This window comes from Dipodomys merriami, unplaced genomic scaffold, assembly GCF_024711535.1.
Source record: "Dipodomys merriami isolate MVZ:Mamm:240054 unplaced genomic scaffold, mDipMer1.0.p SCAF_10, whole genome shotgun sequence".
NCBI lineage: Eukaryota > Metazoa > Chordata > Mammalia > Rodentia > Heteromyidae > Dipodomys > Dipodomys merriami.
In genome coordinates, this window is record NW_027202271.1 from 30,934,079 (window position 1) to 31,006,167 (window position 72,089).

General features: G+C 36.6%; 1 protein-coding gene across 2 annotated transcripts; it reads right to left on the bottom strand.

The window, feature by feature from the left end:
- Positions 1-3,718: 3,718 nt before the first annotated feature.
- On the bottom strand, positions 3,719-39,814 carry Tspan8 (tetraspanin 8). Of its 2 annotated transcripts, none has more exons than XM_069988672.1 (9): positions 39,796-39,814; positions 36,089-36,236; positions 26,262-26,324; positions 19,714-19,851; positions 19,067-19,141; positions 18,860-18,967; positions 14,009-14,143; positions 9,388-9,471; positions 3,719-5,144 (listed from the first exon to the last, which is right to left on the bottom strand). In XM_069988672.1, exons 2-9 carry the CDS (start codon positions 36,146-36,148, stop codon positions 5,091-5,093), a joined length of 717 nt encoding a protein of 238 aa, XP_069844773.1. In that variant the 5' UTR covers positions 36,149-36,236; positions 39,796-39,814; the 3' UTR covers positions 3,719-5,090. The 2 variants fall into 2 exon arrangements, with proteins under 2 accessions (XP_069844773.1, XP_069844772.1); XM_069988671.1 differs by lacking the exon at positions 39,796-39,814 and adding an exon at positions 36,342-36,453.
- Between the last annotated feature and the right edge of the window lie 32,275 nt (positions 39,815-72,089).

Consider the following 72,089-nt stretch of genomic DNA (forward strand, 5'->3'; position numbering starts at 1 on the left):
CCCAGAGCTTGAGTATAGAAGGGTAATGGCATGAGCAGGGAAGGGTGGACTTGGTTCTTAGGAAGGGCCTTGTAGTGTACAGAGCATCATTGAAGTCTCTGTAGGCTTGGAAGAATGGTATAACAAGATATCTGTATTTTAAATGGCTTACTGCTAAGGTCCCATGTAAAATAGATTTGAAGATGCAAAAAAAAAATGTAGAAAAGTCCATTAAGAGATTATTGCCATGATCCTATTTGAAGAGAGATTATAAAATGTGAGATAGATTCATAGTGTCAGAAAAATGGAGAAGTAGGCAGCTTTTGAGGAGTATTTGCCAAGCTTTAACATAAACTCTATACTTAAACCAGAACAATTATACAATCTTAAACATCAGGAAGACCATTCTTACAGTTCTCTGAATTTGAAGAATGTTTCTCTCTTTATTGAATTGTCAATTTGAGGAATTTTTTTCTTTTGTTCTTGCTATGGTTCTATAGTCAAACTGAACACTTTCTTTTAACATTCTGGTTTGAGCTTGGAAGCATGAAGGGAAAAGAGTGAACACATTCTAAAGTCTGAATTTAATACCCTTCAGGAATAAAAAACTTCCCTCAAAAATCATTTTCAATAGTAAAAATAAGATTAATATATATAAACTATCATAAGAAAATGAATATGCTTTTTTATGTTTTTTCAATTTATTTTTTATTGTGAGAATAGAGAGGGGTTACAATTACATGGGCAAGATAATGAGTACATTTCTTTCTTTTTTTGGGGGGGTGTCCGGTCATGGGGCCTGAACTCTGGCCTGGGCACTGTCCCTCAGCTCTTCAGCTCAAGGCTAGCGCTCTACCACTTGAGCCACAGCGCCACTTCCGGCTTTTTTCCTTTTTGCTTATGTGGTGCTGAGGAATCGAACCCAGGGTCTCAGGCATGCAAGGCAAGTGTTCTACCACTGAGCCACCTTCCCTGCCCATGAGTACATTTCTTATCAAGCATAATTGCCTCCTCTTTCTTTGTTTCCCCTTCCCACCCAGAAAATGAATATTCTTGTTTTAAAATACCTCCAACCTGAACAGAAACACATTTCAGAAGTATTTTCAAGTGGTGGAGGAAACTTAAATACTTTCACAATACAATTTCTCACTGAAAGATGAGGAAACTCAAAGTAAATGACTTGTGAGGATCATAAGCTCAGCCAGTTGCCAGGACTGGTTGATGACAACTTCTGCCCCTACGCTAGCTCATTTTCCATAGTCATATGTGTGCCACTGTCTCCTGGTAAATTTGTTTTAAAAAATTATTATTTATGTGTGATTCTCTAAACAGAGGCTCTCAACCACAGCACAATTAAATTTGGAAATGGGTAATTCTTGTGTACTGTAGCATGGCTGGATTCCTTAGCCTCTGCCCACCAGATGTTTATAACATCTCTCCTTCACTAGTTGTGATAACCAAAATGCTCTCCAGACATTGACAAATATCCCCTTAAGGGAAAATGGCCTCCAGTTAAGAACAACTGCTTCTGTCTTTCTGAAATGCCATGAGCTTTAGTCAAAAGAGAAAAAAAAATCCAAGCAACTTTATGTAATTCCTTAGGAAAATTCCAAGTCCTCATTATAGTTACACTTTTTTGCCATTTTATGCCCTTTTCCCCAAAAGTTTGGTACCTGTGTGTCTGTTCTTGGTTCTCTAATTACTATGACACTTTTATTCCTGTCTGCTCTGATCCAGTTCTTTTCCTTCCCAGCTCCCCTCTGTATCAGTGGAAACTTTATCCTAGGCTCTATTGTTTTTGGCATCTATGTGGGTTCATCCAATGGAGGTCTGGCAGGAAGGGAGAGGCCAGGGCACTTCTCTCTCTTTTCTCTTCTAATAATAGCTGCTGAGTCATCCTCATTTCATTTCCTAGACAATTCCCTCCACTGCGGTCCATGCCATGTTTCCACTTTCTACCAGGTGGCCCTGCAACTCGGGGTCTGATAACATTATTTCTGCCCTTACAAGGAGGGTAGCAACTTCCCACCATTGTGGGTCTCTGATTTATCTCCCATTCACATTTCGTTTCTTACTTTCTCCATCATCCTCGTAACCAACTGCTAGGTTCTTTCTATAATCCCAATGTTGAAGCTAACTCTCATTATGGAGGAAGTCTAGCAATTAATGTTATGTAATATGGTAGAATGGAACCTTGAGCTGATAGGATTGCTGTCCTCACAGGGGGATGTAACCAGAGGGCATGCTCTCCACTCCTCACCCATACAAGGATACAGGAAAGAGATGTTTAAAGGCCAGAAAGAGACATCTGACTAGGAACTGAATCAGTCATCCCTTTGGTCTTGCAATTATCAGCTTCCAGGAAAGAAATGCCATTTTACCAGGTATGTTTTGTTATGGACGCTCACATTAGCTAATACAGCAGTTCCTTCTGTTATATTTGCACTGCTTGAAATGACTAGATGGTTTCTGTTTTCCTGCTAACCCAGCCTGGACAAGGTTTTTGTATTTGTAATATTTATTGAACTCCTATGTGTAGCTGACATTACACACTTTTGTGTGTGATTATTTTCTTACTATTTTTTTTCAGCTACATTGTAAAGTAAGATGGGCTGATAAGCCATAAGTAAGTACATTAGACTAATCACAACACTTTAATAGCTGTATACTCTGATGATAGTTAATCTTTCTAGGCCTAGGTCTGAAAATAGTACTCACTTAATAGAGTGTTTCTGGATTAAATGAATTATAATCTAAAATGCATATAGCATATTCTGGTGTATAGGAAACCCTTAGTAAATCTATTATTTTTAATCACAAACTACTGAGTACAATTCATGGTGTACTGGGGTTATAAACATAAGAAGAGGCAAGGAGCTTCAGAATACTAGCAAACAAACACATTATCAGTTCATTATAATAAAATAGGACATGTTTACAGATTGGTATATCATGTAGAAGCCAGCACAATGAAGAGTCAAGGGTTGGGGAGGCATTTGTTGAGGTCAGATTCCAAACTCTGCCAATTACTAACCATCTAGTAACTGAGCAAGTTACCTAACTTTCCTAATCCTCTGTGTTCTCACTTGAAATATGAGGATAACAATATTACCTATTTCATAAGAATATGACTGGAAGAAATGAGATGATAATACTGTTTCTCATATAGCTCCTGGAAGACTACATATGATCACAGAAGGATATTTTTTTTATCATTGTTAAGGAAGCACAAAATTGAGGTAACTAACCGTACAGGGAGGGAAAGGGAAAAAACAAATTGTTTAAATAGGGATACATATTGACCCATTGCAACAATGAGATGTACAAGTCGTTATGTTGAAAAACTAACTTTACAATTTAGGTGGGGGGTAGGGGTAAGGGGGGGTGTAGCTGAGGAGGTGGGAAGGAAAGGATGGTAGGGGAACAACAAAGGAGGGGCAACAATGCTGGATAAGAAATGTACTCATTACCTTTCTCATGTAACTGTAACCCCTCTGTACAGTATTTTCACAATAAAAAACTTAATTCAAAAAAATTCTCACTGCTTGGCCATTTCTGATCTAATTGACAGTAATGACCTTCATTGGTATTTTTTCTCTATTTTCAGAAGATGGGATTGAGTTTTTCATACCTTTCCATTATAAACATAAATTCTTACAGCTACGTTATAGAATCTATGAAAATTATATGTACCGTTCCACCTCTGCCTGTGTCCACAAATACATTTAAAGAGAGGGACATGAGGAGATGTTGATAGCAATTTTATTCAAATTAGTGCAATCAAATGCCCATCAACAAAAGAATAGATAAATACATGTGTTCATACACAATGGCTATGAGAATTAACTATACTACATGCAACAAAATAGATGAATCACACAGACCAAATGCTAAGCAAAAAGAATCTAGAGTGCTTATTTTATTACTTCATTTAGAGAAGGTTTAAGAGCAGACAAAATAAATCTATGGCCATAAGAGATAGAAAAGTGCATGATTCAGTGACGAAACTGGTCCTTCCAGTGTATGTGTTTATCAACCAGTATACAAAAATAAAAACAAAACCCCCAAACAACAACAAAAAAAAACCACTTGATTTTATAGTATTTCCCAATTCCTATGGCACAAATACACTCACCATTGTGGATCCCAAGCTAGCAATGTGACATTACTGAACATAGATTTGAGAAGATACACATATACAATCTGATCTGGTAAATTGACATGAGTCAGCAATAGCATATCACTAGGGAATGGCACAAAGGCACATTTTCCTGTAGTTAGGGATAGCTTGAGTCATTATTCAGATAAAACTCACACAGGCCTATGAACATACACAAATTCATTTACTTTTCTACATGTATATGATGCTTCACTAAAAGAAAAATTCAAAAAAATGTTTCTAAGAAATAAAATGACTGAGGGAGTAACAATATTTGACAAGAAATGTATCCATTAACTTACATAACCCCTCTGTACATCACCCAGACACTAAAATTTAAATTAAAAAAAAAGAAATAAAAACAACTGTTTTGTTGGAAGAAAAATATAGAGATACTCAAACTGTGAGGTTGGCAATTCACATAATACAATAATACAAAAGAAAGACTCTATCACAGCCAGGCTATACAAAAGAAGAGAGGAAACTCTTAAAGCTATACTTGTCACAATTGTTTCAACTGAGACAGTTCAATCTCATCACTAATGGTTGCTACACTTCATTAAGAATCATGTTTCTGAAAATCCCATATTCACTGCCTTAACTATCTATGGCTCTGTCATTTGGAGGTGAAAATTGTTCCACTGGGTGGCTCTAGATGAACAATGTAAGCACAGAGCTACCTGAAACACAGTGACCACAGACACACCAATACAGCATGCAAACTGTTATTTTTTTATTTTGAGTAAAAATACAACTTCATTTTATTTTTCTTACACCTTCAAACCTTAAATATGTTCAATATGAGCAGAAAATATCTATGGTCTAGCTAAATGAGATATTTTCACAAGACATCTGCTCTTGATATATACAGCACTTGTATATTTGAAGTTACAAAGACTGAAGCAAAATTTTAAAGAGGTTTGACTGATGATATCTTGACATGTCCACGGGTTCATTTGTTTCCAATCTGGCAATAGAGGACCATAGAAAACACCAAACCAATTATCTAGAGAATAAAATAACAGGATTAGAATGGAATTAACATGACTCCCTTTGGAGAAATTACATTCATTGTGAAAGTTCTGTAATTTCCTGAGAAAGTTCCGTACTTTTTGTCTCCAAATCAAGGTCTCTCAGTTGGCCAATTAGCCATTGCTGGTGCTACCTGAGAATATTAGATGTCACCAGAGGATCTCTCCCTTTTTCTCCAACATTCACATCTTTCTGAGAGTATCTCCCTAGAGATTGGAGGACCTAAGACTTCTGGAGACTAAATATTCTTAATGCTTCTATTTTAAAAATGCTGGAGTCATCTGCTTTCGATCATTGCATAAAAATCACGGAGTCTAGAATTTCTCTCATTGTAGTTTTAGGCATTGCCTAGAGGAGTGAAAAATGAAGTAAGTTTTTGAAAATATACTTCTAAACTAGGAGGGGAATAGCTTAAATCAGGAATTTCCTTTGAAGTAGCAAAGCACAATGGAAAAATCTGGGACATAATTTCCATCTCATTAAGTTCTTCCAAAAGTAAGAGACCCCAAAACTTGCTCTAATTGACTCTGCCGTTGGTGACCTGAATGCTGTGGCTTTGATGTAGAAAAGATAGAAAGGATTTCTGTGACTTAGAGATGGGAAATTCTCTCCCTTTCTGAAGGGAGACAGGATGGATAAGTAAAGTGCTTCCCTTCTAAACTCCTGAGTTATCTCAAACACTGCTCTAGGTTGACCCTCTGCTCATGCCTTCCTGGAATATATAATTCAAATGAGAACTGTGGCCCAATGTTTCTTCTTTCTTAAGAATGCAAAAAAGACATCAATTCTCTAAAGTATGACTTTCATTCAGAATATCCTTAAATTCAGAACTAAACTTACTCTTGCCTTAATCCCAAACCTTTCTTGCCTTAATCCCAAACCTTAAGGTTGAGGGGTAAGTGACAGAAAGGGATAAAAATGGGCAAAGTAATGAAATAAAACAACTATTGCCCTTTATTGCCTCATCCTTGAAACAGAAGCCCACCCAGTCATCAACCAACCAGACAAGCTGAAATACTGAACTAAAGAAGTTTCAAACAGTTCTTTAAACAGTTATTTACTATTAATAACACACTTTCTTGCAACCCTTTGATAAAAAGCCACGTATGGTCCAGAAAAACAGCACAAAAGCTGAGTTTCATCATTTTATAATGTATGCTAAGGCTCATGACAAATTTACTAGTTGCTATGCACAAATTTCTATATTCTGAAGCATTTTTAATGATAAAATTGAAGTAGAGCTGTGGCTCAAAGTGGTAGAGCACTAGCCTTGAGCAAAATTCAAGCCCCCTGACCAGAAAAAAAAGATAAAATTGTCTTTTTTTAAAGGTGGTCCTTATTCTGTGCTAGCAGATTATTTTTTAACATGAAGACATGTTTCTATATTTATTAATGTTGCTACTATCAAATTGTCTGCTCATTTAACAATAAGAATTCCAAAAATGTCTACACATTTATGTTTTTCTTAAAGAGCAACTTAGATTGTATAAGTTTCTTAGCATCCAATATGAAAAAGAACCTGCCAAATATGTATCTTTAATATAAAGCACTGGAATTAACTATCGGTCTACTCCATCAAAGCCTGTATACTAGATATTTAAATGTAGGACAGGTTGAGGTTTTTCTGTGAAGATGAACTGGAAATATTTTCTGAAAAGAGATAATTGTTCCTGTTTCCTTAAAAAATATTCAGGAGACTTTTTCTCTATGTGTCTTTGTATTTTCTTGAATTTGAACTAGGAAAACAGAGAAGAAAGATAGGTCTGTTATGCAATTCATCTTAATGACTTTAAGACTAAAGTACATTTTTGTGTTTATTTTGATAGACTGAATAGCAAAAGACTATTTTCAAATCTCCTGTTTGAATAAAGCATGATGGAATGTAAAATGACTTTCTTTTCCTTTCAACCCTAGAGAGAGGCAGGTTGAAGACTGAGGACCCGAGCACAAAGTTTCAAAGAGTTCTTAGAATCAGCTACTAATCATGTGTACACGTAGTCTAGAAATCACATTTGATTTAACTAGTCTAACTCAAAATGTGGTTACATTTTATGACATTGCGTATAAACTTCATACTGTAGGATGGATTTTTGAAGCATTGCTTTGTATGGTCCATTAGAAGAAGCAATAAGCTATTAAATCATGCAACAACTACACAAAGTATACCCATTTCATAAAATATTGAAATGCACTGCTCCTTTCATAATCTTAGTTTCCACTAGAAGTATTTAGATTTGGGGCAATGCTTTTGGCTATTATGAGAGACATCAATCTCCTCACACAATTATGTCCTTGTTGTTCTGGGCTCTGTTCTCAAGAAGCCTTTTGAAATCATCTAATACTTGCAGCAGTCTTAGTCAACTATCTGAATTTGGGTCACACATAAAATTGAACACTTAACATGGGATTTCTCATTGGAATCCTGCTTTCCCAAACTTGTTTTATTGTTGTTTTGGATGTCGTGATTTTTGTTTGTTTAGATTTTTTTCATGTATGTCAATACTTGGGCTTGACTTCAGAGATTTGCATGTTTGCTTGGCTTTCTCATTCACACCTAGTGCTCTACCACTTAAGCCTTATAACCAATTTTTGTTGGTTAATTGGAGATAAGAGTCTCATAGATCTGTCTGTTCAGTATCTAAATATCTGTCCCAAGTACCTTGGATTATTCTCACAAGCTATAAACACACACCATGTTTCTTTGCTTAAAAAATACCATTTCTTGCTATATAGCTCAGACTAGCCTTGTGTCACCAAACCCAAGTCCTAATAATATTTATTCACTTACTTATTTACTTATGGTGCTGGGGATCAGCACATTACCCATAATAAGCACCTGCTCTATTGCTGACCTATGTCCCCAGATTACATGCGTAATCACTTAACTTCTATGTCACCAAGATATATATGCATGTTATGTGTTTACAAAAATATGAGTGTATGTATGTGATTCTTCACTCATCTCCACGGCTATTAGCTCTTATTTTTAAAGCAGTATAAATCCAGAACACAAAAGAAAGGAAGCAAGCAAAGCAGAGAGAAAGAGAAAGAAAGAAAGAGAGAGAGAGAGAGAGAAAGAGAGAGAGGGATGGAGGGAGGGAGGGAGGAAGGAAGGAAGGAAGGAAAGAAGGAAAGAAGAAAGGAAGGGGGAGGGAGGGAGGAAAGGAGGGAGGAAGAAATAGAAAAGAAAGAAGGAAAGAAGGAAGGAAGAATGAAAGAAAAAAGGATGGAAGGAATAGGAAAGGAAGAAGGAAGAAACATAAAAGGAAAGAAGGAAGGAAGAAATAAAGAAGAAAAGAAAGAATGAATGAAAGACGAAAAGAAAGAAGATAGATAACTACAAAACACAGAATCAAGGAAAGAGACACTTGGGCTACAAAGACACAAGAGCCCAATTTGCAACTAACGCTCCCTTTCCCTAATTATTGGTTGAAAAAAAATTGCCAGCAATCTGCATTTCCATCTGAAACACAAAACGGTTTTAATATCAACTGAAATTCCTATCTGGCAATGATGTGGCTCAAGTAAGAGGCAAAAAACTTCCAGAAAACTCAGGGACACCACACAGCAGTCTCTGAGAATGAAACAAGCATTACTAAGCTGAGCTGGCCATCCTATAGAGGAATTAACCAAGGACAAATCTTACCTCAATCAAAATCTTGCTAATGTACAGAAGTAGGATTGTGAGATAATTTCAACTCACTTGGTGTCTAAATTATCTAAATTCTGAGATAATTTTTAAAGTGCTTCATTTCCTCTTCTTGGCAAATACTTTTAGGCTAAAAGTATCATTCAGGTACTAGAAAATCATGCCAAGAAAGTGTATCAGGTAAAAAAAATCCCATGTAGAATATTTTTAGCAACATCAATAATTAAAATGACAAGAGTAGTGCATAAGCATCATCAGAACTTCTCTGAACCATCAAGTGAGGTTCGAGTACTTATGGAAGGGTATCTAAGACCAAAACCTGGGCCAAAATATACTGATTTTTTTCTCAATAGAGAGGTCATTCAGTCCTGCTTATCTCATTAAACTGTAATACTTTTACTGTCTGATTCATGTTTGATTTAGGGAGATGCTAGGCCTTAAGCTGTTTGTACCGAGTGCTTCTCTAATGCACCTCGGATGCTTTGTTTTAAGTTATTTTACCATAAATATTTGTTAGAAGAATTGCTGGATAAATAGTAGAAATCAATCATGAAAAATTATACTATACCTCAATAACTGCCAGTCCAAATGCTACTCCAATAATGATGATGATATATTTTTCAACTGCATCTTTAATCAAAGAAATACATGTCTGTAAAGAAAAAATATACACAAAAGTGTTATCTTTAGGATGACATGGTCCCAAAAGAATTGTATTTATTACCTGACTTATGAAATGGTAACCTCTCTGTACAACACCTTAATAATGACAATAAAAGTATATTAAAAGTGTTACCTTTACTAAAATTCTGATCTTATATTAAAGCTTTTGTTCAATTTGGTTGATTTCTTGAGTATGACAAAAACAGACTCAACACAAAAGAATAGGCTGAGTCCTTCTACTCCTTGTTTTATCCTTGTTCTAAAAGTTCATCACCACTGTGTCTTCTCTATATAGTAAAAAAGCATCGGAGGAACTCAGCTACTTAACAGCTTAATCTAGAATCTTTAATTATAAATAATAATGTGTTTTTCACCAATATCTTACATTTAAGAAGCAAAATATTGCTTTGGTTACCTAATTACTGAAGCTATGGGTTGATCATTGTAAATACATTTCTCACCAAGATAGCTAAAACTTATCATTTCTATAATTTAAAAATATTTAAACAATAATTTAATTCTAGACCTCATGCGTGGTACATGAGGGCTCTGGATTATACAAATTACACATTTTAGAGTTGATATCACTTTGACTATGGATTTTTTCTCAGGTTTATAATCCATAGGAGAGAGGCCCTAGTTTTAGATAATTACATTCTAAATTTTCATTTTTCAAGGACTTTTCAAAACCTTTTCCTAATATTTATTGGAGTTACCTTTACCTTTAAAAGAAGTAAATCATTGTGTCTGTCATTATGTTATTACTTGGGATAGGAAAAACTATTTAGAAAGATGCTTCTCTACCAGATTTTTAAAAATTTATACAATCTAGCATGCAATTCCAATTTCAAAACATTTCAAACCAATTCAAAAGATTCCAACAATTATAAACTGCAAGGTTAATTTTTAAAATAAAACAAATACTAGCCAATATGATAGTGCTATTGTTTATAATACCACAGACTATATTACCCTGTGAGAGTCATTTATGTGTAAGAGGCTGACAAATGTGTCTACATGCTAGATAAAAATAAAAGGTCTCTGTAAGATCAAGTCTTTTCCTTCATTCCTTGATATAATGAATTTCTCATTCACATCTGAGCCAAAGTAGTAAACATTTAAGATGATCGTGTTATTTATAGTTCACTATGAGATTAATGATTTTATCTACTGTCACATTTGTTATTTTTGAGTGATTTTCTCTCCTGTTACTTTTTATCTTGGCTGAAGAGAGAGGAAAAAATGTGAATTATGACCTCTCCTAATCTTTTATTTTTTCAGACTTCTTGCAAAGAGCACTGTAGATGAAAGCACTTTATGAATTTATGGCCTTTCTTTTAGGTAACATGGCAGCTAGCAGTCTAGATTCAGCTGAATTATGTATGTATTTGCTGGGAGTAGCTTTTCTTAAGAGGTTTTTCAGATTTTATCTTGAGAAAGACACTTTTAAATTGAAACCTTAATAGGAGATTATTTGCAAATGATTTGCCAATTTCCTCATTATCCTAAGTAGAAATTACATGCCTTTGAACTATGTTTATTTCACTTCTATCTTTTGTTTTGATTAAGTTAGATAGGCATAAGGGGAGTAGGGAAGAATATAAAGTGTAAGAATAGAACTTTTCTAGTGATACTGTTTTGACAGTAAAATAACACGTCATCACTGAAGTCTAGAAAATAATTTCTAGCCCATGAGTTATTTTAAATATTAGTGATAGCAATGCTTCAGAACAGTCTTTTCAGTTCTGATAAGATCAATGACAAAGTGATTAGCAGGAAGAAATTTTCCCTCAGATGTTTTATGTATTAAACTTAGTAGCATAGCAGTTTCTAAACCAAAGCAATGCCTGACCTAAACTAATCATTAAGATTATAGAAATCAATTCATTATTGTAATAGCTTTTATGTGTCCCTCTCTAACTAAATTATAATCTCCTGAAGGATCTAGAAGTTTGTCTGATTCAAACAGGGAATGATAGAGTCAGAGTAGGCACTAAAGAATAATAGCAAATAAATGAAACACTAATGGCAGTTGTCATTTTGAGATATTTCTTCCAGGCAGAAGCCCAAATATCCAATCCTCCATAAGGACATATTCTGAGCTTCAAAGACTTCGTTAGATGGGGACTTAAGAAGTGTGTCTACATGAAGAAATGTTCAACATCCCTAGCCATAAAAGAAATGCAAATCAAAACAACATTGAGATATCACCTCACTCCAGTTAGAACAGCAAAAATCAAGAACTCTAACAACAACAGATGCTGGAGGGGATGTGGACAGAAAGGAACCTTACTTCATTGTTGGTGGGAATGTAAACTTGTTCAACCACTTTGGAAAGCAGTATGGAGGTTCCTCAAAAGACTTCACATAGATCTCCCCTATGATCCAGCAATCCCACTTTTGGGCATTTACCCAAATGTTTACAAACAAGACCACACTAAAGCTACCAGCACAACTATGTTTATTGCAGCATTATTTACCATAGCTAAGATATGGAACCAACCCAGATGCCCCTCAGTAGATGAATGGATCAAGAAAATGTGGTATATATACACAATGGAATTCTATGCCTCCATCAGAAAGAATGACATTTCCCCATTTGTTAGGAAATGGAAAGGTTTGGAAAAAATTGTATTAAGTGAAGTAAGCCAGGCCCAAAGAAGCATAGGTCCCATGGTTTCCCTTATTTGCAATATCTAGTATAGGTATGAGTCAAGCGGAAAAGGTCAGATAATGTGATGTTAGGAAAATGAACCCTTAAATATGTATTTTAATGTTTTCGTTTCTTTCATGCATGTGTTTCTAACGCATTCATAAGATTATTTCTTTGTTGCTTTGTATGTCCCTCCCCCACAGTGTAACCCCCACTTTCACTATATTTGATGTCAGTATAACATGTGGAGGAGATGGGGACAAAAAAGTCGTTTAAGGATTCAGGTGGACCTGTTGCAACAATGAGAAGTACAAAATGTCATGTCAAAACCAGCTTTACAATGTCGGTGTGGGGGGGGGAGGGGGGTATAATTGGGTGGGGGGAGGGGGGTAAAATTGGGTGGGGGGAGGGGGGAGGCGGGGAAGGGAAGTGAAGGGTAAACAAAGGAGGAGGCTGCAATGCTTGGTAAGAAATGTATGCATTATCCTGCCCATGTAATTGTAGCCCCTCTGTACAGTATGTTCTCAAATGAAATAAAATACAATTAAAAAAAAAAAAAAAGAAGTGTGTCTACTCCATCAAAACATCACCAGTAATTCACTAGATTGAAGTTGCCTAATTACTTTTCTCCATTCACTATTTTATCATCAGCCCTGTGAGTGCAGACATTGAACTCTATTCAAGGATATATCTCTAGTGGTTGAGAGAGGCCATATAAGAGGTGATCAATAAATATTTGATGAAGTAATCAAAAACAGAAATAAGAGAAGTACACATTGATATCCAGAAGTTACAAAAATGTGACATCTACAACATGTAAAAAGATAAGATTTGTCTTTTATTTATATTAACTTTAAATAGCCAAAGCTCTTTCTCTATTGCAACAAAACTGGGTAAACAGCCATATTTAACATCACCTAGACTCTAGGTCTCTGAATGGCAAGCCCTTTCTTTTCACATATATTTTATGTATTCTTTTATGATATTTTTAGTATCTTTAAGTAGTTGTACAAAGAGATTTATCATTCAACATGTCAGTTTATGAGCACAATGCATCTTGATCAATATAACTGCTTTCTTTTATCATTCTCCATATGCATCCCATCTCCATCCAACTCTCAGTATTCCTAGTTTCATAGGCTAGGCACTGAATACTATGACTACATCTTCCCCTTCGTCATCTCTTTATTTGCATATTTTCTCTCCTTGACCTCCTCCACACACATCTCAAGGACCAGCTTCTCGGTATTAATTTTGTTAGACTGTGAGTTAGTTGGTTGTTCTGAGAAGTGACAACATATTTTTGAAAGGAGAAACTTTATTAAAAAAAAAGTGAATATATTAGCTTCTAGAACTAATGTTAAAATAGAAAAAATATAGAGAAGAACGATCAAAGTCACCAAAGACAGTACAAAATAAACTTCCATGTTAATTTGTACTTGACTTTGTACTTCATATAGAAAATTATTTTCACTTATTAAAAAGGATGAACCAATGGCTCAAAGGGTGAGCAGTGATACTCACAAGATACTATGTTGGAAATGAACTTTATAACTTGAGGGGGAAGGAAGTCAGGGGAGGGGAATTGAAATGAAATGTACTTAGTACCTTTTTTATGTAACTATAACCCCTCTGTACATCATCTTTACAATAAAAAATAAAAAGTTGGGTTCACATGATAGCAAACTCAGAAGAAAGGAAGTACTTTCATTATTTAATATCTATTTATCTTTTTTAGCTGGACTTTTTTCTTCTTGAGTAATGTCTATCATGTTCATATCATGATTCCCATTTTACTTGCTGCATTTTAATTTTTTGTACATCCATTGTGAAAACAACAGAACCACGTGTTATTCTGAGATTTACTTCTCACCTGTTTGTAAACGTATTTTCCTTCATAAATTGTACAAGTATCAGTTGACGTATTTGGACATTCACATGAGGAAGAAATTTGTTGAAAATTATTTCCCCAGTCAGCAGCTCCATTGATCAAACCACAGCATTGAAGCTATTTGGTAGAAATAAGAATGGAAAGAAGGCTTAAAACATTATTAATATACTGAATTACATTCTTCTAAATGTCATTATGAAAATGTTTCATATGCTAAGACATAATGTAAATGACCTCACCCACTTCTTTGAACAGAGTAGCAATAACAAAGGAATTTTGTCACTTTAATGATGAAGAAAAAATTGGGCTCAATTGCAAAAATCTGAGAAAACTGAAAACAACAAACAAAACCTTACATGGAAAATTTAATGGCAAAAGCAAGAGCAGAGTCAGATGTATTTGTTTGGGATTTTAGCAAAGAAGTTGCCAGAGAGTTCATTAGAACTGTTGCTCAGAAGAGATAACAAGTTTTAAAGATAAAATTCCCATCCCACAGTCAGGGGTCACTTTTAGTGGAAAGAAGGAAAAGGGTTGAGAGCCATTTCACAGACCAAAAAGAAAGCTTCTGTGACCTTGCTTGGGATTGAATTTTCCTGGTTATGTTAAAAATAGCAAGTAAAACGAAGGATGGAGCGCTTAGAAAAATGTCAGGAATAAACTGAAACACTGCCAAACACTAAAGAATAGGGGAAGAGGCCTTGTTGCCATTTTTGAGGATGTAAAACAAGGAAGTGATAAGCCAAATGACTCAAGGCATGTGGCACACAATATTATTAGATGGAAGTGAGAAAAGTCATTCTCCCACATCCCACATCTTGCTCCTAAATACTCTTAAGTAGGGAAAAGACTCTTCATGCAGAAATGGTAGGAAATAATTGTGAAGAAAACAAAACCAGTACTTCAGGCCTTGATGCATTAAAATGCCAGAATACTGAAAGAACTTTAGCTTCATGGCTGAATGGTCATGTAAATTATGTTATTCAAACTTCGGGTGCCATGGTTTCTTCATCTCTAAAATACAGATAGTAACAGCTGCTAGTAGTAGAAATGAGAGACTCATGGGAAGGAAGGAAGAGTTTAACTCAGAGTCTGATTTACAGAAAGCTCTTGATAATATGCATTAGCAGCTATAATTTTGTTTTTGTTGTTCACTTGTTGTTATTCTATTATGTTTTCACATGAACATGATCTTTTCATTGTTACCCATGATTTGTGTAAAGCCACAGTTAGTATCTGTTCAACACTAGTTATAAAGTCTAGGCTAGATAACAGAATGTATTTCGAAGTTTGTACAGAATGGATTTAAACTAACAAATTCAGCTTAGGCAAATATAAAGTCTTGAGCTTTGGCCTAAAGACTGAATTTTACAAAAAACTGTTTTTAAAAAAAAACAATAAAATTCAAATAATGATATAAATCTCTCTGTCCCTCTCTCTTTCTTACTTTCTCTCTCACACACATACATAAAAATCAGTTCATTATTGTAATACATAATATACATCTTGATATAATTTACATAAAGATTGCTAAAGAGGCATAGAAACATAAAAGAGAAGTGATAGGAAAACTAAAGTTTATCAACGTATCTGTTCTCTACATTAGCAGTAGGAGAAATTAGGAAATTGCTCAAATCTGTCAAAAGATTATAACAGCTGGATGAAAAAGACTTTACATGGAGAATGTATAAAACACCTCCAAATAAATATTTATCACCAAAAATGCAAAAGGGACACATTCTAACATATGTTAACAGGGAATATGTGTGGAAATTCATTAAAATCTGAAGAGAAAACAAAACCACTCAGTATCTTCAATTTTTGTCCTGTGTCCTTGTGCTCTAGATAACCAGCATTTAGAATAAGATCCTTCCTCAAAAAAAAAAAATATATAATGGAAGGAAGGAAAGAAAGGAGGGAGGGAGAGAGGAAGGGAGGGAAGGAGGCAGGGAGGGAGGAAACAAGGAAAGAAAGGAGGAAAGTTAAGGAGGAAAGTTAAGAAAGGAGGAAAGTTGTTGCTTTGTATGTCCCTCCCCCACAGTGTAACCCCCGCTTTCACTATATTTGATGTCAGTATAACATGTGGAGGAGATGGGGACAAACAAGTCGTTTAAGGATTCAGGTGGACCTGTTGCAACAATGAGAAGTACAAAATGTCATGTCAAAACCAGCTTTACAATGTCGGTGTGGGGGGGGGTGGGAGGGGGGTATAATTGGGTGGGGGGAGGGGGGAGGCTGGGAAGGGAGGTGAAGGGTAAACAAAGGAGGAGGCTGCAATGCTTGGTAAGAAATGTATGCAATATCCTGCCCATTTAATTGTAGCCCCTCTGTACAGTATGTTCTCAAATAAAATAAAATCATATTAAAAAAAAAAAAAGAAAAAAAAGAAAAATAAATGTAAATTTATAAGGAACTTCAGGCATAGAACTAAGAACATATCAAGGGAAGAGGAGGAGGAGGAGGGGAAAGGGGAGGGGGGGGAGGGGGGGAGGAGGGGGAGGGGGAGGAGGAGGAGGGGGGAGGAGGAGGAGGAGGAGGAGGAGGAGGAGGAGGAGGAGGAGGAGGAGGAGGAGGAGGAGGAGGAGGAGGAGGAGGAGGAGGAGGAGGAGGAGGAGGAGGAGGAGGAGGAGGAGGAGGAGGAGGAATCATCATTATTTAGTATAACTCATATTTAGCAGTGAGACTTTAAATCCCAGGAACAATGTGCAGCAAATGTGACTCTGGACCTAACCCAGAACCCCAGTGATTATCTCTATTCCTTTTGTCCTAGGTCAGTTTATTGGAGAAGATAAAGGATGCTTGATACATCCTGTTTATAATCCAGGAGAGGAGGTAATCTAAGGATGCTGCTCCAGGGAAAATAGGAAGAGTTCAAAACACAGAGGAAGTTAAATGGGACTGACCCATATCAGGCTTTGGTTCTTGGAAATAATGCTTTAAGCAGAATTTCCATAAGTTGGAATCTATCCAAATAGAAACTGATGAATGTTCTGGGAAAAAATAAATAAAATGTCATCTGATAAATAGCTGAAGAAACTAAGGATGTTTCCACTTGAAAAACAAACCTTGAGGGGTCAAATGACAGCCATTTTTTAAAAGAACAAGCTGCCACATGTAAATGTATCTATAGACTTTGTGTTTCTTCAAAATCCAAAATAAGTTAGAATTAAATTGCTTAAATTTTGATAGGTTTTATTTCAAATGAGGAAAGAACCTATCAGTCATAAGACTTGTATATAAATGAGATGGGAAAAATTGGTAAACTTTCAAATCTTCAATATTTCAGTGGTGAAAACCATGAATACAACTTTGAAGAATTCCAAGTTAAGCTAGATGACCTATAAAATATAAAATCCAGGCACCTCTAAGAATCTGAGAAAGTCCATGATGTGCCAGAACAAAATAGTGCATGTGGTTTACTATGAAGCAAATTCTGAATAAGAGGTTTGGTGAAGAGGTGCTCCACAATATAATTATTTAAGTCAAGCTTTAGAGTACAGTATTCATTGAGAGTACACTCTAAGGATGGGAAACAATGGCTGCATGACAAAAAGACAACATTGCTCAAAGAACCTTGAATAGACAAACCTGGCTTCCAATAGTATTTCCCTTAGGGAACAGTGCCTAGTAATGTTTAAAAGATTGAGTAGGGGTCTTACTGAAGAATACCTTCACTGTCTCCTCACGCTTTGATTTAACTCTAAAGAAAAAAATATAGTGAAGAAAGAAGGGAAAGGGGGAAGAGAAGGGAGAGGTGAAGGAGGAAGGGGAAGGGGAGGAGGGAAGAGAGGGGAAAGGAGGAAGGTGGAAAGAAAGAGGAGGAGGAGGTTGTTCTCATGAAAAAAAATAATAATCTAGGGACTGGGAAGGTGGCTCAGTGGTAGAGCACTAGCCTTGAGCTGAAGAGCTGAGGGACAGTGCCCAGGCCCAGAGTTCAGGCCCCACGACCGGACCCCCCCAAAAATATATAATAATCTAGTCAGTTAGATCTGTATTCAAATTCCAACCTCATCACTGGTTCATTGTCATACTTCTCAAAATCCCAAGCCTTGTCTTTATAATAAAGTTTCTGAGGTTATTACCATCTATTACGAGTTGAATATGGTTTAGGTATGTTTTCCCCAGTTCCTTGTGCTGGAAATTTTGTTCCCTATGTAGTGGTTGGTATTGAAGAACTTTTAAGAAGTAGGGCATTTTGGAAGATAATTAGGTGAATGAGGTTTCATCTACATGAATAGATTATTATTATGTTAAGTAGTGTTGGTAGTAGGGGAGGAGTTTTACAGAAATGAGTTAGTTTCTGAAAGAATGTATTCCCACCATTGTTCTTACTACCCAGGACCCTCCCTGGTACAGTGCAGCTGCTGACGACATGCTTTTGAATCTTCAGAGCAGTGAACTGAATCAATCTGTTTCCTCATAAAGTACTCAGCCTCAATATTTTATTATAGCAATGCAAAACAAGCTAGAGCATACTGCGTAGGGATGTTGTGAATTTTAAACGAGCCACCCAATGTAAAAACTTGGTGAGAAGGCGAGAGAGAGGGAAAGGTAAAGAGAAAGAAAATGAGACAGCGACTCCTCAACAAACTGCTTTTATATAGTAAATTCTATATTAGAACAATTAGCTCTTTGGCCCAATTAAAATTTAATTTGATCTGATCTAAATATCTTCAGATTATAATTAGGAAATTGAAACACATTAAAATTATTTAGTTTTCCTTATTGCGTTGTGACATCAAAATCTGCAAAAAATGGATAGAGTTGCTCATTCCTTATGGAATTAAACGAAAGAATTAGGTTCAGTTCCCCAATTGACCAATAAATTCTAATTACCTCTTTCTGAAACGAACTCACTGCTTCCCGGAATTCTTTGCCATCCTCCCCTGATTCACTCAAAAGCTTTACATCTCTGTGGAGTGTTTCATTCAGCATTCGAACAGACTGAAAATTGAAAGCAAGGTTAAATCATTCACACCAGAAGGTAGTATTTCCATGTCTTAGGCTGTCCCCAAAAGTATGAAATATCATTTGTGTACATACCTCAGATTTGAAAGCAGCTCCTAGGATACCTGCTGCTATCTGCAGAAGCAGGATCAGGAGCAAGCTTATGAAAAACTAGAAGAAAAAAAAGGAGAGTATGTTATCTTCAATGCAACAGCAGTAGACATTTTGGCATTAACTTCCCTTTATGGTCTGGATTGTCCTATAGTAAAAGCATTAACCACAATTCTTATGCATCCCACCCTGTGTAACAAACTGCAGATTTGAGTTCCATTGTCACTAAGAAGCATTTGCCTCATATACTGATTAAGGAAAATAGTGCCAGTAAAACTTTACTGATTAGGACTAATTTGAATTTATCTAGTATTAAAGGGAGATAAGTTGGAAACATACATGAATGTGATGAATATTATATTATATATTCTAATCTAAACCAAAATAAGACAAATCTAAGTAAGCTGTATTAGCTTCTATAATCAAACCTTTGAACAGAAGTCAATGTCCCTTCAATTTTAGGTGTCTTTTGATTGAAATTGGGGCAGGAAATAGTCCTCCAGAATTGAAATCTGAGTAGGAATAGGTTGGAGGGAAGAGTGATGAATGGGGTGACACTGATCAAGATGGATTACACTACTGAACTGACATGTTGGATTTGGGGGGAATGGAGTTTTGTCTGGAAAACCCACCAGGAGAAGCATACAGCGGCTTTCCTTCACAGCACCACAGCATCCCAGGAAACCCAGAATCATGATGATAGCACCCACAGCAATGAGGATATTCACGGCAACAAAGGGGTCGCCGCTAGAGTCCTCAGGAGTGAAGACCTGGAAATTAAAAAGAGATTAATGATGTAACATTCCTTTTCTTCATATTAAATTTCTTATTCTATAGGTATCTCTTAAGTGCCTACTATGGGACAGGCCCTGTTCTATAACCGTGAAACACTTCCCTGATCTCAGAACAAAGTCACCAATCACATAGCAGGCACACAAGAGAAGGCTTATTACTTCTAGATTACAAATGTGAGTATATCTGAGAACCCATGCTCTAACTTTAAATTCGTGAATTCCAAGAAAAAAGTCAACCTTTATACCTAACGCTTATCTGATAGTACCACATGACAATGAAATTGTCATTGCAAAAGCTTTCTATTCCTGACACAGTACAAAGTAGGAAGCTGGTAGAAATGCAAGATTTTTAAAGTAGTTTTTTTTTTCTTTTTTTTTTTTTTCGGTCGTGGGGCTTGAACTCTGGGCCTGGGCGCTGTCCCTCAGCTCTTCAGCTCAAGGCGAGTGCTCTACCACTTGAGCTACAGCACCACTTCCGGTTTTCTGGTGGTTTATTGGAAATAGGAGTCTCACGGTCTCTCCTGCCCAGGCTGGCTTTGAACCGCGATCCTCAGATCTCAGCCTCCTGAGTAGCTAGGATTACAGGCGTGAGCCACCAGTGCCAGGCTCAGTAGTTTTTTTTTTTAAAATCAAACTTCTGGGTATGGCATTTGATTCCAATTATCCTAAGAAAACGCTTTTCTTGTTTATGACTTGAAGAATAAACTGTATTTAATTAATTGCATGAAGATATATTCACAGTTCAGATTTTTATTGTTTATATATATATATATGTATATGTATATATATTACCTAAATATCCTGAAACCACCCTGGGGTTAGGCACACAGTGAGTAGATAATAATTGTTCCTGCTTGGCTTTGAAGGATGTTTTTTTGTGCTTATTTGTAACTTCTAAATGTTCTAAAATGACCTGGTATAAAATTTGTAAAAGAAATATATGAAGATTATGCTTTTTTGGAAGAGGCTTAATATCTTTTAAAGCTGTTTAGAAAGCCTAAAAGGAAAGTTACTTTCACTTTTCTTGATGTGATTTTACAGTCAAACTGTTTGTATTTGTACCTAATGTAGCACTATAGAACATGTGCTATATGATAATGTAATTATTTTTAACTTGGGGGTAAAATGCCCAAATTCTTCAAATCACTCATAGATATAACATGGATAACCTCATAACCATTATGGTGAGCTAAAAAAGCCATATTTTAAAGGGCAAACACGATGATGTATATAAAGTTCAAGAACAGGCAAATGTTCAGTGATAAAAATCAAAGCAGTGTTTGCCTTTGGGCAAAACAGGAAGGAAGGCAGGACTTGACTGTACAGGGACAGAGGAAGTTTTATCTTAATAATAATGCTTTGCATCTTGGCAAAAAAAAATACAGTTCCTGATATTTCATATCAAGTCTCTTTTCTCATTCCCAGAAGGAGCAGTCCTCAAAAAACTCTTTATTCTGTTTGCCTGTTAAGTAATGGGATATGGAAAAAAACATCCCAAGGTCTTTTATTCAGTGCTTCTCCAAACAACCTAAATACCTTCATAATACTACCTACCCTCATTCTCCCACTCTCCCTCCATACAGGGGCAGGTAAAGAATAAGCACTTGTAAAAAAAATAAATTAAATTAAAGCAAAACATTCCCCCCCCCCAAAAAAAGAATAAGCACGTGTGCCTGCTATACAAGCTCTGTCTATGGAGCTGGCGCTACGCAGGTGCTACTTCCTCTGTTCATTCAGAAACACTATCCAGAACCTTACAGCCTGTAGATCACCTCTTAATTAATTAATTAGTCGAATTAATGCCACTATAAATAATCTTTCTCCTTTAAAGGCATTTTTAAATCCTCTCCTAGCCTAGGAGAAACCTTTATTCAACAATCAATAGGAAGAAATAAGCTGAAATTACTAGTCTTCAAATAAAGATCCATATTCTTCTCAGAGTCCTAGTAGAGTTTGTAACTCTAGGACAGGCAGGTACACTCAGCCCAGTTTCTCATTTATGAAAGGAAAGTGGGTCAGGTCTGTAAATTCTAAAGTTTCCTTTGTCTCCAAGGGTGTGTGCTTACAGATAATGTTTCAATTTGCATGTTTTGAAAGCTTGGTTCTAGTCTATGTATTTTTGTTTGGGGGATTCTTAAAAAAACCATTTGATGAAGATGGAAGGTAGGAAATAATAGTGTCAATAGGCATGACATTAGAGGGTCTGAAGATGTGGCCAAAAAGCACTTGGTTAATTATAGAATTGGTTAATTCTATAGACTCATCGGTAAATATTAAAAAATCCCCTAACACATCACTAGCTGGGTTATAAGAAATTAAAATAGATATCTCAGAGCTGGAAATAATAGAACAAATGCCTCTGAAGACTGAGTAGTCCAGCTAGCACCTGGGCAGGTACTTTTGTGAGACTGTACCAGACAGTGAGTAAGTATGAGTCATTGAGCCAAGTCCCGCTCAACAAATGTCTATTCTTATTGAAGACTAAAATGGACATTTGAGTTCAGATGTTTGTTCCAGCAGAGACAGAGAAGACATTCAAAAGCTGTCTTGGGTAAACACTGAGTCTATGTGTATCTTAAGATGAGGGGAGATGGAGAAACTTAGGTTGCATGGTTTCCTTCATTTGTGGTACCACTAAATCTAGAAGTAAATACACTGGATGGTAAAAGAAAAATAATACACTGGGATATGAAGAATTATACAGAACACTGGGCATTCACCCACAGTGATACAAAAGGAGGATATTCTTAGGAAAGGAATCCAAAGGAGTAACACCTATGTGCCTCTGATAATATAAAATAATATTTATCGAAATGAACTCCAGATAATGGAAACGAAAGGGTTTGTTCTCTGTTGATGCTTTTGTTTTCCTTTCCTTTTGTCTTGTTTGTTCATTTATCTGTTTGGGGGAGTATAAGGGGTTCACAGAAATGGGGAGACAAATGGTGAACAAATGCAACAGTGGTACTCACTAGACACTATGTTGAAAATGAACTATACAACTTTTGAGTAGGGATGGGATGGAAAAACTGGGAGTGAGGGAAGGGGTAACATTGTTCATTATTCAAAAGGAACTGTACTCTTTATCTGACATATATAACTATAACTCCTCTGTACATTACCTTTATAATAATAAAATTTCATGAAGAAAAAAAAGATGGGGGGATTTCTAAAAAGGAGTTCTGGGTTTGAAGGTTGAAGACTCAAAGATCCTCTGTGGATTAGAAAGAATCTCCAGGAAATGATGGTTGCCCTTGTATTTCGCCTCATGGCAGTTTATACTAAGAGAGTCTCACTAAGACACTATTGAAGAAAGAAATGTCACCTCGGCATCATCCTTCTTTTCTGTGTTTAGTCTCATATTTTCCGTGGTAAAGCTGTTACTTAAGTTCTAATAATAAAATTTAGCTCTTTGTTTTTTGCCACCAACTTCAAATAAATATAAATCAAGCCAAATTCATATAAGGCAGCCTGGCTAAGAATATCTGGCATATTCTGACTTTTGTTTTGGATAATCAGCTGACAGCTGATTAAAAAAGATGCTGTCTAGTTCCACTTCCCCCTCCCCCCAGCTATGGAGCCTGCTCAAAAATGACGGTGGGGTCTACACCCTCCGTCCTGTCAGGATGCTTCAAAGCTTTATGAAAAATGTCTGGTCCCCCTGAAACCCTACTACACCCAGGTTTACCAGAAGATCTGGGTAGGGATGGGGTTGATGGCTTCATCGTGTATAGGATCAGGAGTGCTGATAAAAAGAAGTAAGGCTTTAAAAGGTTCCACTCCTGCGCCTTCTCATGGCCATCATTAGCTCCTCTACACCAGGGGAAACGCCAGTCTGCCTGCACATTTGAGCACACTTTGTTAGATGGAACAGGGAACATCGCTGTATAGATACTTGTAGGAGACCACTTCTTATGTGGCATGAATAAAATGTGTCTGTGAGATGCAAAAAAATAAAAACGGTGCTCTTTTAAGCTTATTCATGACAAACACTGAGGAGGAAGAAAAGATTCACCAGAAATAAAATAATGAAATAAAATGCAGGTTAAACCCACATCTTAAAAAGACTGTTAATCTTTGTGCTTAATTATAAGCCATAGTCAGCCATATAGCCGTATGCACATTGTCATATACCATCCTCCTCAGGCTCAAACGTCACATCTCTAGGCCATCAGGCAGCCAATTTCATTTATCAGTTTAAATATCAAATAATATTCTAATGAACTGGAGTTTATTATCTACTATTTGCCACACCTGTCCCCTCCCAGTTTCTCACCATGGTGAGTCAGTCCTAGAATGAGGAAACAACCAATTGTCCCTATGATTCTCTGGCCTCTCCAGGGACACAAAGAAAGTTGAGAGGGGCAAGGGTGGAGAGATACTCATTTTCAGAAAAGCAAACCTCTTCAAGAAAGGAAAGAGAACAGACATTAATTTGTTTATAATCTTTCTTTCCACTAGGTGGTATCAAAATGCAGCTAGCATTATTTACCATAGCTAAGATATGGAACCAACCCAGATGCCCCTCAGTAGATAAATGGATCAAGAAAATGTGGTATATATACACAATGGAATTCTATGCCTCCATCAGAAAGAATGACATTGCCCCATTTGTTAGGAAATGGAAAGGCTTGGAAAAAATTATATTAAGTGAAGTAAGCCAAGCCCAAAGAAACATAGGTCCCATGGTTTCCCTTATTTGCAATAGCTAGTATATGTATGAGTCAAACAGAAAAGGTCAGATAATGTGATGTTAGGAAAATGAACCCTTAGATATGTATTTAAATGTTTTTTTCTTTCATGCATGTGTTTCTAACGCATTTATAAGATTAGTTCTTTGTTGCTTTGTATGTCCCTCCCCCACAGTATAACCCCTGCTTTCACTATATTTAATGTCGGTATAATCTGTGGAGGAGAAGGGAAAAACAAGTCGTTTAAGGATACAGGTGGACCCGTTGCAACAATGAGAAGTACAAGCTGTCATGTCGAAAATGAACTTTACAACTTTGGTGGGGAGGGGAGGACTGGTGGGGAGTGGGGGGAGGCTGGGAAGGTATGTGAAGGGTAAACAAAGGAGGAGGCTGCAATGATTGATAAGAAATGTACTCATTATCTTGCCCATGTAACTATAACCCCTCTGTACAGTATGTTCAAAAAAAATTTAAAAATGCAGCTAGCTATACAATGATGTAGTACAGGTTAATAGAATTGGATTGTCTTCCTCGCTCGCTTAATATTGTCTTTATAATATTTAAATAGCAATCAAGATTCTTCTTGAGAGAGGAAAGGTTATGGCAATACATGTGATCCTGTGGAGAGTTCCATCAACTAAGAGTAAATGGGCTGCTCTGCATAAAGTCAAGAACAATAACATTCTAGTGGAGAGAAAGGTACGAGAGAGAGAGAGAGAGAGAGAGAGAGAGAGAGAGAGAGAGACAGAGAGACAGAGAGACAGAGAGACAGAGTGTCAGAGTCAGAGACAGAGACAGAGACACAGAGCGACAGGGAGAGACATAGACAAAGAAGGAAGGAAGGGAGGGAAGTAAGAAGGAAGGGAAGAAAGGAAAGAAGGAAGGAAGGAAGGAAGGAAAGGATTAGAAGAAGAAAAGAAGCTAGGTGATAGTGTCAGGCTATTACTCAACATGTTGAGCAATTAATCAACCCATTGAGGAACAACCCTCCCCACCCCACACACACACACATCTCTTTCCCTTCCTTCTATATTTGTGAGAGCAAGTTAGCATCATAGAATTAGCATCATGTGGAGTTCCAAGGCTGGGTTCTATTAAGTAAACTTCTTCCAAACCTACTAAGGACTCTGCTTGGACATGTAAAGGTGTTTGGTGATGAGTGGAGGTGAGTGGAGGTTTGTTAATCTGACATAGGCAGTAAGTTGTATATCCCCAGCTCCTTCCTTCAATGCCATTTATTTCAAATAAACACCAACTCTCTTTCCTCTTTGTTGCCATTAGAACCCATATTCATATTCTTTTGTCCAACAGAACTTCCATCTATCTACATTCCTTTTGGACCAATCAAGATAGCACAGGTGATCTATAGTCTCAAGCCAGACATCAGGCTAGCCTGAAATAGTGAAGGAGAGAAATTACTACTTCAGCTCTTTCTGATTTCTGCTTTTATTGAAATATTACTAGTTTTCAAACACTACTTCCTCTTATTCTCCAGGATTATTTCATATCCAGCACAGTGCCAAACACATAATAAGAAATTTGATTCACTGAATTATAAACTCATATACCAGTACAAATCATTTACACTAAGAAGTTAAGAAAATGTTGTAGAAATTATTATAATTTTATTGTCATATTATTATAAGAATTGAACTTATTTTGGCACAGAATAGTTCACATTATTTCTGTATTTACCTCTTTTGTATTTTTGCTTACTCGTAACCATATTGATATTCCCAGGATCAAGCAACCACATATCTGCAGGTAAAAAATAAAGATTGTTTAGAGTACAGCTAAAATTGATTAAAACACTAATTCCACATAATAACGCATTCTATCTGCTTGCAACGTTTTATCAATAACTATGCAATTACATCTGATAGATATATATGATACATGTTCAGTTATAATCACTGAGATGTTCCACACTCACTTGTAAGTTTAGAAAGAACGACTATTTCTCATCCACAATCCCTCTTCAGATCTATAGATAAGCTGTTGTCTCTAGTGGGTAGGAAATGTTCTTTTACATGATCTTATTCCAATCATTTGTTTTTATTAGTGACAACGTATACTTAGCATGTCCTTGCATTTGTCTCTAGGAAGCTATCTTATAAAGAAGGAAACAATAGACTAGTCACCAAATATTTAGTCAAGAGGAAATAGAAGTTAGGCTAGACAATGAACAGTAGGACATTTGAAAAAAATTGGAGTTAAACACAAAGGTACATATTAACCAATACTTTTTGAACCAAAATAAGCTCTTTTAAAAATAAGTTATTTCAGATAGTAAAGCTTATTTGGAGAAAAGGAACAATGGAGAACAGTTCTTTAAGTTTTAAATTCCTTTAATGACTTTACCAGATTATTTAATTTGGACCAAGGCCAACACATAAAACATGAAACACATTTTACTTTAGTGTAAGGAAAACTCTTGCCTTTCAAGATTTTTTAAAAGAAGATATAGATTGTGGCTTCAAAACAAATCAAAGATGCTTTATTATAGAGATATGTTGGGAGAAACTCAGGTAATATAGCAGATACAGAAGGCTATGGAGAACTTTCCAGATGTTTCTGCCCTTTCTGTGCTCTGACAAGGAAATGTCAGAGTCCTCCAAAACCCCAGTGACCTTGTAGTGTCCTTGTCATCATGCATGACTGAGACACAGGCTTGCAACCCCAGAAGCACTTTTCATAGTTTCTTACTAAGTTTGCAGTGGAAATAAAGTCAAAGGCTTTGTTAAGGCATATGGAGCACAATAAGTAGCCAAATGGCCACAGAATATGTGTTCTCTAAGAAAACTCTATGGCCATCTAGGTCTGAACTATCTAAATTCATTTTGAATAAGGAAATTAAATCCTGAGAGGTTATAGTTGCATCATGAAAATCCATGGCAACTTTTAACCAATCCACCCCCACTACATGCTTCAACTTCTACAAAACAATTGAAATCATTCTAAAATAATTGAACCCGAAAGCTTTTACCAGTCATGAAATACCATATGCAATTTAATTATCTTACACACTGGACATGAAGCTAAAACAACTCTGGAGTTGAAAATTCCTCTCCTCTACATTCCCCTCCTCTCAACTAAAACCTAATATCATTTGCAAATGGAGATAAAAGCTCATTTCAGCAGTTCTTTATTGATAAATTGGTGTGGGAGTATTTATGTCAAATAATAATGAGACCTTCTGGGATATTTTTCCCCTTAATTTTATACCAACTGAATATTTTTGTCATTTGATTTTCTTCCTGACATTTTCTCTTCCTTCTCCTTTCACAAATAAATTTAAACTTATTAAAAGCTGCCCTTACTTTTAGTTTTAAGTAAAAATTACATTAATTATCCTGGTAGGTGTAGTGATTATCATTCTTATTTGGTATTTATTAAACTGTCAAAGAGAAAACTTAATACTTAGAGAGTAAGAGTAGGATATTCTGTGAAACTTTAACTATTCGTATGTCACTATTTATTTCAGTTTTCCAGTGTTTTAGAAATTCAATCATACGTAAGTCTTATAAAATCTACCATATTTGCCCCTAAAATGAAAACTTTTAATCTTCCCACTACTGAACATTATCTATAAACATAAACAAAAGCTAGAGTGCTCATTTATTTCAGAAACTGGGAATATCTTTTCCAACTTCAATCTTCACAATGAGGCAAAATTATTTTACAGATCCTTACATGAACTGTCTTTTCCATCCCAATTTCTCTATTTTTTTCAAACATTTTGAAAATGAACAGAAGTGAATGTTTAAAATATATCATTCTTGTCTTACTAAAGAAAATCTTATATAAAGGTCATAGTCTTAACATCGTGAAATCAGTTTAAAAAGTGTTGACCAGTGTTACAAGAACAGTGGTTTTCTCTCAAGAGTGATCTTTCTAGAATCATGATTAGCACTAAATTGTTTTATCCCCATTGTCTGAAGATGGGCTAGCATATTGGTTCTCTGAGCTCTTCTACCAGTTTGGCTTTAAGGGTTGGTCCTCAAACTTTTTACACTAGAAGTGGAAAGTCAGAAGAAATATGATGCTGTTCTACTGCATTATGACAAGATTATGAAAGGAATGAGGTTCATATGTTGGTCCTCCAGGCCTTCAGTGAGTGGACACTGCAGAGCTGACTTCTGTTTTTCCTTTTCATTCTAGAGAATCACTGTGGTTTTCATGCAGCCCTCACAGGCAGTCTTCCTCAGATGGAATTAGTCTGAATTAGGATGCAATTAGTCTGAACCAGCATTCTGAGAAATTAGGTAATATTGGGTATTTATTCATGTGGTATGTGGTAGAATTGGGTCCCTAAAAGTTCTTACATACAAGTCCTAAATTCCAATTTGACTAATTTTGATGATGGGGTTTTTAGGAGATAATAAAATGAGGTCTTCAGGAAATCCAATAGGATTTGTGCCTTTTAAGAGACATAGATCTGTCTCTGCTTTCTTTAACATAACCAAGAAAGGGCCATGTCAGATTTTATAAGATGGCCAGAAGGATGACTTGTACCAGAAACTCAATTGACCAGCTGCCTGCTCTTCAGTTTTTTTCCCCTTCAAAACTGTAGTAGTTAGTAGTAGTAGCAGTAGTAGTAGTAGTAGCAACAATAACAACATCAACAACAATAATACAACAATAATTTTGTAGTTTAAACCACCCACTCTATAGGATTTTCTTCTTCTTTTTTTTTATTGTGAAAATACTGTACAGAGGGGTTATAATTACATGGGCAAGATAATGAGTACATTTCTTAGCAAGCATGGTTGCCTCCTCCTTTGTTTCCCCTCCCCATCCCTTCCCATCTCCTACCCACCCCCCCACCCCCAGGCCAAAGTTATAAAGTTCATTTTTCGACATAACAACTTGTACATCTCATTGTTGCAATGGGTCCACCTGTATTCCTATTTAAACGATTTATTTTCTTATCAAGCATTGTTGCCTCCTCCTTTGTTTCCCCTTCCCATCCCTTCCCATCTCTACCACCTCCCCCCACGATTTTCTTCTTATGGTAGCCCAACCAGATTAATATAGAGCAGAAGATGAAAATAATAAAGTGTGAGAAGAAAATGGAAAGACTATCCAGATTATAGATCAACAATAAAATGCTAATTTGTCCTCATCTCTGTTAATATGTTTTTAATCATCCCTGCTCCTTCCTTCCCAGCTTTGTCTTTTTTGTATGATTGTCAACTATATTGAGAAAGTACTGAAAATGAGAGAAAATTCATAATTCCATGCCAGTAGTAAGAGTGGGTAGTGAGCCATATTATTATTAGTCCAAATGAGCCAAGAGATAGGAAAGTCCTTGACCTGATTTCCATGGCAAACTTAACGAGAAACCATTAAAGTGCTGTTGGGGTTGCAGGCCTGTTTCTCAACTGTATATAACAGCAAGGATACTAAAAGGTCACTGGGGTGTTGGAGGGCTCAAACATTTCTTTGTCAGAGCACAGATCCCAAATGAATGATGGTTATTGCACGAGTGTTAAATATATAATACATGTATCTTTATGGCTGTCTTCATGTGCATTTCCAAATCTACTAAGTAAACAAAACATCCAGAACACTGCTATAAAGTCCAATCTTAAACAATTCTAAATTTTGGTGCAAAAATCTATCCTTTCTTTCTGACACAAATAGGGCCTAAGTAATCACTAAAATTTATGTACTTTTAGAAAATATGAAGAGAGCTACATGATCAGCGCTTTATCTGTTCTCTAATATTCTGTGAATTATAAAATGATGTAAGGTAAGGTATTTTCTTACCAGGTTCTTTTGAAGGCACAATTTTCATATAAGTACAGCATTATATTTGAAGAACCCAGGGCAAGAAAACAAACATTAGCACACAAACCATATGTCTCAAGCTATAACTTAAGATCATAAGCTCAGGGAACAAATGTGTTCTAATGTCCTCCTTTAACAAAGACATATGCTTAATGGCCTGAAGGACAAGTTTTGACTTAAAATTTTCAGGATCCTTGGATTTCCCTACCAGAAAAAGTGGTAAGGGAAGAGTCAATCCCAGGCTCATTTCACACTTCAGTTTAGGAATGAATGTAGATAGTTCAGCCTATAAACCCAAAATGTTTGCAACTCTCTCTCATTCCTAGAATTCAGCTCCCCAAATATATCCCTGGAAACAAGCTCATATAGTCCTTGGAAATAGGTCTGAGGCTATCTGTGGAGAGATTCAGGATCTCAAATGTCCAAAGTAGAGGCCAGCCTTAGGATAGGCATATTGTCTCTATTCCGCAGATTCCTTGTATCGTGAGGAGAGAGGAGGGTCAGAGTAACAGTAAAATTGTATTTAATTTTAGAAATCCATCATGTATAAAATATTACACAAGATTTTGATACTACTAAATCAAAAAACAAGGTAATGATTGGAGTCAAGTAAATAATACTTACTGGATTGTTGTTTTAAGTCCTTGGTTATATAGGCTTTCATAACATGCCTTAGCTTATCTCCATCACTGACCCTTCCTGGTAAAACTGTCATCCTTATTTTGCAAATGCAGAAAGTTAGGCCCAGAAAAGTCAATGGCCATAATCAAGGTCACAAAAAGTAGATTTAGGATTTGGGTCTCAGATGGTGTGAATTAACTTTTTCCCATTCCAACTCATTTATGGTAGTAGAAGAATCTTTTCCTTATCATAACTTTTGCTATCCTATTTATTCCTGTTTCAGAATGTATCACTGATCACTGTATTTACCACTATGTAGAGTAGTGCTATATTTTTATCCCATTAAAATGTGTGTACAATGTCTATTGAAATACTTTTCTTAAGTATGGGATGAAGAAGCAAATGTTTAATCTGAGCTCTCAATCACTGTAATTGTCTTAGTTCAACTAGTGTTAATTATATATGGCAGTCAACATTGTATTTACAAAGTTTACTCATTTCTATCTTTGTCTTGGGCATTTCATCAACTGAGAAAGTGAAATATAACTGTGCCCTATTGTTTTTCCCATACCCCATGTCCTATTATCTTTCATGTACCCCTTCCTCTGAATTAGGTCTGCAATCATTTCATTGCAGTCTATCAAAGCTAGAGGCCCAAACGACCACTAAGATGCAATGGTGACCATGAAAACATTGGCTTCTAGATGTACTCCATGTTCTAACTACCTTCTCCTCTCTTCAAGCTTCCTCCTGCATGGATTTCCTTCACTTGCTAATACAGCTGGCTTTCTGAACTACTTGGCTGCGTCTTACCTTGCCTCATGAGAGACTGGTAATACATACTAGCTCACTTTGCTTTTCCTCGTTAACAGCTGGCCTCTCACAGAAATGGAGGGACAAACGTTGAACAAATACATCAATGGTACTCACTGGAAACTATGTTGAAAATGAACTATATAACTTGTGGGTGGGCATGGGAGGGAAAATTTGGGAGTGCAAGGAAAGGAGTAACAATGTCAAACAATAAATGTACTCTTCTTATGTAACGGTAACCCCTCTGTACATCACCTCTATAATAACATTAAAAAACAAATTTTTATAAATAAAAATGGCCATTATTACACTGCATCTACCAGCTGCAGGCCCCAGGTTCCATGTTTATTCAAGCCCCTGTGAAACTCTACACATCTGTAATATTCCCAGGCATAACCTAGCTAAGAGATGCAGAAGTAACAGAGCATGTTTTATCTGTTTTTGACATAAATCTCAGGGAAATAAGGTTTTACCTACAACTTTTCAATAGAACTTTGAATTTTCTAATTTGTAGAAACCTCCAGCATGAATAATTTTCAGTTCACAATTTCCCCTGCAGTTAGTAATTCTAACAAATGGAAATCATGACCTATTTGTGTGGCCTGTCTCAAGGTCTCTCCCAAAGGAAACTGGTAACTTTTGACTAAATGATTGTATCTTAGAGATATTTCAACATCTGGATCTACTTTATAAAAGCTTAGTTTCACAAGTTATACCCAGAAAAAAATGCAATTGAAAACATAGCCACAAGGAAACCACATCAGTGGGACCGTTAAAATTTTACTAAGGTAAACATTAGGAATGTGACAAATTGCTAATTTCCTATGTAGGATCATAAAATTCCAGCTGAGAGCTCTGGGTGAGGGGAGATGGGAGAAGATAAATAAGAGCATTCCCTAGCCAGAAACTCCTATTGCTTAGACTTTTACTTAAAACATAGATGTCATGTATTGCCTTAGAAGTTAGCATTGGCCTTTACAACCACTGCTGTCACTGAAACTTCCTTTCAAGATCTGGTCTACAGAGATCATAATCCCACCATAGTGATGGGAAAACTTAAAGGTGTTTAGCACTATCTAACTGAAATCACCACACCAAAAAGATTTTGTGTTATGAGATAAGCAAAGAGATGATAATAACCATAAAATTCTCAGAGTTTCCCAGGAAAGCAGTGATAATGTCAGGGTGCAGCTTGATAGAGATCTTTCAGCTGACCTTGAACGCTAATATTAAATAGATAATCCTGACTCCGAGTAGGAATGAAGTATGTATGCTAATATGTATTACCTTTTATGAAATATGCTATGTGTGATATATGTACATATGTGTCCCTTTTTATACACACACAAAGTCAATAGTAATGAAACAATGCATCAGTACTTGAGAATTTTCTTCTTATTGAAAGTGTCCCAGATAATAAATGAAGAAAAATTGATAGAACTAAAATATCACTTGTTCAAACTCTAAATAAACTAAAAATGGATTACAATCTCTCAATGGAGTATAATCTCCCAAAGAAGTGATACTTCAAGAAACTCCTAATGGAATAAAATAACTTATGAAGTAGCTGTGCCAAAAAAGATAAAAATCTTAAATCTTATCAAACTTCCCAATGCAACTACTAACATACAGAGAATATAGGAGAACATGTTCTTTTTCAGGGGGATTTTTAAAAATTGTTATATAAAGGTGATGTACTGAGGGGTTGTCGTTTTGTAAGTCAGGCCATGAGTATATTTCCTTTGGACAATGTCACCTCTTCCTTTGTTCTCTCTCAGTTTTTCCCTCTTGTCTCTGCCCACAAGTTCAGTTCATTTTTAACATAGTTTCTACTGAGTTCCACTGCTGCATATGTTCACCCCATATCCCTCCATTGGAACATGTTCATTTATATCTTGGTTGTGTAAATAAAAAATTCAGACCATAGAAAATGTGCACACCACTGTGAAAAATTTCAAGGGGAGGGGAAGATGAAGTTGGAGTGAACATTTATAAATTAAAATTGACGCGAAATGAACCCCAAGATAAGGACTCAAATGTTTTTTCTTGCTTGCGATTGTTTCTAACATATTTATAAGAAGATTTCTTTGTTGCTTTGTATGTCCTTCCCCCATGGTGTAACTCCTGCTTTCACTGAATTTGATGTTGGTATAATTTGTGGAGGGGAAGGGAAAAAACAAATTGTTTAAATAGGGATACAGGTGGACCCATCGCAACAATGAGATGTACAAATCATTATGTCGAAAAATGAACTTTACGAATTTGGCGCGGGGGGTGGGGGGGGAGGAGAAAGGGAAGGGGGGAGGCATGGCGGGGGAGGGGAGGGGAGGAGGAGATGGGAAAGGATGGGAAGGGGAAACAAAGGAGGAGGCAACAATGCTTGATAAGAAATGCACTAATTACCTTGCCCATGTAATTATAACCCCTCTGTATGGTATTTTCACAATTTAAAAAAATCGTGAAAAAATAAATAAATGAAAATAAAAATAAAATAAAATAAAATTGACATATTGACATATTGTTTTATCAATCAGTAACTATGTGGACCATTTTTGGATCTCACTTCAAAGGGGAACATTTACAAGGCACTTTCAAATGGATACTTACACCTTGGATGATTATTTCATAATTAAATAAGGAATCTTTTTTTTTAATGTGATACTAAGGTTTGGAGATTTAGCTCAGTGGAAGAGCACTTATCTAGCAAGTGTAAGACCCTGAGTTCAGTCCTCAGCTCTGAAAAAAATGTGATGCTGATGCTATAATTACAGTTTTGAAAAATATTTTACCTTTCAAAGATATGTACTAAAATGTTTTCAGATTAAATGATATATGTGAGATTTGCTTCAAGATAATATAGGGTTGGGAAATGAATGGAAGTTTTGGTAGAGAAAGATTGACCATGACTGTGAGGGTTGAGTGATCAAGTGAATTGCCTAACTCTGTCTTCTTTTGTGTTTGTGTTTGCTGAAAGTACTGTATAATAATAAAAAATACACATTTCTTTATATTCTGTATCCAATGTCTTAAATATTTCAAAGAAAGAAATGTATCAGGACTGCTTAAAAATAAGTATATATTCTAGAGCTTTATCTACCATTTTCAAAAATGGCCCATTTTTTGGGTAACAGAGCAAGTATAAAGAATAAGCTTTATTATTTATTTATCTTTTTATTTATTTAACTTAGCAATATGTCATTTGTATTTATTATGGCTACTGATTATTCAATGTAAAGTTAATTTGCTACAATAAAACTATATGTGTGTCATTAAGTTTAATTAAGTCCACTATTAGTCTAGTAGGACAAAAATTTACCAACATATAGATACCAGCTATATATCAAGTTTCAAAAATAAAACAAGGATTCTTTTTTCTTTATAGTGCATAAGTTACTTTCCAATCCAGAACACAAAATATTGTTTTTTAATCTAGACATTTTTGAGCTACTTCTACTTTGTTTCCTTCCCCCACCCCCACCCCAATATCTGGCCTTGTGCTTGCTAGGCAAGCACTCATCACTTGAACCACACCCTCAATCCTTGTACAGTCCTGAATTGCACAACATATGCTAAGAAGGATAAGGGTGGTTTTCCAATATCTAATCCTGCACTTCTCACACCTTGTTTTTCCATTTTCAGCATTAGATGCCACTTCCCATTTATTGGCTATGTCTGCATCAATGAGTTTTTAAGAGAAATATAAGGTGCTAAATACAAACCCTCTTGATTACAACCGGGTTAATGACACCTCAAAAGACTGACTAGAAAATGTCAGCACAGACCCTCTAGTTTAATCTTCTAATTAAATAATCAAGTTTGTTGTGACCCCTTGTTTTTAGGTGGATGGTGGTTCTGAAAACAATCCTCTTGTTGCCATCCCACAGACCAGTAGTCCCCTGTTCTAAACTGATATGAAAAGGAATCAGCCAAGGGCCAGACTGCTTTTCCCCCAGATCTCTTAAACAGAGAACCCCCCTGGTTGATACACAACTAAGAATGATTGTCCTTCAATCAAAGGATATGATTTCCTCTCCATGATTGATTTTTGCCACAATATCAAAACATTTAGCAAATGTTTATCCTCACTGATCCTGAAGTACACTTTTTTGAGTCTCTGCCTTATTTTCAATTACTGAAATAACCAGAAAGAACAAACAAATCCAAAAAGGTAAATGGCTAGTACATTTCCTCCACACCTTATTTCTCTAGTAGAGTCTGTTCTTCTTTAGGATATTTATATCAAGATCTCTCTTCTTGCACAAAATTGATCATTAAAAGAAAAAGAAATCACTTACCCAGAACAAGAAGTTGAAGATAAACATAGAATATTTTATACAGCCACTCACACCTGCCATTTCCGAAAAGGGTCAGGAGTCTAGATGCCTTCAATGTAAACTATTCGTTACAGGTTTGTCCTGCAAATAAGCCCCGGGAGTAATTTTCCTGCACAGATTCGGAGCAGAAATAGAAAGTAAAAAGGTAGACAGGAAACTAAAGAAGCAAAGAAAAAAAAACAGTTATTGAAGTAGATAAAAATTTAACCCACACATTTAAATATCATAAAAGCTATCTTCAGGAAAGTACGTTGTTTTGCTTCTCATGGCTCCTAGGGCACTGGGCCAGGATATTTATGATCCGTTCTCAAAACCTGCCTCCTCTAAAGTAAACAGATATCAAGTTAAGGGAGTGGCTGGAGTGGCGCTGGGACCTAGGGGAGAATGGCACAGGGAGATTGGTGGTTGGACTTCAGAAACCACAGCCTGACTTTCCTGCCCTCTGTTTCCACGCAGGAAAATAAGGTTGTTTCACTCTGGGGTACAGGAGCATGGTGTCTATAGTTTTGCATTGCCTTTTATCAGGAATACCAAATTTCTGAATTCAATAAAGTGCACTTAAAAATCCGTAAAACCCTGAGGCTTAGACACAGAATCCTTTTATCATTAACCTCAGAACAGTAAAAGAACAATTACATGTACCTGCCTTCCAAAGCTTTGGGGGTTATTTTTGTTAGACATTTTTTTTTTCTTTCAAAACAATTGCATAAAGCTCCCAGGGTTGTAGAAGGTAGAAGGTTGTGGAAGGGAGAGGCAGCCTTGCCTGTCAAGGTAAGAGCATTTTGTTTTTAATCTTGATTTCTTTATGAGGGGAATTTTTTTTCCCCAGGAAGTCCCTCTGACTATCCCCATTGTCTTCCTTTTATAATGAGTTCCTTTTATGATAGCTTGGTTTGTTTTTAGGGAGGATACTCTATTTCCCTTGTTCTGATAGCTTATGTGTAGCAATAGCTCCAATCCACTAATTGTTTCTGGATTCTGGGTAGTTTTGCAAATAAGAAGGTCATCATGGGTCCATGATCATAGACTGGACAATTTATTTCTTGTGCTAGTGGAAGCCAGCTATCCCCAGGGAAAAGCAAAAATGCTCTGAGCAGGAAGTACGGGCTGCTTTGGGTAAACAACCTGGGTCATTCCTCTTTCCATATTTTGCTTTTCTCAAAAGGAACTCCTCTGCCCTTAAACAAAGAGCCGTATTCTTCAAAGGTTGTTTAGAAAGCAATTTAAAAAAATAATAAAAAAAGCTTTGTTAAATTCTGGATAACAAGCATGGACTTCTCCAAAAGAATATTTTTCTAATTTTTTGTTGATATACTATCCTACTCCCTAACTATGTATTTAATGTGCTATTGGTAATAACATTTGGTGTTAAAGAGCAAGTGTAGAATTATTTCCAAAAATAATGACTTCGTGCTTAAATCATCAGTAACATGAACAGTATTGTATGCTATTTCATCTAGAAAACAAATAATTTCACAACTTTCTTCTAAAGTATTATGGTATACATAATAATTCATGGCTCATTGAGGCTTAGACTGTATGACAAACCAAATAGATTCATGGGTCCCTCAAATGATTATTTGTCCTACAGAAATAAAGTGAAAAGATATGTAGATTTTAATGCTGCTCTCTTGACAAAGATGTAGAGTCTTTATTTCCTTTCTATTTGGAATAGATTTTCTGGTGGATCCTGAATCTCCTTTAAAAAAAAAAGTATAGTCTTCAATTACATCATTGTTTAACTCTGAAACTCAGGCAATGGATATGTTTTTACAGGAAAATGAGTGGATGTCATGGAACTCCTAGTCCAGTCTGAAGTTAAAATGACACAGCTCATCTCTCTAATTTCCTTTCCCACTAAATGTTAAAAAAAAAAATCACAATACATGTCCAAACTAAATACTGTCCTGTCTGTTAGCTTGTATTCTTTCTCTCTCACTTGCTGCACATTGCTCTTTACCCATAGCCTATCCACTCCCGAATTTCCTTCATCATCATTTCGTTCACCTTATCTTTGGCTATAGTTGTTTTTTTTTTTTTTTTTTAATTCAGCTCTTCGCTTTTAGTAGACTCACAGATTCATTTTCCTGCCACTCTCTTCTCCCAGCTGGGGCCCCACTAGAAATGAAGTCACAAGATTATCAGATGAGCAGATGAGTATTCTGCCCACCGGCCTCAACTACCAGTTGAGTTATGAAGTCTGAGTCATTTACCACCTGAGATCTTAAGGACGTGTCATAATTACCAGTGGTGGTGTTGGGCTGGGCTGGAAGTGTCAGTAAGAAATCTTAAGACTCAGTGAAAGACCAGGTCAGCAGGAGAGAGAGTGGAAACAACTACAACTGAGGAAAGAACAGAGAGAACGTCTCAATAAATTTAAAGTTTCCCTGCTGCTGCCTTCGTGCCAAATTGAGTGACGCACAGTGAAAGCATATGACAAAGCAGGACATGGATTCAGATCTGATTAATGGTGAAGGTTCTCCCTGAGGTCATTATCACTGAATTAAGTTTCAAGCAGGGTGGGGATGCTGGCAGGGAGAAAACAAAGAGATTCTTTCTGCTCAGGGACCAGGAATGGCCATGTATAGAATCATGAGATGCCCTAGATGAGATATGGCATTTTCTCTAGATCATCGAGCAATCCAGACCTGAATCTGAGACTTGTTAAGGTCTGACTGTGTACTCTAAAGTTCATATGTTAGAAACTTAACTCCCAATACAGCCATGCTGAGCAGTGAGATCTTCAGGTTAGGCAGACTTGGCAAATCCACAGAAAGTGGATTTGTTGTAAAAGTAAGTACATTTACTTCTCATATGCTCTCTCTCTCTTTCTCTTTCTGTCATGTACACATCTACATACATACAAGCACACATACACACATACATGAAGACTGTCCTGCCCTTCAGTCTTCTGCCATGGGATGATGCAGCCAGAACTCCCTCACCAGATTGAATCCCCATGACCTTGAATTTTCTAGCCTCTAGTACTGTGAGACATAAATCTCTGCTCTTTATACATTGCATAATCTCAGGTATTTCGTTACAACAGTACAAAGCAGATTAAGATAGAACTTGATCCAGAAAGCACAACTAGATGAGTAGTTCATATTTTTATAAGGCATTACCTTCCTCTGTATAAGATATACTCAAAAATCCATTCAATAGACTACGTGCCACATGCCAAGCACTTTACAGGTGTCAAAAACACAATAGCAATGTAAAAAACAAGGAAAAAAACTTCCATGCTGCTTATAATGAAGACGTAATTTTTTCTTTCTCTGTTTGCTTCTAAATCTCACAACATAAACTCAATGGAATAGCAAAATAATAATAATAATAAAGTAAATCTTCTGTTGTACTAGAAAGATTCTTTTCTTTCTCACATACTCTATTTTCATTCCCACTCTATATTACTTATATAGTTTATCATTAGAATACACCCAACAAACCACCTAGAATAAAAAAAAATAACTGTTGAAAACATTGTCTCCCTAAAAAGAATGTACCAGAAATCAAGCTTTCACAAAAGATACCTTTGGGTAATGAATTCAGTAAGTGGCGTAGTGAATGTGTTGCCAAGTTCTGACCAGCAGTTGAGCTAGAATCATCGCAGAGATCCAGTAGCCAAATCCTCCAGAGAAAACAATCAGGGCTTTTAGCATTCTTACCCTAAAGATTGCTGTGACTCGTCACCAGGGTCTTTCTTCTCAAGAGGGCCTTCTCTGTGCTCTACTGAGTCCCTTCTCCCTCTGCCATCAGTCTATCTCCAGATGCAAAATATGATTATTTACGAGGTTTCCATTTCCCAGACAATTGCAATTCAATCCTATTATGATCACAGTTTAATTTCATTTTAGGTACTTTTAAAATTCCTCAGTTGCACATGATTGACCTCTTAGTTTATTCTTATAGATTTACTAGCTGTTCTCTCAAAGGAAATCTTATTTTCTTTCTCTCCAAATTGGGATGCACGCCCATGTAGACTACAGTACTCAGCAAGAGAAGGGAGGATACAAAACAGGGCTTTGTAATCACCAGTCTGGGACCATTGAACAAGTCTTTCTATTAAATATTTGCCTGATTGTTTGCTTTAAAATGTAAAGTTTAAGTGCCAACTTGGCTTCTGTGAGTGTAATGAATTGGTCCTTTGTTTAGTGAGTTCACAGGTACACATTTGCCTCTAAATTAGATTAGGTCTTGAGTTAATAATGATAAAATAAGCCCATGGAGGACACCAATCTAGAATTTTAAAGTATGTAATAACAACAACAATAAGAATAAGAATAATAAATAGAATAGGCTGAGACTTTCAATGCTTGTCTCAAACAGCAGCTTCTCAAACTGAAGGAGCCAACAAAAGGTTACCCTGAATTCAACACAGTCATGTCCCATAATTGGTCAGAAATAATCACGGACATTTTATTCATTATACAAGTAAGGATCTCACAGGTGACTATTTCCAAATTAGAAAGATTAACGCAACACTGAGGGAAATCTCTTGTGTGGATATTTTCATTCCCAGGGAACAATAAAATAACAGGAAGTCATTGTAAAAAGTCATTAATGGGGAAATCCCAAATCTCCATTTTATACCTTTATAGGGAACAAAAAATGTATACCAAAATACACTGAGGCAGAAAATAATTCCTGCTGTGGTTTTACTGGATTTTTTCAAACCACAGAGGGTCTTATTTCAGGTTTTACTTGAGCGGTGAATACTGGATATTGTTTTTTTCTGAATGTAGGAAAAAGAGGGAAGAAATAGGTACCTCAGGAAACCTGTGGATGAGTACCTAAACCAGCCTTCCAAAAACAGGGATGGGCCGGGCGCTGGTGGCTCACGCCTGTAATCCTAGCTACTCAGGAGGCTGAGATCTGAGGATCGCGGTTCAAAGCCAGCCCGGGCAAGAAAGACCGTGAGACTCCTATCTCCAATAAACCACCAGAAAACCGGAAGTGGCGCTGTAGCTCAAGTGGTAGAGCGCTCGCCTTGAGCTGAAGAGCTGAGGGACAACGCCCAGGCCCAGAGTTCAAGCCCCAGGACCGACTAAAAAAATAAAAAAAAAATAAAAAAAAAAACAAAACAGGGATGGCGGCCTGGCTGCATTTTTCCCATCATCATCCTTTCCAAAGAATGGTCCACTCCAATTCAAGTACTCAAATCGAAGTCCATACTTTTAAGGATATAATATCTAACTCTTTAGGAATGGAATGCACCATTTCTTCTAGACCTCTCTTTTCATTCCTCTTTCTCATTTATGATCAAACTATCAATATATCCTTCTATAACTTTCTTGGTAATTCTCTTACTTCTTAACAGTGTGGTTAATTCAGAAAGTGCCTCTCCATAAGACCATCATGTCAGGAACTCAATTTTTTTTTTTTAATAAACTACTCTTGGGAGTCATCCAAGTGCCTGTGGGTAAACAGTGCTGGCGTTGTTTTGCTTTATACAGTCATGTTGATCTCTAATTTTGTCCAAATTAATCATTAAACCTTTAGAAAAACATTTCAAATGAGATGCCTCACTTCTGTGTCTCACATATTCTTTTATTTTATTCCTTACTTGTAGAAGGGACACAAATTGTCTCTACCTATCAATTCACTTATACCACATTCTTTCTTGAGGCTTCAGATAATCCAAACTCCCAGTGATCATTATTCTTCTTTCTCTTCACTTGCTTGAATGTGAAGAGGAATTGCTAAACCAGATGAACTGGCCCAGCCAATGTCCTCCAAAAGGAATCTACAAATATAGGAATATATTCCAGAATTTCTATTTACCAGCACAGAAACTCTTACCTAAGAAATACCAGCCAGAAACATCCAGTGCCTGGAGAATCACTATACTCCCAGCTAATCCCTCAAGGAGGTTTCAGGGAGGGAAATGGTTCAATAAAGCAATACTGTGTGCTGTAAAAGACTGTATCACACCCTAGCTTTTAACCTTCTAATGGATTCCCATCACTATTAGAATAAATCCCAACCCACATAAAATGGGCTCTTGGCTTACCTTGCCAAGCCCCCATCCCCATTTACCCCCTCTCTCTCTTCCCCTTTCCCCACTTTCTTGTTAGATTTGCCACCCAAATCTTCCCTGTCTGTAATCTTCTGCAGTCCTACATATTTCATCTTGATCTGTCATTGTATTGCACAATTGTTAATCTTCCTCTCCTTCTGGAACTTGAACTTCAAGTGGTCTAATGGCATTTTCTCTATTGTTTACTGCCATATCTCCAGGCCTGAAATAAAGGAGGCAGATCAATAACTATATCGCAAGTGAATAATGAAATACAAAATTACCTTAATATTCTTTTTTTATTGTGAAAATACTGTACAGAGGGGTTACAATTACATGGGCAAGATAGAGTACATTTCTTATCAAGCATTGTAGCCTCCTCCTTTGTTTCCCCTTCCCATCCCATCCTCCCCTCCCCCCCATCCAGCCCTCCTCCCCCCCCCACCAAAGATGTAAAGTTCATTTTTCGACATAACGACTTGTACCTCTCATTGTTGCAATGGGTCCACCTGTATTCCTATTTGAATGATTTGTTTTTTCCCTTCCCCTCCACAAATTATAACAACATCAAATACAGTGAAAGCAGGGGTTATACTGTGGGGGAGGGACATACAAAGCAACAAAGAAATAAATGCTACCAGCATGGCTATGTTTATTGCAGCCTTATTTACCATAGCTAAGATATGGAACCAACCCAGATGCCCCTCAGTAGATGAATGGACCAAGAAAATGTGGTATATATACACAATGGAATTCTATGCCTCCATCAGAAAGAATGACATTGCCCCATTTGTTAGGAGATGGAAAGACATGGAAAAAATTACATTAAGTGAAGTAAGCCAGGCCTAAAGAAACATAGGTCCCATGGTTTCTCTTATTTGCAACAACTAGTATAAGTCTGAGTCAAGCAGAAAAGGTCAGATAAGTTGATGTTAGGGAAATGAACCCTAAGATAAGTATTGAAATTTTTTTTTCTTTCATGCGATTGTTTCTAACACATTTATAAGGTTACCTTAATATTCTAATTTACTTTTAATAATAGTAAAGAACACGTTTGTGTTCACTACTGAATTCCGATTGTCTTAACAGAGCAAATGATTGACTATAATTAGCACTATGTGCTGGGATGGAGCATTGTAAGAGAAAACTAAGGCCTTTACTTCTTTCATGGACTATACATTTCATCAGCATGAAACCCGGGGAACTATGGAAGAAGCACCAGGAATCGGGATCCTATGTTACAAAGCACATGAGGGAACCACTTCCTGTTAGAAAGAACTCTGGGTCCGCCCGATGAGAAGGCATGGACCATGTCAAGACATAGGGATAGGAACATTCCTGAAAGTCAGCGATAACAGCATGAAGATCTAAGTTAGCACCATCTTGCTATACTGTAGGAGGACTGTCTAATTAGCATAAAAAAGTTACAAAGAGGCGCTGGGAAAGGGCTCAGTAGTAGAGTGCTTGCCTCGCATGCATGAGACCCTGGGTTCAATTCCTCAGCACCACATAAGCAGAAAAAGCCGGAAGTGGGGCTGAGGCTCAAGTGGTAGAGTGCTGGTCTACAGCTGAAGAGCTGGAGGACAGAGCCCAGGCCCAGAGTTCAGGCCCCACAATTGACACACACAAAAAAAAGTTACAAAGAGAGTAGTGTGAGATGAAGTTAGAAGGTGTTTTATTTTTTGGGGGGTGGGGGATGGGAGGAGCAAACCCTGTAGAGTACTATAAGCCAGGAAAAAGAGAGTGAACTTATGAGTTATTGGGAAGCCAGTTGCAGTGGTTCAAGCATGTAATTTCAGCTCTTGAAGAGATTAGGAAGATCACAGTTTGAGGCCAAGCAAAAAGTTAGCAAGACCCCTTTCAACAAACAAGCTAGGCATGATAATAGTCTTCCTAAATGCATCAACAAGATATGGGCAATATTTTTCATGTGGATGATCGTCAATAACCACTGAACTTCTGTTTTCATATTTCTCACTTTTCCAGAATGTTGTATGGTTGGAATTACAGAATATCAGACCTTCAGATTAGCTTTTTTCATTTAATGTGAGTTTAAGTTTCCACCATGTATCTTTGTGACTCAATAGCTCATTTCTTTTTAATGCTGAAAAATATTGTATCGTATGGATATGTCACAGTTGATCTGAGGCCATATTGATTTTTGAGGCCATCTTGATTTTTTCCAAGTTTTTAAGTATGAATAAAATTATTATGAATATTCATGATAGGATTTTACTATGGACTATGCTCATTTGATAAATATCAAAGAACACAAGAGCTACATTATATGGTAAGTGAATGTTCGACTATCTGCTAAGATGGCTATACTATTTTATATTCCTATCAGCAATAAAAAGTGTCTTGTTGCTCTATTTGATATTGGGTATGTATTTAGATTTTAGGGTTGCTTTACTGTGAAATCTAACATACGGTGTCATGCATCTTTTCCTACACTTAACTTGCCATATCTGTATCTCCTATTGTGAGTGTTTTTTCAATGCTTTAACAAGTTTTCAACTACATTTTTTTTAATTGCTGAGCTTTAAGAGTTCCTGTACATTTAGAAACAAGTCCTTTATCAGATACATGTGTAAGCACAAAGGAATTTCTCCTCCTTCTCTAAAGGCTTAAGTTTGCTGATAATAAGCTAAGAAGTATAAAAAGGTACACAAATTTACTTAGTGTGCATATGTGCATGCTAGTCATACAAAATATGAAACCCAAAGAAGAATCAGATGGCTGAAACTCAAATGTTCTCTTCATAAGAATAAAACAAATGGGGAATGATCAAACATTCTTGAAGAATTAGAATAAAAGCTTATAATGCTTGATTCCAAAATTGTACAGAAATATGAGAGAATTGTAGGGAACTTCTCCCGATAGAAACTTTCATCTCTCTTATTCCTGGTGAACTGCCAGAATAAATATTCCATTTTCATATATCTATTTACTTTTTAGGATGTTTGTAATAGTTCTCTATTACCTAAACAAAATATAAACTCCTTAGAAGTGCATCCAAGCTATTTAATGTCAATTTCCCAATATTCACTTCTAATCCCAGTCCCTAAAAATTTAGTCATATGTTTCATCCATATCAACTAATGCGAAGTGGGTTTTTTTTTTTGCCTTTTTCCTATTTAATGGCTTTGTATTTATATTCTTTCCACTCACACTGCCTCAAACATTCTTCCCATATCAATGACTTCATTGACAGCATCAGATCTATTTGTTAAAATGTTAGGCCAAATTGTACTTCTTGCATGAAGTATTTTTCCAAACAGATCTCTTCCTTGTCCTGAACTCCTACAGCACTTTTCCTTCTATGTTAGTTAACTTCACAATGCTGAGACAAAATGCCTGGAAATAATCCACTTAAACAAATAAAGGGTTCACAGTTTCAAAGATTCACAGTGCATGACCAGAGGGCTCCTTTGCTTGGGGCTATAGCAAGACAGAACACTGTGGCAGGAAACACAGGATAAAGCAGAGCTGCTCACTTCATGGAAACTAGAAGCAGAGAGAAAGACAGGGACAGAGAAGAGACAGAGACAGACAGGGAGAGGAAGGGGCAAGGGTCCTAATATTCTTGTCAAAAGCACATCCCATCTGTCCTAACTTCCTTCAACTAAGTCCCATCTACTTAGTTTCTCTCCCCTCCCAGTAGTACCGCAGGTTAGTGTGCAAGTCCCCAGTATGTGACTTTGGAGAGACATATAGGATCCAAACCATAACACTACCCATAATGTCACTTAAGCACTCTCTGTTGCACTTCATTGCCTGTGTGAATCTCTTTTCTCTGGCACACAATCAGCAAGGCCCTGTATTTCTTCCATATGTGTTTCTCATGACAAAAGCTATGTCTAACAAATACTGAGGAAATTAAAGAAAAAAGAAACGTCATGATTTTTAAGTTTTCCTAAGGAATTTCCAGCAGGTTAAAAAATGACTTTCAAAAAAATCATCTTTTATCAACAAACAGCTCTTTCCTACTCACCCATCTTTTGCATCATTACCATGGTTAGAGACCATTTTTTAGATCTTTAGATACTTCGGCACAAAAACCTACTGCTTTCTTTTATTAAACCTGCTGTGATATTGTAACCTAATGTGAAAGTAGCAAAGTAAAACCAAAGACTGCATTTTGGCTTGTCAACATCCCTCCTTTTTATCCCTTTTATCTGCAGGAAAATCCTTGTCCAACCTCCCCAACCCTTTGACATCCTTTGAATGCTTTCATGTTAGTATTGCTTGTCATGAAGTCACCTTGAACAATGAGCCCTCCCAAGAGGAGAGCAGGTTCTAATTAAGCTAACAGATAGCAGGGTGGAAACATTGACTATGGAGATCAAACTAACACAATATTTTCAAGAAGGAACGCTTCCCAACTGTTTTTCCTGAAACAGTGACATGCAAGGAAGCTCAGCTTGCAAAGGGGACAATTTGGCTCCATCAGAAAAGCTATGAGGTGAAGGGTGAAACAAAGGAGATGATGAGCTGCCCAGAAAGTATAAGCCAAAGGGTCTTGGCAAAAGCAAGAGCTTTGTCTTCCAGAGTCTGGTTGGAAAGTAACACTACTTCTTACCAGCTCAGAGAACTTTTCTCGGTTTAATAAATATTTAATGCCTCATAAAGTGCTTAGTATATAATAATCAATAGAGCAAATGTAATCTCAGCTTGGTGAATCTTACAGTCTAACAGGACATACATTAAAAAAAAAAACCAACGAATAAATTTGTACTTACAAGGTATGATGGGGGCCATAAAGGGAAAATACAATACATCAAGAAAGTCATGAGTTGTAATAACTGTAGTCTATAAAACTTCTTGTCAAAGGCAATGTTTTACTTTGCTTGAGAGCTGTGTCTTACCTAAGAGTTAGTCATACAAGTAGTGTTGGGGAATAATTAACCAGGGAGTGTAAAGGTATTTTACCTCATCCACAAAATGGGTACTGTTAAAGAGAGTTTACATATGAAGTCATTGATAAGACTGATACTTGGTAAAATGCTTAGTAATCCATGACTCATGTAACTACTATGGTTGTTTGACCTTATTCACATTGTAGCTAGCCTATGAAAAGCTCAGCATCATTGAACAATCATTTGACTAGATTCCTGCAAAATAACATCAGCATTTATATATTTACAGAAGGCAGGATATAGGATATTTAACTAAACTCTAAGAAAATTTTCACAATGAAGTCAGCTTCCTTTTCCTCTGTTAGCTTTGATTAATCTCTCATTTTGATTTCTGTATGGCAAAACCTTACTAATTCATGTTGATAATTAGGGATTTTACATTTGTTCTGTGAAACAAAAATGAATAATGTAATCAAAATATAAGAGGCAGAATGTTTAATTTAATTAAGGAAAGCTGTTGTTTCTAAGAGCTTCAACCATAACACTTGCATACATTAATATGTTGATTTAAAATGACTTAAATTTTGTCATGAAAGAAAAGCAAGTAAGATTTCATTTTGTAATATGACCTTGTAAACTTGTATTTCTTTTCAAAGTTTGTCCTACATAAGTTTGGCTGCTAATTTAGGCTGATTCATTTCTTCAGTTAGTCCAAATTAGAGTTTTCTGTGTGGCCAGTCCAAAGTTGACCTGTATCCTTTAGAAAGTTTTGATAATTTATACTTTGCCATTTTCTAGAAAGTAGTGGACTTAGTGAAGGTAGACTCTTTCATGATTAAATGATTTTTGTGATATTTGTAATTTGATAAAGATTGAAAGGGTGTTCAAGATGTACTTTTTCCTTCCTTTATTATTCTGCCAAATCTTCCTTTCTATAATCCTCAAGACTAATTCTCACTTATCTGATTCCATATGCCCAGAGCTCCATAAGGGCTCCATATGATTCTCTACATACATACTTAACAAAAAATATGTCTTTGTTCTCTGCCTCATGGGAAGAGAGGAATTGTTAGAAGAGCTGTGCAATTTTACATAGACACTGAAAAACTCAGATCTTCCATTAGACAGGCGCTCCCAAATTTGGCCTCAAATGACCAGTGTGCTTTCTAAATCTTGAATGATTGTAATCTGAGTTTTAGGTTCAGCCATTCACACCAATATGTCAAATAAAGAGATAAATACTGGTAAAAGTTACAGAAAGGAAATTTATTACATAACACAGGCCCACTTCAGAAAGAGGCAAAATCAGCACTTTAGTCCATTTTGGGGGTACAGACATGATCTTTAGGTTTAAAGACAGGGATATTTAGGGCAGAGGGAGAGAAGTATGTGTAAGTATAAAACAGTCTTGGTCACAGAAATCATCATTTCCTGATCAGAAGACAGGTGTTGTTGTTATGAGCCAATTTCAACTGTTGTCACATAATGTTATGGGTCAGTCCTGTCCTTCCTGAATTCCAAAGTGGCTGCCAGGTAACTACAGAGAAAACAGTTCCAAGTGAAAACAAAATGGAGGCAGGAAGGCAAAGCTTGTATTGTGCTTTTAGTTATACATTGGACAATTGCAGGCCTAAATGAAGAATTGGTGCTTTTCAGCAAAAGCAGTTTCTAATTGCCTGTTATGTGATCATCTTATTGTCCTATAGGGAAAAATGTCTACACATTATCTCTAAACCTCGTCCTTTCCAAATGTCTAGGATCATCATTAGACGGGGCTTGGGCAATGTTAAAGGGATAACTTTTTTATTTTATTTTTATTTTTGAAGGTCATAGGGCCTGAACTCTGGGCCTGGGCACTGTCCCTCAGCTCTTCAGCTCAAGGCTAATGCCCTACCACTTGAGCTACAGCGCCACTTCCAGCTTTTTTTCTGCTTATGTGGTGCTGAGGAACTGAACCCAGGGCCTCATGCATGTGAGGCAAGCACTCTACCACTGAGCCAACTTCCCAGCCCAAAGGGATAAGTTTTTAAAGAAAGATAATACTATGATTATAGTGCAGCTCTCAGTTCAGCCTGTGTTAGTGATGTTATTTAATTCATTATTAATAAGATAATTGGGAAGAGGTTACAAAGTAAGTGAAAAGAGAATTCAAGGACAAATGGTAAGGTAAAATATTGGGGGCAGGGGAAGAAGGTGAAGATGTAGACAAAATTTCCCCTAACTCCATAGTAAGGAGAGAAATTAGTAAGGTTTCTATTAATTCAAGTCCATTTGCATGCCCCAAACAGTAATTAATATGCCTTACTATCAGTAATCTATAATTTACAGAGTTACAGAATAGCTTGATAGCCCAAAGCATAAAATGAGAATCAGATGATCTGGAAGGAATGGTTCTAATAATGTTAGGTTTTCTGTTGAAACACATTTTTTTCTGCAACATAAGTGATGCCTCTCCTTTGCACTGTCATTTTTAAACTTTTTCATTCACAGATATGTATTGATATATTTCTGTATCCCAAAGGGTTAATCTCTGGGGAATCAGGAGTGAACCATACATAGTCTCTATCCTCGAAAAGCACAGGGAAAGGTATACATGCAAACAAAGGAGGGCAAAAATGGCCAGTGTGGTTATAATAAAGGCTCCTACAGAGCAATGTAGGGGAAGAAATGTTTAATAACCAAAAATAAGTGCTTTTATACCTATCATTATTCTGAATGCTTTTTATAAAATTCATTTCTTTAAACCTCTTAGCTCCATATATGGGGACTAATTTCTGACCCCATTTTTCAGAAGAGAAAACTCAGGCACAAAGGATTTAAAGAAATGAATCCAAAACTCCCCAGCTCATAAGCAGGAGAGCCAGAATCTAGATAAAAAATGTGCTTCTACAGCCAATACACCTATCTTTGTGCTATAAAATTCTCCCACAGAGGAAGAAGGACTTAATCCTATAGTTGGGGAAAGGAAGAAGTGGGAGTGAGAAACTGCAGAGGACAGCTGAGTTGAATTATGAAACGTGACCCGGGACATCTGAAGGTTTCACAAAGACTATCCGAGACAGAAAGAAATAGAAAAGAGCTATATGGACCAAAAGTCCAACACCTGTATTGCCAGGCAGAAGCCAAGTTAGGAACAACTTCTAGGCCAATTAAAAATACTTATACACATGAAGAAGGGAGAAGTGACAATTTAAAGACAAGTAATGACATTGCTAAGATGCGTTGAACTCATTAACTGTTATGTTGATCAAAACATTAAAAAAGAAAGACAGAAGACACATAATGAGACCAGGAAGAAATAGAATTCAGGAGATCAGAGAATGAGCAAGTTACAAATCCTATGGAACAGAGATGTTTTCTCAGGTGATAGAACTGCTCAATTTCACACCACAGGTAGAAAAAAATACTGCTAAGGACCAAGTCCTAATTTCTCTTGCCAAAGCAGTTTCAGTGTTGTGTTATTACAGTAGGAAACATGTTTAAATGTCGGTGGGAATCTAAACAAGCAATTAACACCCTAGATTCTCCTACTCCTAACTATTCTAGAAGGAGTAGAAATGAATGGTCACACCACTGGAAGTTTGACTGAGGGCAGAATTCTCAAGAGGATTCTCTGAAAGTTGTATCAAAAGCACTCAGATTTCCACGACGGGCTCCTACTTTGACTGACAGGTATTACCTCTTCATGGAGGACTAAAAATATATAGTCTGCTGAAAATGAGTAAGATTGTTATACTAGAAGATACCAACACAGTTATGAACCATGAGAGATCCTGAATTCAGAGGAATTTAAAACCACTTTCCCCAAACTGTCCACAGAAACTGGTAATGAAAGTTCAATCTGGTAAGCAGGAGACTAGAAAACTCTTCACCAAGGACTCTAGCCATCCCAGGGAAAAGGAATGAAAAATACTGACATCAGGATTTCCTACAGAAAGAGCCCTAACAGCCCAAACATCTCTATATTTAGCCTACAGCATACATAGCAGAACCCCCGTCCCCCAGCCCACATTCTTGTAGAGTTTTCTATTGGTGCTTTTGTTACAACCTAAGATGATAAGTGGTAGAGAATCTTTAGACAACTAATGAAATCCCTGAGCATAAAAAGCAGAAAACAGAACAAGCAGCAAATAATGAATTATGCAAAGGGGTGAAAACCTCAAAATAATCATCAATATAGTCAGAGACAAATTTTATTACCCTTGAAATATGAGAGAAAGCTAAAAGTAAATAAAGAATAAGAAAGAGTTTTTGAAAAACTAAAAATATATTTACAGAAATGAAACACTTGGAAACTGTGTTTGAAGATACTAGGGAATTCTCCCACAAAGTAGAGCAAAATTCAGAGACGAGCAGAAAAATAATTAAAAGATTCAATGTCCTGCATTCAAATGGTAGCAGTATTAGAAATAATGAGGAGGGAAAATACAGGAACTAAAATCCTGTGGCATATTCTGATGCATCAGAATATAATAGACAAATATATGGCCTTGAAAAAGAGAGAGAAGGGCTGGGAAGGTGCCTTGCATGCATCAGGTTCTGGGTTCGATTCCTCAGCACCACATAAGCAAAAAGAAAGAAGCTGGAAGTGACGCTATGGCTCAAGTGGTAGAGTGCTAGCCTTGAGCTGAAGAGCTGAGGGACAATGCCCAGGCCCAGAGTTCAGGCCCCACCACCGTACCCAAAAAGAAAGAAAGAAAGAAAGAAAGAAAGAAAGAAAGAAAGAAAGAAAGAAAGAAAGAAAGAAAGAAAGAAAGAAAGAAAGAAAGAAAGAAAGAAAGAAAGAAGGAAAATGAGAGAGAAAATTAAATTAAACTATAAGCAAATTTAAGTCACATTCACAAAGAGAATGGCTTTGGATTTTTTCCAGATTTATTATATTCCAGATTATTATTTATTTTTATTTATTTGTTTGCTTATTAACTTTGGGTAGTTGTACAAAGGAGTTGACATTTAACAAGCAGTTTGTGAATACAATATACCTTGATCAATGTAATTCTCTTCAGCTTTCTTACCCATCTTTCCCCTACGTACCCCTTCCTTAACTCTACTTAATTTTGTATTGGATTCTTCTTTGCATATTCTCTCTATTCTCCACTTTGTTTACCCCTTTCTCCTTGACCCCACCCACCCTTTCCCTTTTGAGTATCCACTTCCTGGTGTTTTATTTTGCTGAACTTTGATTTTGGCTTTCTAAGGAATTACACTTTTTGAGCTCTCCCTTGAATCTGTTGTATTTCAGTTAATACATTTGTAACACTTGCATACCATCCAACTTATTTATTTACTTATGAGTGTTTAAAATAATTTAACAACAATTGAATATATTTGAGATAAGTAAAATTATAATAAGGTGTTAAATCTTTTTAGTTTTCTACACATGTAATCATTTTATCAGCAAAGAACATTTTACCCCTTCATTTCCAGTCTGTATGCTTTTTATGTCTTCTGCTCATATAATTGATCTCTTTGCTGTTTAAACAGAACTGGTGAGATTGACATCCCTGCCTTCTACTAGAACTTTTCTTATCAACTATGGTACTGGCTTTTCATAAATGGAATATGACTAGATCATTTCCTTCACTACTGATAATATGTCACATGATGTTATTGATTGTATATGATGGTGCTAGATAAGCAAGGAGCCAAAATATTATCTTTCTTTCACACACACACTCACACACACATACGCACACACATGCACGTGCACATGCATGTACACACTCACATGCACTCACATGTGCTCATGCATTCCAGGGTCCTTGAGCAACAAGTGTCTCCACTACTGCCATGACCCAGTGGCAAAAGAATGGGCAAGGGTCTTTCAGAAAGATAGACAGGACAGCTGATGTAAGTCCTTAACACTGACATCTCCAACAGACCTATAGACTTTAATCTAAATCCTGCCTCCTTCCTGGATAAACATCCTTCCTGGATTATTTTAAATATAACCATTTACAGTTGGCTAAGTAAATTAACTATGTATGTATATTTGGGTGCCAGAAACTATTTATATGGTATCAAATCTAACAATAACACTCTACGTTCATATTAATATTTTTGTTTTACAAAATAAAAAGGAAAACACAGTTCAGAGTACCTCAGTGGTATGCTTTTTTGAGCATACTGAAAGAACCAGGCCTAAGAGTTTAGAAGAAAGCAGTAACAGAATCATCTTCAGAAGCAAGCTTTGAATTCCATAGCTGGGGGTAATAGTGAGCAGCTGTATTCTCCCTCTCTGTTATTCTTGAATACAAGAGATTCTTTGCTAGGACCTTTTTGGGGATATTATTAATTTCTACATGATATGCATACATGGAATTATTTCTTCTATGATATGATTACATTATAGCTGCATTAGGAAGCCCTACATTTTCAACATTATTTGAAGAAACACAAAAGAGTACATTCTGATTTCTATGTGGTTTATATGCAACCACTGGTAGCATTGAAACCTAGCTCATTATTTTTTATGATTCAAGAACAGACCAAAGATGTTCACTGCACATCAGCATAAAATCATGCAACAACTATTCCTCCATAAGGCTGATGTTGTACAGCTCAAGGTCTAACAAGACCATATGGATGTTACAACCAGATGTGCCCAGGCCTTCTAAAAGACAAAAACATGTCTCTGAATGAGTTCTTTTCTTTTCTGCTAACAGTATATCAATCAGGAGTCTTTACCTTGTAATATTCGAAGGACAACGTTTCTTATGATGAACCGGAAAACAGTATTATTTCCCCTATCAAAAATTGGTGACACAAAAATCATCCTGACTTTGAGATGTGTTTATCTGTCTTCTTTTTTTCAATTTTATTTTAATTTTATTGTCAGGTGATGTACAGAGGGGTTACAGTTACATTAAGTAAGGTAGTGAGTACAGTTCTTGTGAAAACTGCCCTTGGAACCCCCCAAATATTAAACATTTTTTGAAAAATATTTAACACCTGAATGGTTTATTCATGAATTCTACTTTCCTTATGTTAGTATTCGACTAATGGAAGGACCACTGTTTGTTTATATCACTTAGCGCAGGCAGAAGGTCTGGTGGGGTACAACGATATTTTAGTATAAACTGTGTTCTTAGGATTTTAAAAAGAATCATTCAGCCAGTTACTTGTGGCTCATGCCAATAAACCTAACCACTCAGGGGCGTTAGGTCTGAAGATCATAGCTCAAAGCCACTCTAAGCAGATAAACCCAAGAGATTACCCACCAAAAAAAGCTGGACTTGAAGGTGTGGCTCAAATGGTAGTTAGTACACCAACCTTGAGCAAAGAAGTCAAGTGAGAGCATGAGGCCCTTTGTTCCAGCCTCAAACTGGCACCAAAAAAATAATAATCCTTTTTGTTACCAGAAGACCTCATCTTTACAGCCGTTTTAGATACAGACATCCCTCTACTTCCTGCTTCCTCACACACATTGCTCCCAATCAGGATCCCCCAGAGGTGTAGATTTGTAGAGCTAGAAGAGTCTACACAGGCAAAGAGTGACTTGATGGCTATAGCTTTTACTCGGGTTCACTTTCAGTGTTGTGCTTTGGGTGAGTGTGTACTTTGGATGTATAGAACATGTAGAGTCAGAAAATAGAGAATATTTTCACTGTCCTAAAAATCCTCTTCATCCCTACTCATTTCTTTTTTAAAGTTACATAAGGTCATTTTCCCTCTAAGGAACCCAGACATACTAAGGACTTCAAAAATAGCATTGTATCCCATGTGCACCATCTTGAAAGAGCTCCGTTCTTCAGCATGCTATTTTTTTCTATAAGGAAAATTGTAGAGCTTTAGTCTCATTTTGTTGGAAAAGAAAGAACGAATTTGCACACAGATGCCAGCTGTACCCATAGCAGTGTTTAACATATGAAATTGTTCCACACTCAAAATTATGTAAAGCATTCCAACTATGAGGCCATCACACCCAAGGGAAGTATACAAATTTAAAAGTCTCATCACTTGTGTGACTTTCTGGGACTTGTACTTTCCTCCCATTTCATGCTGCATCATGTGTTACTGTACCATCAAAGCCAACGGTTTGTTTCATTTAAAATCACTTCAATGAGCTTAGTGAGAACAGCTGCCCTGCAGGTCTCTCCCTTCACACTGGCACTTCTGAGCACTCTTTTCATTCTGTTTCCACTGCAAACCTGATCAGCTATATTGGAAAAAAAAATCAACCACTGGTCTCTAGTTTCTGTGTCCATAGATAATTATTATTTCCTCCAGGCATTTTTTTCCTCCCTTTTATAGGGAGAAAATTGGCATTGAGAGAGAAAGAGAGAGAGAGAGAGAGAGAGAGAGAGAGAGAGAGAGAGAGAGAGAGAGAGAGAGAGAGAGAGAGAGAGTGTTAAGGAAATGGGGAGGGAGAGAAGGAAGAAAGGGAGGGAGGGATGGAAGGAAGGAAGGAAGGAAAGAAGGAAGGAAGGAAGGAAGGAAGGAAGGAAGGAAGGAAGGAAGGAAGGGAGGGAGGGAGGGAGGGAGAAAGGAAGGGAGGGAAGGAAGGAAAGAAGGAAGGAAAAAGAAAGTAAAGAAGGGATATAGAAAGGGAAGGAGGAAGAAGTGAGGGAGAGAGGGAGGGTAGGAGGAAAGAAGAGTGGGGAATGTTTTATAAGAGCTTGTCCTTAGGGCGCTGGCCTTGAGCTGAAGAGCTGAGGGACAGCGCCCAGGCCCAGAGTTCAGGTCCCACGACCAGCCAAAAAAAAAAAAAAGAGCTTGTCCTTTTGTTTCAATTTTGGCATAATTTGTTGATATAACCGTTGTATTGTAACTGCCAAAAATAAACAATGCTTCTACAGAAGTAAAGGCAAAAGCTGAAGTATCCTTTTGCTCCCTCTGACTTTAGAATATTGTGGTGAATCTTGCATGCTTTCTGTCATGACTTCATTTGGCCAATATCTAAACACTCCCCAAGCTGGAAGGAGTGAATTAATCACCCTCATCTCTGCTGCCATTATATTAATAATCTGACTTCATTTCATTATGCTTAAAACTGGCTACCATTTAGCATGCTTTTTTCTTCAAGAAGCAAAAAAGAATAGACAAAGTCAAAGATCAGCTAAATAAAACATTCAAGCTGCTAAAATGAACACAAATGTATTTTGCAGTTGAATGCTCATCCATATATTGCACATAGAAACACCATTAATAAAGTAGAACTGCCAAGAATGTGTTCTAGAAATCAGTGAAAGGAACTGCTGGCACTAAAACTACATGCATTTTAGATGTATAGCATTCATCTTCTAATTCTCTTTAATTTCACACATCTGGTGTTCTTTTTTCCTATAAATTTCGATATATAAAAATACCAAGGACATAAGTATTGTATGGTTCTCTAACTACAACATGGTTATTTTGGAGTTGCTAAAGATGAGATTTTGCAAATATCTGACCCTTCGTTGGAACAATATACTGAGAAGAATAAAAATTCATCCCTAGGTGGTATAGTTATAAAAAAAACTGGCAATGCACAAACTTCAGTTCCAATAGCTACTATTGCCAACTTACCTTATAAATCATGGACAATAGAGAATACATGCATGCCACCTTGATCACAAATATGCTATCACCCATGCACATCTTACAGTGCCAAAGAGTCTATGAAAAAGGTTTGTAGAAGACATGGTGTTCACATCTGTAATCCACTTGTGTGGATGGGAATCTAAGAACAATAGACACATTGAATGCTCCTTCCAAGCTTCATCTAATAACAGCTGTAGCCTCTTAAACGAAAGAAATGGAAAAAGTCCCCTCCCCAAAGATCTTAATTTCATTATCCACTAATGAAGGAAGTGAATGTATTAGAACTAATTATCTAAATGCCTTTACATGCCTCCTTCAGGAATCTGAGTATAAGAAGAGCCCCAGTCTGGAATCAATAATAGAATTCTTCTTAATATCACATATAGGGCCTTTTCATTATTCTGCAGAATCATGAAATGAAGCAGTAGAATACCTGGTTTTTAGTCCTAAATTTCTCATTCAGTAGCTGGATAATGTTAAAAAGTTGGTTTAGTGTCTCTGGGCCCTTCATTTGTTCCTATTTTGCTAATGGATCAGAACTGTCTTGCTTTATTCTGTCTTGCATTATTCATAATGGTTTTCAAACTTGTTATTGAAATGTATAAAGGATAGAAAAACTAATAATGTCATTAACTCCCAGTTATGTCTCCATTCTTACTTCATTATTTCCATAAGGATACTAGTGACATACAACCATCACTAGGCAGCCCAGACAGCTTGGCAAAAGCACAAGCCAATATGAGCTTGATTGTTCAGTATTAATATCCACTGATGCAATTAATCAAGCTGGTGGAGCTTCCTGACAAAACAAATGCTTACAAGGGGAAAATAGCATGGATCTGTTTAACAATAATTTCCAGGCAGCTCTGCTAGTTGTTGCCAGATGAGTGACTAAACCAGGGTTCTGCAAACATTTTCTGCAAAAGACTAGATAATAAATATTCTTGACTTAGCAGGTCTTTGTTACAGCTCCTCAACTTTCCAATAAAACTTTCCTTATGGTCACTAATATTTGAATTTTCTCACGAGAGTTTTCACATGTTATGAAATAGAATTTTGTTTTGTGTTTTTAAATAAAGTAGCAAAAGGCTACAATTCCGGAAGTCAAATTATGAGTGCCATGCATCTTGATTAGTCCTCCATCTTTCCCTGTCACATCCCCATTGTAAGACCCTCTCCTGGATGGGGAACAGACTCCGCCCTCCTCGCAGCCAAGTCTCCACCCAGTATCTGCTGTTGCCTAGACAACTGGCACATCTGGAAGAGGTCACATCAGCATCCGATGAAGTCACATCTGGATTAGATGTGACCACACCTTTCCCCGCCCCTACCCTAGATAAGGCCTAGCCCAGGGCCAGATACTTTCTTTCCCAGCCGTGCGGAGTGCCAACCTGACCTGGTGCCAGCCATGAATAAACCTACCCCTTACCTGAATACCACGTGCGTGGTGTTGTTCTTACTCGCCATCCTCTTTGAAAACTTAAAACGCATAAGCAAAAATGGTTAAAAATGTAAAAATCATTCTTAGCCGTTGGACATCCAAAAGTAACTGTTGACCAAGATATTGCCTAAGGATGTTAAATGCATGTTAGAGAATTATAGAGGTTATTAATTTCAGCTCTCTTGAGGTTATATTCTGTGTTTATTAGTTGTCTTCAGCACCAATAACATTTTTAACCTTTTCAAATGTATATTGAATATGTTTATGGGTCAAGAACGCTGCACAAAATCTCAATACTTTGAGAGAAAAAGAAAACTCTCCCATATCCCTGTAAAAAAAAAAAAAAAGGCTCACAATACAGTGCTTTGAGTCCTTAAACCACAGGGCAGGTGCTCTGATCTCTGGTCCTGCTCTTGACACAGAACCATCATGAAACTAGAGGGTAGATAAAAGCAGGAGCCCATACATGACAAAGTAATACCACACCACTTGTAAATGCAGTGCAGTGTTCTCCTGTATTAAATGCACCATCAGTTGTCTCCTCCAAACTGTCTTGACAGGCTTGGAGGCCTACTGACTAGCATGGATGGTAATGTTTTAACATGAACCCTGAGTCCTGCCCTTTATCTGTTTTGGAAAATGCTAATATGGCTCTAAAATTAACTCAGTAAGTCACCAGTGTTAATTTTGATCAGGTTATTTTCTCAGTGCTTGGAACAAACAGAAACAGCAGGTGGAATTGAGGCTGATGGAACTTTCAAAGAAGAAAAAAGTCAGTATCAGGAAGGAAGCACCCAACTGGGCCAGTGACATAGCTCCTGCCATAGTATGAATGAATGATTGGCTGCCATTCATTCCACACCATATGGGGCTCCTGCTGAATTCAATATTCTAGAACCAAAGCCTTTACCGTGACAATGCTTATAAACTCAGAAACAAGAGGAGGGAAGCTTTTGTTTCTGGTTTCTACTACTAGTATTAGGTATGAGCAATTGAATGCTATTCTGAAAACCCAAGTTTTAACTGAAAAGTTCCCAAGTGTGCCTTCTCATTCAAAATAACTCATAATGAAGTCTATAATACAATGACATACTAGGCTGCCTTGCAGATTTTTTTCCACATTCGTAATCCAAATGGATTGGTTATTCAATATTAGTGTACTGGTTATAATTATTAATCAACCATAGGCAAGGAAAATAAATACATGAGGAATAATCCTAATTTGAGTTTGGCAAATTTTTCCTTACCATTTGCTTTACTAATATTTTGTGGTAGGAACAAAGCTTAAGAAACTCTCTGCAGAACATTCAGCTCATTAAAATACACATCCATTACCACGATGGCCACTAACAACGTTGAGAAGACAGATCAACCAGAAATGTCTAACACTGTTGAGAGTGTACCAGAGCTGAAATAAACTTGCCTCGGATGGTCCTGGATTTCAGCTGTTAAGTGTAGCCTCAGGTAACCACAGTTCACTCCCAGGCCTCATCTTCCTCACTAGCCTAGAAAGGGCAGGAATTCTTACCATTCTCTCAGGCATTCCAGACATGCCCTTTAAACAGGGCTCCAGACACTCTCAGGCTTTCAGAGAATGTCAGTCTCTTTTAAGAGACCCTGTTGTGATATTTTCTATATAAATGTCTTATGAAAAATAAATAAAACTCAAACATTGGCTTTCTACTTCACCAAGATTGCCACAGTGTCTTTCCCTGGAGCAAACAGAAAGGGAGGAACTGATTGAAGGATTATTATTGTTATTATTGTTATTCTAATGACCTATATTTGAATCCCATCATGTACTAATTATAGGACCCTGCAAGTGTTCTGAGTTTTTTTTGTTTGTTTTGCTTTTATTTTACTTCTTTGTATACTTTAATCCTATCTTTAAAATCAGAATAATAGTAGTACTTTACTCTTACAAATGACTACATATTTAAATTTTGATCAATATAGAACTAACTCAAAGAATATATCTATGGTGGTACCTCACTTAATAAAGAAAGTTCTGACACAGTACATTGCTTTTCTTAACCATCTTTTAGGGGAAAAATGCAAATGGTCATAATGTAACTTTATAACAGATATATATTTAACATTTTAAAATCAAGTAAATAACATTATCCTTTCCTAGAAGAACAAAATAAAACAAAAACAAACAACAATATAAAAAGCAATAAAAGAAACTCCAAACCAACAACCAAAAACAAAGAACAGTATTTACAACTAGAATGGGATTATTACTTAATAAGCTAATATATACTATTGTCTTCTCATAGCCATTGTAATATCCTTATTTAAAAAACTAACACAAAGTTTTTTGCCTATCATATCTTTAAATCAATAGTGTAACTTCATGTCTGTGTTATCCTAGCACTGAGAAAATAAAGTACCTAGTCTTTTCTTGAAATTCTAACAGACACCAGTCTATTGATTCCACTTATACACAAGGACTTCAATCTCAAAGGCAATGAGAGGCTTCACAGGTATTTTACACAAAGGTGAGTGAAATGGATTAATATCACCATAGTAACAAGTCAAAAGTGCTCAGCAAAAACACTAGAGAAAACAGCAGGTGGCAAAGGGCAATTCAGTGATTTATGTACTATCTCTCTCTCTCTCTCTCTCTCTCTCTCTCTCTCTCTCTCTCTCTCTCTCTCTCTCACACACACACACACACACACACACACACACACACACACACATCTGAGCAAATTCAAGAGATTTTACAGAACAGAACCTACAACGCTGTAATAACCAAGACCATTATTGAGAGTAAAAGGACAGGCCTATGAAGAGAACCTCACTGATTCTGTTACTTAATACTACCATGTGTATAATTGACCTACTTGGATATTTTCTCTAAAAGTATCTTACACTCAAGGCTAGATCAACTGTGCTATAATGAGAGAAAACAACTAGTGTGACTAACACATTCCACGATCACATGTTAATTGCTTAACTCCTGTCAACCAATATGTAGACCCCTGACCCAACCTACCACTTTTTCCAAACCAATTTTCACTGTTATCTGAATCCCTTTCACTGATATCTAATCCTCTTTCAAGGCTATATTAACTTACCATAGTATCAACTATTACTCACCAATCATCACAAACTTGCTTTTTGAGGGGAAAATATACAAAGCCTCGATTCAGAGAATAATCCACATGGATAGAAAGGACATTTCAGAAGGGAGAACTCAACAAGAAAGAGCTCCATTGCCATGGATTGTCAACAGGCAGTAAGCAAAAGGATCCACATGTTTTCTTTATTCTGTGAGGCCATGGATTTGGGGCTGCATCATTTTAGTATCATCTTTTCAGAATGATGAGCTGAGCTAGGGAGAGCTACTCAGTTATGAATCTGCATCATTTGTCAAACATTTTTTAATTCAGAAACCATCTTAAATGTACCTCTTTGAATGCAAAAATCAAGTAATCCTATGCACAAAATAAATCCTAGGATGGAATTCATCGGTCCTTTCTCTCATTAATTGGGTCTTTTCATTTGCTAGGAATGCACTGGATACTATCATTACAAAGCTGAACCATACAAAAAATATCTCTGTCTAGAAGTGCAGTTAGAATGTGAACAAGCTTAAGACAGGAATCAAAAGTATTTCAGTGGCTCATAGCCAGACTGGCTACCTTTAGATCCTAGGTGTGCCATTTATAGGACTGGGCTTTAGACATTGCTTAACCTTTCTGTTTTATCATTTATAAAATGAAGTGCTAATGATTATATCTACCCTTATGAGGCAGCTGGAAGAATTAAATTAGTTAATGTAGATTAAGTATTTCTAAAAGATTTTGATGCCTACTAAAGCTTGGCCTAAATACTGCTATACACAGGATGCACTAAGTTTAAAGACAGAAGGGTTGCATGGAAAAAGGCCAGGGAAGGCCTCCCCAAAGAGATGCTAAGCCAAGCACTGAAGGAATAGGAATTAATTAGGTACATGTAGCAGACTTTATGTCCAGAGGCCATAAGAAAACATGTTATATTTTAGAAAGCTAAGTGAGAGGATGAGATCTATCAAACTAGACTTGGAATCATGTGACGCTTTCATATTTAAATTGTTTGGTTGCAGATAACAGGACCATAATTTTTCCAGCTTCATTGAAAGAGAAGAGGTAAAAAAAAGAAGGCTATCTGTGGAAAGTATGCAAACACATATATAGAACCAAAGAAAACATTGAATAAACATGACTTTAAGAGTCCAGGGAAGCAGCAAAAAAAAAATGGAAGTAGATAATCTCGGACCTGAATCGGCGATACGTAACTAACAGAATCTAAAATTTCTGCCTGAAATAAATTACCTCCAGGTACCTATCAATTTTGAGGTATCTGTCAATTTTAAGGTGCCTCAAATTGAAATTTTCAGGAGAAAAATCAGTCAAAGTCAGCCAGGGAAAGGGATGACAACTTGACTAACTGAGCTTGAAGCTTACATGTTTTGTAGTCTGGCTAATTCCATCAAAGTACCATCACTTGTGAGGCTCCAAGAAGAAGGAAGGATGGATATTCCACAGGAAAATGAGACCAAGAGTCTTAGTTGCTCTGCCAAGGAATTTGGGCATCATCCTGAAAGCAGATAGAAGCCAATGGATGATTTTAAGGATGGAGATGAACAACATTTATATTCTCTGTAGGAACATAATATTCTCAGGAAACTATAACAAATAAGATCATAAAGTGAGCATCATATTGTTATGTGTGCATGTTGTGATATATAAATAATACATAAAATTCTCATCATATTTATTGATGAGAAACATCATGAATATTTAAAAAAACTGGAAATTACTCTGTAGATCTAATTCCACTTAATAGTTTATTAGCTTTCCCTTGACTACAAGTCTACTTGTTGACACTTGGAACTTGAGTAATATCTTTGGTCATAGTACAGTACCATCAGTGTATCAGTAAGAGTAAGAGCCTTTGTTACTTTAGTTTGTTTGCTGTTGTAAGACAAGGTCTTACTTTGTAATCAAGCTTCCCTGGAACTTGAAATCCTCCTGCCTCAGCCTCCTTCCATGTGCAGGGATTATAGGTATACATCACCAGGTCCAGCAAACAGTACTGCTATCACACAGATTCTATTAAGACATGGATTATGCTCTTAGTTTATATCTGTAGATCATATCATACCTCTATTACTTGTAAGCTGAAAAGCAGTGATGTTTTTCACTTTCTTTCATTATTCATTTTCATTCAACAAGGATCTAGTAATTTTCAGGCACTAGGTTAACTGAAGGTACAAATAGTAATAATAGTAATAATGTTGAATAACAATAGTATCACAATAATGATAGAAAAAGATATACAGCCCTTGCAAGTTGTCAAGCAATATTTTGAATGTTTTTCACTTATTAGTTTACTTAATCTTCATTTTAAAAACTATGGGCTAAGAAGAGAAAGTGGTTGCTGATGGGTACAAGATGAGTTGGGATTCGGGGATGATAAAAATATTATAGAAGTGACATTCAGGGAGTAGTGGCACAAATCCGTAAAACTTCTAGCAAACAATTGCACATTATAAAGGGAAAAAGTTTCACAATGTAAGTCACATTAAGAAAGATGATGATGAGGGGCTGGGAAGGTAGCTCAGTGGTAGAGCGCTTGCCTTGCATGCATGAGGCCCTGGGTTCGATTCCTCAGCACCACATAAGCAAAAAGAAAAAAAAGCTGAAAGTGGAGCTGTGGCTCAAGTGTTAGAGCACTAGCTTTGAGTTGAAGAGCTGAGGGACAGCGCCCAAGCCCAGACAGAGTTCAGGCCCCACGACCTGACCCCCCCCCAAAAAAAGAAAGATGATGATGAGAGCAATTCACTCATTAATCATTAACATGACAGGTTAAAGTTAGTCGTGTGTATGTGAGTGGGTGGCTGTATGTACATCTTCTGGAAAACTCCTTTCCAGGGTGTGCTGCCTGTTCATTGTATACCCAGGACTTAGCTGGAGACACAGGTGATAAAAGGATAATGATGAATGGATGACTATTCTAGTTAAAGAGTAGCTTAAGTCAAATTCCAACTTCCTGTACTGTACATTGGCTCAAGCCTAGATAATGTAAAAAAAAAAAACAAAAAACAACTAGATCATTAAAGAAGGTCTGAATGCGCGCATAAAATGACCAGTCATTTGGTAAGCACCTGGTGTTAATGGGGCCACAACTCCAAGCCTAAACAAAACTAGTTCTCACATAAAAGCCTTCCCAAGAACACAGGCTTTGCTGTTTCCAAAATATATTTAACTGGCTATTAAAAAGACTAAGAGAAAAGAGGTGGCTGAGCTCAAATTCTTTTCTATTGTAGGAAAATCTCAGTGCCTTTCTTAATAGTAAGCTAAGGACAAAGCATATGTTTAAATGTAGGTTTAACACATATGTTTAGGTTGACACCAAAAGTAGAGGAGAATATACATAAACCAGAAGGTAGTAACCAAATTTTGGTTCTTCAAACTGAAAGAGAGTGCTCTAAAAATCACTCAACCATGTTTATTCACAAAGTACTACTCAGGACAAGTGAGAAATAACCTCTAGGCTGGAGGAGTATGTATACCTCCTCAACATTTTTAGCATTATTGCATTATTAACATTTAATCGAAGAGTCTTTATATTTGGTAGTAAACTGTGAGTGTGTTATTAATCAAATCCCACATAGAACATTTTTCTATGAAAACTTGGTATGTAGACTCTCTTACTAGAATTCAAAACAAATCCACTTATCATGTAAAAGTGATAGAAAAAAATAAATTTTAAATTGGGTGATAAAATCCCCAATGTAGATTTAGCCTTTTTCATACTTCAAAAGTTACATGTACACACACACATACACACACACACACACACACACACACACACACACACACACACACACACATTTTCACTCATTAATCTTCCCTATCTGGGCTCAAGTCTTCCATTTTCCAAAAACGTTATGCATCTTCTTCATAACTTAATTCTTGTGTGTATCAGGGAAAAGATAAAGTGGGTAAAAATTAAACTAGCCAAGAATTGTCTGTACACATGTAGCAAACTGAAGTTAGATCCTTATATAGCACTGTGCACCAGAATTAACTTCAAATGGATCAGTCCTCAAAGTAAGAGCTGATACCCTGAAAATATTATAGGAAGGGATACGGCATATACTAGGGCTCCTTGGCACAGGTCAAAACTTCCTAAATAAAGGTCTAGAAATACAACAAATCAAAGAAAGGCTGGATAAATGGGTTTCATTAAACTGTAGAGCTTCTGCTTGGGCAGAGGACATAACTAACAAGATAAATAAAAAGCCCAGAGACTGGAAGAAGATCTTTACTAGCTATATAACAGACAAGGGCCTCATGTCAAAAATATACCTAAAGCTCAAAAACATAACCCCCCACAATAAAAAAAATCCTCAAAGGAACAACCACCCCATTAATTAGTGGCTAAAGAATTAGAAAGAGACTTCTCTGGAAAGGAAATAAGAATGGCCAATAGACACATGAAGAAATGTTCAACATCTCTGGCCATAAAAGAAATGCAAATCAAAACCATACTGAGATTCCACCTCACCCAAGTTAGAATGCCATTATCGAGAAAACAAATAACAGATGTTGGCAGGGATGTGGCCAAAAGGGAATGCTCTTACACTGTTGATGGGAATGTAAACTAGTTCAACCACTCTGGAAAGCAGTATGGAAGTTCCTCAAAAGACTAAACATAGAACTACCCTATGATCTAGCAATCCCACTCCTTGGTTTTTACCCAAATGACCACAAACAAGGCCACACTAAAGCTACCAGCACAACTTTATTCATTGCAGCATTATTTACCATGGCTAAGAAATGGAACCAACTCAGATACCCCTCAGTAGATGAATGGATCAAGAAAATGTGGTGTACATACAAAATGCCTCCATCAGAAAGAATGGCATCGCCCCATTTGTTAGGAAATGGAAAGATTTGGAAAAAGTCATATTAAGTGAAATAAGCCAGACCCAAAAAAGCATAGGCTCCATGGTGTCTCTCACTGTAATCATTGTATATGTCTAGGATAGTTCTAGCAGATGATCACAATAGCTCTATAGCTATGTACATGTACCATATAAAATGATGCCAATTGAAATGAACTCCAAGATATGGAAGCAAGATTTTTTTTTGTTATTGTTGTTGTTTTAATGTACTGTGTGAAGTTATTTCTTTTTTGTTTGTTTTGCTTTTCATTTGATTTATCCCCTGTTGTCACTGTTTTTTTTTTTTTATTTTAGTTCCCTGTGTCTTGTGTATATGTTTATCTGATTTGGAGAAGGAAGGGGAGTAACAAAATGATGAGACAAAGGACAAGGACAAAGGGTGAACCAATGTAACATCAAAACTCACAAGGCACTATGTTGGAAATGAACTTTATAACTTGTGGGGGGAGGAAAAGTAGGAGAAAAACGAGAGAGGCGGTAACAATGCTTGACAAGAAATGTACTCATTACCTTCCTTATGTAACTGTAACCCCTCTGTATAACACCTTTACAATAAAATTAAAATTAAAAAAATAATTAGGCTAGCCACATAATGTCTATCAAAATCAAGTCACTTTTTTGTCCTTCCATGCATTTGTTATTGTTAAGGTGATGTACACATGATTATAGATGCAGAAACAGCATTTGACAAGATTCAACACCCCTTTATGATAAACAGCTCTGGAGAAGCTAGAAATCCATGGAATATTTCTCAATATAATAAAGGCTGTATATGACAAACCTATAGCCAGCATTATACTTAATAGTGAAAAGTTAAAAACCAATTCCTCTAATATAGAATCAAGACAAGGATGTCTATACTCTCCACTCTTCAATATAGTACTGGAATTCCTAGCGAAAGGAATATAACAAGAGAAAAAAGATAAAGGTGATCCAAATAGGAAAAGAAGTAAAACTCCCTCTTTGCAGATAACATGATCCTGTATTTAAAGAACTCTATAGATTCCTCCCCCAAGTTACTTGAGCTGATCTGAAACTTTGGCAAAGTAGCAGGGCATAGAATTATTCCACAAAAATTAGTACCTTTACTATATGCCAACAATGAGAAGATTGAAACTAAAACTCCATTGGTAATAGGCTCAAAAAAATGAAATAAAATACCTAACTAAACCAAAAATGTGAAGAACTTCTATTTTCAAAACTTTAAAAATCTGAAAAAGGAAATTAAAGAAGATTTAGGAAAATGGAAAAACATTCCATGCTTGTGGAGTTGAAGGATTAACATCATGAAAATGGCAATACTGATTGCCTAAAGCTATCTACAAATTCAATGCAATACCCATCAAAACCCCAACAACATTCTTCAATGATATAGAGAAAGCAATCCAAAACTTCATATGGAATAATAAAAGACCTTGAAGAGCAAAAACAATCCTTAGCAGGAAGAACAGTGCTGCAGGAATATCAATACCAAACTTCAAACTCTATTACAGAGCCAGAGTAATAAAAACAGCAGCTTGATACTGGCACAAGAATAGGCCTGAGGACAAATGGAATCGAATAGAAGACCCAGAAGTGAACCCAAAGACCTATAGTCACCTCCTATTTGATAAGGGAGCCAAAAACAGGATTAATTCAACAAATGCACTTGAAACCTTTTGAGTAGCATTGTTAAATGACTAGAGCTTCAAGAATCTCTGTGAACCATGAGATATGGTTGAAATGTTGCAGGGAGAGACTGAAGCTCTTGAGTGTCTTACAGCACTAGGGAAGAGATGATGGCGGCCTTGGTCAGGATAATGGCAATAGCAATAGGAAATCTAAATAAGAGATCAGATTGTTAAAGCTATAAAAAGTTGTTAAACCTGTCCAGATTATTAGAAATCACTGAACGGATCTCAGAACATAGTAAAGGAAGATCATCCACAATCAGCAGAGCACCTGCTGTCAGGAAAAACCAAGGGGAGAGTTCAAATTCTGGGAGGAAAGCTGTCTACTCCCTACTCATGCTTTCACAGGTCTTGTCCATTGAGTGCCAGGTATACCAACATGTGCTTCAGCCTGGAAAATAACTGTGTAGTCTTCCACATTCTGCTTGTCACCATGGAAGGCAGAGCTAAATCAACAAACTGTGTCAGGTGTAGGGTAATAACATGCCAGCAACAATTGCTCCGGACACCACTTGGTGGCACCAGTACCCTGATATGATTATATATGACCTGTTCTTCCTGGTCTCACTCGGGAAACTCATGTAGATCTTCAGTCAATTTCAAGTCCTTTTCTGCCCATTTGTATCTGATGTCTCCCACAGCTCTCATACCCTAGTTTATTTCTATCCATCGACATCATGAAAACTAGAAAATGAGATTGTTTTGACCATCTTCCCTATGGGATTTGTTTTTTTTCTCTTATACTCTACCATTTCTGCTTAATTTCTTCACCTAACACCATCCTTCCCCCAAACCTTCCAGACAACCTATTTTAGCAACCTAGTAGGGATCCATCCATATTATTTCCATGACATAATTGTATGTAGATAGATAGACAGAAGAAGAGGACGTATTTACAGAGACAATCACTCTTAAAGTTTCTTTATTGAAAAAAAAATGGACGTATAGGTTCTTCCATTTATTTTTTGTCTCTCTCAAAAATACCATGTGTTTATTCTTTCAAGTCAACTGACATTGCCTGAGTTCATTCTTGTGAGGAAGTGCATAATATTCCATAGAGTAGGCATACCTTAATTTATTCAATAGCCCTTTGTGAAGTTCATTTATTTGGTGCCATTTTGTCACAATAAATAACGCTCCTACAAAAATACTGTGGCTGTATACTTAGGCATTGGTGCTTGATGCTGTGTGATAGATTCTCAAGAGGGTGTGAAGAGTGACACTTTATTTTTTATTCTAAGAAATCTTGCCACAATGAGTGGTGTTGGGAGAAATGGGGTGAAATTGGGATGAAAGAGGTGACACTGATCAAGATGCGTTGTATTCATATACTAACATGTTGAATCAAAACCTTTTGCAACACTGTTGAAAGATAATAAAAGAAATATTGCCACAAAACTGTTTAAAATATCCATTTTGTTTTGTTTTGTTTTTTTTTGGTTTTATGCCAGTCCAATAATCATGATCATCACAAAATGATCATTCATCATGATTTTACTTCAGTTTTTCTGATTCTTTAGCATCTTTTCAGGTTGTTTGGATACTTTTATTTCTTTCTTCACAGAGTTTTTCCCAAAGGAAAGATTTCTTTCAGCAAGTTTTGCTCATGATAAAACTTGAATAATATTTCTAAAATTGTTATTAAAAATATAAAAGTGAAAAAATATACAAGTGGGGTTTATCAGAGTCCCAGATTTCTATGTGATAGCAAAACAAACAAAAAAAACACTAAGATACCAAAGGAAATAAGTTTTCAAGTACTGTTCAATTCTGAAATGTCTACTATGAATAACTATGAAATAACTATGGTTATTTTCTCCTCACAGGAATCATTTCGCTCAGTACGTTAGTTCAGATTGAACAATGTGCTTTGCTGTATATGTTTAAGTAGAATTGGGTTTAAATAGAACCAGTCCCACTTATTTGAGTGCCATTCAAAATCCTTGTGTTTCTTTAAAAAAAAATCAGTAGGGGAAGAAATTGTATTTTTAAGCTTCTAAGAAAGTTTTGTAAACAATGGAGCTCAGAGAACAAAAAAACCCTCCATAAAATGACTTGACAGTGCCCTTTTAAGTGAACATACGTGAGCGTTTTGCATCCATCTGTGTTCACATATGTCCTACATATGCCCAGCCAGCTGCTAGCCAACCAGACTGTACAATGTGTATGTTTACTGTAAAACAAGCTGAAAGTGTTTGGTCTCTTTGTTAGAGAAACAGCTCATAATTTCAAGTATACAAATGTCAGTTGTTTCTCATTTCTTTCCCTTGCAAACCAAATGAGCTGTTGATGCTCAATTTGGCAGAATTGTAACTGAGGTTGACTGTTGGCCAGCCACAGAAACTTAGTCTCAAAAGTTTGGGAAATTTTTACAAGAATAAGGAGTTTTTTTTTCTTCCCCGTAATGATTCCCTAAACCATAGGAAGCTTTTTTGAGGTTCTTCCAGTTCTTTCCCACTCAGAATTACAAAGGACCACCACCAACATTGTTTGTACACTAATTGGTGGTGCTAGGGTATGAAATGAGGGTATAAAGTACTCTCAGGCTCTCTGGTCAATCAATACTATGCACAAAAATCGTCACAGAGAAGAGCCTGGGGGCAAGAAAGTATAGAGATTTTATTTGGGATAAGAACTTTAGCCATGAGCTTTTAATGTCTTATTTCACTTCTCTGCAGCTTAGATGATGAACTGAGGATTGGGTGAATTTTTAATTGAAGGTGAACCCCCTGGACCAATTACACATCTGCTTCCACAATCATGGTTATCACCCACTTATCACTGTTAATACTTTCTGCTACCTAAAGAATAGGAAGAAAATGAATGTAAGGAGGCAGACAGTCCTGAGAGAACTTGGGCTTACAAATGAGGGAGACTCTGTCTAGTTCTGGCATTTTCTCTTCTATACTCATCAAAAAAATATTTACAAATACAAGTGGTTACATGTAGTTTAATTGTTAATATTATTTGGAGGCATTCAAATGTATGTAATCTAGCAACAAATAACATGCAAATCATTTCTTTTTTAAATCTTCTCTTGCACTCCAACTGAAGAACTGGAATCCTATAAATTGGAAGGGTAGAATGGGAGTTCCTGACAAGATTACCGTATATGAGAAGCTTCACACTTCCAATATTTCCAACAGTTACATGGAAACTGGAATGCCTATTTCCCAAGCTTCTCATGAAAAATAAAACAATATAGCCTATGTAAGAAACAAACACAAGTGGCATGGTGGCTCAAGCAGTAGAGCACTCATCTTGAGCTGAATAGCACAAGGACAGTGCCCAAGCCCAGAGTTCAAGCCCCATGACCACCAAAAAAAAAAAAAAAAAAAGAAACAAACACAGTACCAGACATACAGCAAGTGCTAAACACATGAAAATCTCCTATCTCCCCAGTTCTACCTTCCTCTTCCTGCAAAAAAAAAATGAGTTCATTGAGAAAATTCAATAAAATGTTGTCTCTGATGCTATTTGCAATGATAGGACTGATAAGTGTGTATGCCTGTATGTATGAATTCGGGTACCCATAGAAGTATATTTACTTATTTAGCTCCTGGTATATATCTAGAGCAGATTCTGTTCTGGCAGCACTAAAGTTTGAACTCAGATCCTTAAGCTTGTTAGGTAGGCATTCTACCACTGACACATATCTAGCTGTAGCACAGGGTCTGACCTATAGTAAGGGGTTATAAGTATTTCTTAAATAAGGAAGAAAATCAAAGTTCTTAGAATACCATCAGATCTTCCTGAGTGCTGTTTCCTGAGCACATCACTCATGGCTTAAAAAAAATGAATATCACGGAATAGAGGCAGGGAATGATGAACCTTTTTCTGATAGCGGGCCATTTGGATATTTATAACATCATTCATGGGCCATACAAAATTGTCAATACAGGCAGAGAACCATAAGCAGTCTACAAAAAGCATATGAGAAGCTTATAAGTCTGCCCTATCATATACCAAATGATTCCAACAGCTCTATATGGCTCTAGGGCAAGATTCCACTCTTTTTGAAAGTATCCTTGTTATAGACTTACGTAGCAGCTGGGGAAAAAAAGAAACTAGAAGTATCTGTTCTACCTTCAAGCTTAGTAAAACAGCCTTCCTTCTACATCTAATCACCTCTCTTTTCCCTTTATCCAATTCAACCTTCCTGAAGCTTTCCAATATGTGTTTATAACAAGAAAATCAAATTCCCATTCCTCCAGGTATCTATAAGTTTGAGGCAAGAGAATGAGCTACTGCCGACAGCAGTGAAGAGAGGACAGCTGTTTGCATCTGGACATGGAGTATGAAAGAGGGAACAGCTGTTGGCAGCTGTGGCAGACAAGGAAGCTGCTGGTAATTTCAAATCCAGTAGGCTGCCCATATTAATTGAAATCCCAAAGAAGCATGCAGGAGTAGACTTAACTGCCTCACTGTATCCTGCTCTTCATTAGACTGTACTTGTCTTTCATTAGAGATATTCCCATGTTAATTACA

Coding starts and splice junctions, on each gene's coding strand:
- Tspan8 (XM_069988672.1), bottom strand. CDS start 36,148: ATGGCAGGTGTGAGTGGCTGTATAAAATATTCTATGTTTATCTTCAAC. Junction 19,852..26,261: donor TAAGCAAAAATACAAAAGAG/GTAAATACAGAA, acceptor TTTAATTTCCAG/GTCTTCACTCCTGAGGACTC. Junction 18,968..19,066: donor GAGCTGCTTTCAAATCTGAG/GTATGTACACAA, acceptor TTCAATTTTCAG/TCTGTTCGAATGCTGAATGA.